This window comes from Ceratotherium simum, chromosome 26 (assembly GCF_057802395.1).
Source record: "Ceratotherium simum simum isolate JZ-2026a chromosome 26, ASM5780239v1, whole genome shotgun sequence".
NCBI classification, from domain to species: domain Eukaryota; kingdom Metazoa; phylum Chordata; class Mammalia; order Perissodactyla; family Rhinocerotidae; genus Ceratotherium; species Ceratotherium simum.
The window spans coordinates 3202387-3258181 of record NC_141925.1 but is presented as its reverse complement, the minus strand read 5'-3'; the positions used below and the strand labels follow the sequence as shown (position 1 = coordinate 3258181).

At 41.5% G+C, this 55795-nt stretch overlaps 4 protein-coding genes across 6 annotated transcripts; 2 read left to right on the top strand and 2 right to left on the bottom strand.

The window, feature by feature from the left end:
* Positions 1–2094: 2094 nt before the first annotated feature.
* Positions 2095–11546, bottom strand: LOC101390434 (zinc finger protein 75D-like). 3 transcript variants are annotated; one of them, XM_087449524.1, is made up of 9 exons: positions 11429–11546; positions 9996–10112; positions 7694–7889; positions 6910–7001; positions 6498–6624; positions 5295–5386; positions 4894–5020; positions 3065–3175; positions 2095–2888 (listed from the first exon to the last, which is right to left on the bottom strand). In XM_087449524.1, exons 2-9 carry the CDS (start codon positions 10002–10004, stop codon positions 2290–2292), a joined length of 1353 nt encoding a protein of 450 aa, XP_087305650.1. In that variant the 5' UTR covers positions 10005–10112; positions 11429–11546; the 3' UTR covers positions 2095–2289. The 3 variants fall into 3 exon arrangements, with proteins under 3 accessions (XP_087305650.1, XP_014648989.2, XP_087305651.1); XM_014793503.2 differs by having other exon boundaries at positions 2095–2885; XM_087449525.1 differs by lacking the exons at positions 2095–2888; positions 3065–3175 and adding an exon at positions 3182–3332.
* Positions 10674–15347, top strand: LOC147913549 (uncharacterized). Its single transcript, XM_087417802.1, has 3 exons — positions 10674–10683; positions 11052–12127; positions 12287–15347. The coding sequence occupies exons 1-2, from the start codon at positions 10674–10676 to the stop codon at positions 11915–11917; spliced, it is 876 nt and encodes a 291-aa protein (XP_087273928.1). The 3' UTR covers positions 11918–12127; positions 12287–15347.
* Positions 15348–15500: 153 nt separating this feature from the next.
* Positions 15501–24382, top strand: LOC101390688 (zinc finger and SCAN domain-containing protein 32; the record flags this gene model as incomplete). Its single annotated transcript, XM_087417801.1, is given in 5 exon segments — positions 15501–15511; positions 17540–17634; positions 21561–22040; positions 22801–22994; positions 22996–24382. Coding segments are annotated over 5 exon segments (1446 nt in total), but the record flags the coding sequence as incomplete, so codon positions are not given.
* A 12693-nt stretch (positions 24383–37075) lies between these two features.
* Positions 37076–38014, bottom strand: OR2C1 (olfactory receptor family 2 subfamily C member 1). Its single transcript, XM_004438137.3, has one exon. It carries the CDS (start codon positions 38012–38014, stop codon positions 37076–37078), a length of 939 nt encoding a protein of 312 aa, XP_004438194.1.
* Positions 38015–55795: the final 17781 nt, after the last annotated feature.

Sequence of the window (55795 nt, the reverse complement as noted above, 5' to 3'; positions counted from 1 at the left end):
TGCTCCTCTCTGTCCTTGGCTGAGCAGATCCTTGGCCAGCTTTGGCAATATAGCCATAGGTGATATGGATCAAACCCATGGAGACGAGTAGAAAGATGATTGTGGTCACAAAGATCTTGAACTTTTTGAACATTTATCTCCACAGGTAAGCTGTATCAAGGTGGGCATCTCAGGAAGGTGGTCAACTTCTGTGCTTCCCACAGAGGGGCAGCTGAAGTGTGGCAGGCAGCTGCACTAGGGAGTTGTCAAAAATATTTTGCAAGGCCCTGGGTGCTAACTGCAGGCAGAGGCACCACTACTTGACCACTGCATGGTGGAGGGCCAACAGATGGCAATGTGTTCTTTAGGCTATCACTGCTAAGAGAATGCTCTTAGCAGTGGAGTTGAGGAGTTGAGAGCCAGGACAAAAAAAGAAAAGAAAAATCACCTGTAATTCCATCACATATCCACATATTTTGCCAAGTTTTGTAGCTTTCTGGGAGCACACTTTATTATCCAAATAATGACATGAGATTTCTTCTTGCATGGCTGCAGGATGTTTTTTGTTTTGCATTTTTCTGCAACTTTTTTTTTCACTAGACATTTGTTAACATACATCCAAGTTGATGCATATAGCTGCACTTCATTCATTTTTATTGCTGTATGGTATTCCGTCACATGACTACCACAAATTCATTCATCTATTTTCCTGTTAGTGGACATTTGGGTTGTTTCTGGCTTTTGATTATATAAACAATGCTGCTGTGAACGTTTTGTACATGTAACCTGATGTACTTGCAAAAGACTTTCTCTAGGGTATGCCGTAGAGAACGAGGTCATCAGTATGCACACCTTCAACTTTGCTAAATAATGCTCAAGTGATTGTACTGGTGCCCCCACTCCCCAGCAGTATAATAGAGTTCCTCTTGTTCCCTATCATTTTAAACACTTGATATATTGTCAGACTTTTCAATTTCTGCCAGAGGGAATAAAAGGATACTTCACTGTGGCTTCAATTTGAATTTCCCTGATTCCTAATGAAGCTGGGCATATTTTCCTATATGATCAACCAAATACATCTCATACTGTAAGAAATTTAGACCTCAAGTGTTTCTGAGATTTCCTGAAGAATGCTTTCACTTTCCCGGTTGTCACTTGTCATCTCATTCTCCGTACCACTCTAAGTCTTCGCTTTTCACATTTGGCGCTTTGTTAACTGTTTTTCTATGCTGCTTCCAATCTTTCTTGTCTATTCCTTTGTACATGCAAAGCTTGGGTACAATACCGTTTATTTTTCAAAACAAGGTTCATATGAGGCTTCACTGGTGGTTAATAATAATAGGACTCAAAGAATAAAAACCAAACATCAGAGATTACGTCTCATCTGACCACTGGCCATACCTTTTCAAGGGTTCCTCCACTGATCATGTTTTTAGCTTTCACCTGACATCATTTATGGGGTCTGAACATCTCCTTTACTAAGACCCACCCTTTTAATCTCTTCTGTCTATCCCCCACCTTTCCCAACCAAAGGAAGAAAAGAAGTCAATATTATACTATCTTCGGGATGTATGTTACTTTCCCCCAACACAAAAATTGGTTGGCAATTCCAACCTATTTTCCTAATAGGAAATGTATACATATGTAAACATATATAATGTATGTGTCTTTATACTATTAGGACAATTAATTTTCTCAGTAAAGTCTAATAGTTTTATTTATATTGCTCCTGCATATTTCTTAATTTACGCCTATTTATTTTATTTCTATTCCTTTTGTAAATTAGGTGTTCATTCTAAGTTATTTCTCGTGCATAGGAAAATGTTTTAAAAATGTATATTTATTGATTCCCTAATGGTATATAACTATAGGACAAATATAACTGTAAAAACAACCCCTGATGTGTGTGTATTGTGGAATGGCAGAAATACATTCAGTGATTTATCAGATATATAGATATATATATATAGAAAGAAATAAAGAGGGGAACGTGTCTGTGTTTACACCTATATTTATCAATACATCTACCTATATTTATCTATCTCCTACCTCTGTCTACAGAGACAACCTGGGAGCGACCCACCCCAATAGTAATGAGGACACAGTGCACAGATATTGACTTATATCTGCAAATTTTTTACTGATAAAAAATACTTCATGCTTCAAGCTTTTGTATTTTTTCATAAACTATAGGGTCAAGACCCACTTAGTGAATTTCTTCAGACTGAGGACACTGGACAAGCTTCCCTTCCCTGGTGGAGTTTCTGGTGTCTAAGAAGCCTTGACCACCTGAATTTTTTCCAGCATATGCTACAGGTGGGTTCTCCGGTGTTTAGTAAGATGGTAGTTCTGACTGAATTTTTTTCCACATTCATGACACGTAAAGGGCTTCTCTCCAGTGTGAGTTCTTTGGTGTGTGTGGAGATTTGAACTTTGACTGAAGCTTTTCCCACAGCATGAACATTTATATGGTTTTATTCCTTGGTGTGTTGTTAAGTGCTTATTAAGATCTGAACTCCATCTAAACCTCTTATCACACTGCTGGCATTTATATGGCTTCTCTTCAGTGTGAATTCTTTGGTGCTTAATAAGATCAGAGCTAACTCTGAAGCTTTTCCTGCAGTCCTGGCACTTAAAAGGCTTGTCTTCTGCACGCTCTTTCTTGTGAAGATCGATAAGTCTCAGCAGCTCTTCTTTCCAGGGTGAAATTTTCATTCTTTCCTTCTGTGGAAAATCTTGGTGCCATTTCCCCACCCTGTGCGTATCACCATGATTTTCCTTGCCCGTTGTTTTCTGGGGAACTTTCACTCTGGCCTTTTTTGATACTATGTCTCCTGGTGCTTGTATTTCTAAGTCAGAAAGACATATAGGCTGTTGATTTTCAGTGTCATTTCTTAGCTTTAACCCTGCTGGAATAAACATAAGAATCAGCCAACTGATGGCAGATCAAGAAAACCATACGAATGGAGAGAAAAATTCAATGATACTTATTTTTAAAAAAATAGGTAAGTAGAATCTTAAAATGTTATATCTTTGCAAAGGTTCTTATCAAGGTATATTTCTTTTCTTCCCATGGTGTATTTACCTGTAGGCAGTTCTGTGGGACTGTCCTTGAACTCCGGGGATCCTTGAACCCAAGGCTCTTCCCCTTGCTCTAGACAGGAAATCACTTGGGGTTTGGGGAGCACAAATAATGCTGTGAAATGGGAAAACTGAGGTCAAGAACTGTTAACAATGGTCCACACTAATTCCAGACTGTTTGAGGAAGAGCAAAGGACACTTTTATAGTTTGCTACCCCAAATGGTGAAATGCAGACTCTCATATCTGGTATCAGGTTTATACCATACTGCATCTGTGGGTGGATATGCAAAGCAAAGATTGAGAAATAAATCTAAGCTGGATCAATCAAAAGGACATAGGGAATGGGAATCCACTGCATGTGCCCCCTCTTCTGCTACCAAGAATACCCAACATTCAATCAAGGTGGAACAAACTCCAGAGATTGCAGGGAATACAGGCTTGTCGTATTAAATCTTTAGGAGGACTCATCCTGGATAAGAGCAAGTCTAGCAGAACCAATGTGAGAGTCAGTGGGTTGGGTATTATATGCATAAGTGATTCCTGTCATGATTATAGTTAACTTTTTATTTAGCTCTCAAGCACCAGACACTGCACTAGGAAGGAGTTCTAAAACTCCTATAACTCACTGGTTACGTACAGGAGGAGGAAATACACCAGAATCACTTAGTGGCTTTTCTCTAAACATAGACTGCCAAGTATGGAAAGTATTAATCACTCAGTAATTCAAAAAATATATGTTGAGTGGCTAGGGTTCGCCAGGCACGCTCTATGGGCTAGAGACATAGTGGTGAAAAAGCCAAAGCCCCCTGATTCCATGGAGCTTATCTTCTAGGAGGAGAGTGAGACAATCAAACATCAATAAGCAAATAAAATGTCAAGAAGCAATAAATGTTTTGAAGAAAACTAAAGCAGGGGAAGACAGCATTTAAGATTCTGCTTCTGTGAAGCTATTTTAGATAAGGTTGTGTAGAAAACCTCTTAGAGAAAGTGATATTTGAGCAGAAACCTAAAAGTGAGAGTTTAGCCATGTGACAGAGAAGTGTGCCAGGTAGAGGAAAGGGGAAAGTAGAAAGGCACATGGCAAGTTCAAGAAGGACAAGAAGACCAGCATGGCTAAAAGGACTAAACAAGGGCACAGTGGCAGATGAGGGCAGGGAAGGGAGCAGGGGCCAGATCTTGGAGGGTCCTGGGCATCTTGGTAAGAAGTCTGGATTTTTCTGAACGTGATGAGAAGTTGCTGTAAGGTTGTGAAGCAGAAAAATGTCACCATCTGACCAGGTTTTTTAAAAAGAGTCTGGCTGCTGTGTGGAAAACAGACTATGGAAGGACAAGAGTGGTGGTGGGAGGTGACAGTTGGAAAGCTACTGAGGTGGACCTGGATAGAGATGCCACTGGTGTAGACTAGGATGCTAACAAAGCAGGAGGTTGAAACATGGCGGGACTCAGAATATACTGTGTAGGTGGAGGCAAGAGAACTACTGATGCATTAGTTGTGGGGTATGATAGTAAGATTAAGGTAAAGGATGACTCTAGGTTTCTTGCTCTGAGCAACTGAGTGAATGGAGCTGCCCTTTACTGAAATAAAAAAGATACAAGAAGAGCGAGTTTGGGGAGAAAAGAGGAAAGGGAGCCAGAATTCTGTTTAGGATAAGGAATGTGTACTTGGAAAAAGTTCCCAAGGTATCTGGATACACCTTTCCCCTGCCCACACCATCTAGTTGAGAACCAACTAGCTACTGGAACAGAGACTCTTTCATAGGGGTGCATTCCCAGTAAGCTGAGAACAAGACAGATCACTCAACTCCTACCCAAAGGGAGGGGAGAATCTTTACCTAGAGAGATGAGAGTCTCATAGTTTTCTTGCATTACATCATTGTAGAGGGCCTTCTGAGTGGGATCCAGTAACTCCCATTCTTCCTGGGAAAAATACATGGCCACTTCTTCAAATGTCAACAAGCTCTAAAGAAGAGAATGGGCTTCAGCTCAGTAGTTGCCACTACAGAAGCAGCCCTACCATCTGGCCCATGAACTGCATGGCAGGCCAGGCACTGAGGAATTAACAGCACATAATTTTTAAAAAGGCAGAGAGGAAAGAGGCAAGGGCTCAGCCTGGGAGGTGCCCAGTTCCCCAGGGAGAACATATGGGCTAACACCCCTCTGAGCACCTGCTGGGCAGGGTGGGTCATGGGCAGCAGGGAAAGGCAGCCATAAACAGCTGGAAAGTAGAGCTCACCTGGGACTCAGGCAGAACAAGCTCAGGTGCCATTTTCCAGTCTTTGGTCTTTGTCTGCTCAGGAAAGGCTAGGATCTGGTGAGCAGGCACAGCTGTGGGTGGAAAAGAGCCAGAGGAAATTTCTCTTGCTTCTGTCTATGAACATCCTGAGCTCATTTCTAAAATATAGAAGATCCTGATTCTTTCAGTAGAGATGGGATACCTTTATAAGACATGGTACCTGGAAGTGCTTTTCTCATTGCAAACAAGAATCAAGCATCTACCAGCCCCTGCAACCGGTTCCCAGTTGACTGTCTTCAGTATTATGAGTGAAGTCAATAAAAACAAATCTTGTTTTTTTCCTTACATGACATAAATTGTTCTGAGTTGGGCAAAAATTAGAGGTGTTTGAAAACGCAGTACTCAGAGAGGCCAGCGTTCCAGGCAGAGAAAATGGGAAGGTAGACATTAGCTTTGTGAGTTCAAGCAACAGCAAGAAGACCAGTGTGGCTAAGAGGAATGAACAAGGGCACAAGTGGTAAGGGATGAGGACAGGGAGGGGAGCAGGGGCCAGATCTTGGAGGGTCCTGGGTGTCTCGGTAAGGAGTCTGTATTTTTCTGAATGTGTCAGAAGTCATCATAAGGTTTTGAAGCAGAGAAATGTCATGATCTGATGAGGTTTTTAAAAAAGTCTGGCTGCTGTGTGAAAAACAGACTATGGAAGGGCAAGAATGGTGGCAGGGAGTGCCAGTTAGGAAGTTACTGAGGTGGACCTGGATACAGATGCCACTGGTGTAGACCAGGATGCTAACAGAGCAGGAGGCTGGGACATGGCTGGACTCAGACTATACTGGGAAGATGGAGCCAAGAGGACTAGTGATAGATGAGTAGTGGAGTATGATGGTAAGATCATGGTAAAGGATGAACACAAGTTGTCTGGCTTGAATTATTGGGTGACTAGTGGTGCCCATATGGAGATGGGAAAGATAAGAACAGATTTGGAGAAGAGGAGGGAGGGATTAAGAATTTTAGGATAAGGAATGAGCATGTGCACTTGGAAAAAGGGCCCCATGTGATCTGGATCTAACTTTCCTTGCCCACACCATCTAGTTGAGAACCAACCAGCTATTCGAACAGTGAGACTCTCTCCCAGGGCACATTCCCAGTAAGCTGAAATAAGACAGATCACTCAACTCCTACCCAAAGGGAGGGGAGAATCTTTACCTAGAGAGATGAGAGTCTCATAGTTTTCTTGCATTACATCATTGTAGAGGGCCTTCTGAGTGAGATCCAGTAACTCCCATTCTTCCTGGGAAAAATACATGGCCACTTCTTCAAATGTCAACAAGCTCTAAAGAAGAAAATGGGCTTCAGCTCAGTACTTGCCACTACAGAAGCAGCTCTTCCACGTGGCCCATGAACTGCAGGGTACGCGAGGCACCGAGGAATTAACAGCACAGGACTTTTTAAAAAGTGGGAAGGCAGGAAGGAGGCAAGGGATCAGCAAACAGCCTGGGAGGTGCCCAGTTCCCCAGGGAGAACATGTGGGCTAACACCCCTCTGAGCACCTGCTGGGCACAGTGGGTCATGGGCAGCAGGGAAAGGCAGCCCTAAACAGCTGGAATGCAGAGCTCACCTGGGACTCAGGCAGGACAAGATGAGGTGCCACTGTCCAGTCTTTGGTCTTTGTCTGCTCAGGAAAGGCTAGGATCTGGTGAGCAGGCATAGCTGTGGGTAGAAAAGAGCCAGAGGAAATCTCTTGCTTCTGTCTATGAACATCCTGAGCTCATTTCTAAAATACAGAAGATCCTAATTCTTTTAGGAGAGATAGGACACGTCTACAAGTGTGTGCGGTGTGCAGAAGCGGCTTTCTCATTTTAAGTATCAAGTATCTACCAGCCCCGCCCCTAGAACAGTCTCTCCAGTTTTCATGAGCACAATTAATAAAAGAAAAACCTTTTTTTCCTCCTCTCATGACATAAATTGTTCGGAGTTAGGTAAAAACTAAACATATTTAAAAATGAAGTACTCAGAAACTCCAGTGTACTGTAGATGTAGTTTTTTATTTTTATTTTTCTCCTGGTACACAATTGTTTTCATATTCTGCCAATGACAGCCCATTTCTGGTCCCAATTCCTTCTGTATTTTATAAGAATGAGATGATCCTAATCCTCCCCACTTTAGTAAAGAAGAGTTCATAATGTTATTACCAGGGTTCTGTGGTTTGGATATTTCTGTACTTTAGGCCAACCTCTACCTTCACCCACAGCTCTGCCACCTAGAGGGGGCACTGTAATTGCTAACATGGCTGCATTTGCAGATCCACAGAGCTGGGCACCCAGAAAATGCTCTCAATGTTCTGGCTGAACAAATGACTATCACAGCTCTCAGGAGAAGGAAATTATCATGAAGCTCCTTACCCCTCTCACACAAAGGCTCAGTTTCTTTATGAGTACTCCTGCTCAGCTGTTCTTGTAGACCCTGGTATGTACTCCAAAATTCTTCATCCTGGGACATGCTCACTGGCTGGGATTCTGCTAACTTCAGATTGAAGCCTGGGGCCTCTGCTGTTTCTCCCAAGAGCACTGCCTCCTTTCCAAGGTCACGAGCTGCAAGCTGGAAATAATTCCCATCCTTGTTACAACAGAACTTACTTTTGGTTTGGGAGCTGGTGGAAGAGGGAGTAAAAAGCATAGAGTCCAGATTGTGAGAAGTGTGAGACACTAAAGGAAATGACAAAAAGACTAAAAGAGTTATTGGGCCACCATTTTCCACAAAGAATTATCTACAAAATCTGGGAAAATTATGGTAAAAAGAAAAAGGGTGTGGCTACTGCCAGCCCTCCAACACAATATCCCCCACCCCTGTGCACAAAGCCCAGCTCAGACCACTAGCAAGGGTGCATAGCTACCTGTTCTTGTGCTGCCTTGACAGGCTTTCTTCCTTGACTTACGTCCCTGCCTCAGTGGTTTTCTGTCTTCTACTTTTCTCAAAAAATTAAGGAATTGAATAACAAAGTTGTTCTGTCAACCAGATTTTCCCCATGGCCAGGGAAGGTTTTCAGAGAATGGAGATGAAATGGAGAAAAAAGGGGAAAGAAAGAGTCTGGCTCCAACCTACCTCCAAATGATTATGACACTAAACATATGCCTGCCATGTATTCTTCACAGCAGGCCTGAAGACAGTTGTATGTTGGCCCCTGCCCAAGGGCACACCTTGAATCCCCACTAACCAGCAGAGCCAAGGCCAACCACTAAGGGAGAGCAGTGGAGGCTCCTGTCTATGGTACAGAGAACACTATCCCTCTGCATCTTCTCTCAGCTACTCTGTTGGGATTTCTAAATCTTTGTTTCCATTTTTCCTTTGTACTTTTTCTCTTCCTTTGCCATCATCCCCTAGTTGTTTGGTTTCTCCTTCTCTTTTTTTCTTTTTTTGTAAGGAAGATCAGCTCTGAGATAACATCCATGCCAATCCTCCTCTTTTTGCTGAGAAAGACTGGCTCTGAGATAACATCCGTGCTGATCTTCCTCCACGTTACGTGGGATGCCGCGACAGCATGGCCTGACAAGTGGTGCGTTGGTGCGCACCTGGGATCCAAACCCGGGCTGCCAGCAGTGGAGCGTGCGCACTTAACCGCTGTGCCACGGGGCTGGCCCCTCTCCTTCTCTTTTTCATTTTCATTTTGGTCTCTAAGTGTTCTCCCTTTTTTGTTTGTTTGTTTTTTTGAGGAAGATTGGCCCTGTGCTAACATCTGTTGCCAATTTTCCTCCTTTTTTTTTTTTCCCTTCCCAAAGCCCCAGTACATAGTTGTGTATCATAGGTGTAGCTCTTCTATGTGGGACACCACCTCAGCATGGCTTGAGGAGTAGTGAGTAGGTCTGCGCCCAGGATCTGAACCCTGGGCCACCAAAGCAAAATGCGCCAACTTAACCGCTACACCACTTGGCTGGCCCCATTTACCTTTTTTGAATCCCCCCCTTCCTCTCCAACTCTTAGTGCCTTTTATTTGTTTCTAAGAACTTAAGACCCGCGTCCTTGGCCAAGCCAGACTAGGCTTATCACGCTCAATTCACCCTGGCTCCAAAGAGGGCAAAAAGCAACCCTTTCTCTAAGGTCAGGAAGTCTCTGCCAGGATCCCTGAAACCTGTGGAATGACTATTACTATGGGTCTGTGGTTTCAGGTCCTGCCTTAGATGTCCTATGGAAAAATAGAACAGTGACCTAATTCATCTTATTTCTTAAATAACTACTTCCAACCCCCATATATCTACCTTTATCCTAATTCATGCTACATATCTGGAATTTTTCTTCTCATCCCATTCCTTATTTGATCAGATTCCCTCTGCAAGTGTTCTACCAGGGCCACAGCCTCCTCAATACTCTGTAGATGGTGCTTCTTTATCCCGGTCTAGGTGTCCCTGGGCAGAATGGTCAAGAACTACTCTAGCAGCAGCAGTTCCAAGATCAGCTCTTTTGGGTGTATCTCTGGCCGGAGCCACCAACGGCATAATTCGTAAAGTTGGCCCACAGCCTTACTGGCTCTAGCGCCTCAAGACAGTGGGAGCTCTGGAAATGCTAGCGAGAGCTCTTGGAACTAAAACTGCTGACTTTACATTTGTGGGGTATTTTTCTTACTCTGGCTGGAGCTTTCTGTCACACGTCCCTTGGTCTCCCATAGAGCCTTGTTCTGAGGGTTCAAATACTCAGCCACTTCAGACCTACCGTCATCATTCTCCTCTAGGAACTGTTTTGCTCCTGTGTCAGACACCGCACGAGCACCACCTTTGACAACTGAGGTCCAGTTTGCTCTGGAAGAAAATCAATAAAAGGATCTTCTTCCTAAGGCAATGAGGATATGAAAAAAAAAGTGCATGTCAATAAGAAAGTCACATGAACTTTACAATTTGCTACAAGATTATGAGAGAAAAATGAACAGGTCTCGCCTTGCCTACAAATGCCAACTGATGACTTTCTCTTTGAAAAAAAAAAAAAAATTTAGGAAAGGTTGCTGAGAAAATTGGCACCCACTGGCTGCAGAGTTTTGGGATTATCCAAAGCTTTAATTAATATGCTTCCTATCCCATCTTGCCCATGTGAAGGGAAGATCAGGAGAACATTCTGACTTTCTCCTATATTTTAAGCTATCGACGTAGTCTTCTGTCTTTAGTAAGGCAATACAACTTCTATGATTCTTCATCCTCTTGTGAAGATGGAAGCTTTCACTTTGTGGGAGATTTGAGTTGCCTTTCCAGTCTATGAATACTGGCAAGAGAGCTGAGACGGTGAGACCAGAGTAGAAAGAAAGTAATTAGGGAAAAAGCAGCCTTACTCTTCTCAGACAGCACCCCCCAATTAAGTAACTAGATGCTCAACATTCTTTTGCACGTCTTTGCAAGACGTATGAAGAGCAGTACGCAGAAGACTCACAACTGTATTTTTATGTTTCTCTTTACTTGACCTAGAAAAACTCACAGCTGATCTCTGTTTACAAAATCATCTAAACGCTAAGTCGCAGAAAGGCAGAGAATGGGAGTGGGTGATCATACGGTGACCCTTCGGCTGACTTTACATTTCTTCAAGGGTATTTAGACCTCCAAGCGAGGCTGAGGAGAACCATGAGCCTCCCTTTCCCTGAGGTGATCCAGCAGAAACGGCAACGAAATCTGTCCAGGATGCCAGGGCATTCACAAATGGCCAGCTCCTTGTCGCCTACGCCAGCTCAAGCGGCACGGGGACACTTGCTATACTTTTGCATCAACAGAAGCTGACCTCTCTGAGGCCGACCTGCCCGGTTCTCCCGCGGTAACAGCAGCCAGCAAAGGAAACGCCAGCGGAGGCGGGAAAGTGGACGTGACTGCTCGCCCCGCCCCCGCCTCCGGACGGCCGACGGGTGCGCCCGGGAGCACGGTGTGAACGGGCAGTGGTCGAGCGGCTCCAGCCCGGCCCTGGGCGGTGTCTGCGCAAAGGGTAGAAAGAGGGGCCGCCGGAGCCTGCCGGTGGGCCTCGCCCCAGGCCGTCCCGCCGGACTCCGGGCGCCCGGCCCGGACACGCCGCCGCCCACGGAAAATGGCTGCCTCGCCTCGTCCGCCTTGCAGCGGCCGGCGTCTCTCAGGCGCTCGGGAGCCGACGCCGAGGAGGAAGGCGCTTCTTGTTACCTCAGAAAGCTCGGCTTCGTGGACGCCTCTCTGTCTTCCTCGGGCTCAAGTGCAAGTCGCCGCCCTCCCGGCGCCGCCCTGAGGCGCGCAGCTCTCCACCCCGCACCACTCACAGGCCGCTCGGCGAGCGGAGCCCGAGGGTTCGGAGGCGCAGGCCTGGTTCCACCACAGGCCCTGCGGGCTCCTCACGCTCGCCGCTACCCGCCCACCCGCGCGCGCGCCCCAACCGGAAGCGGAAGTGCTGCACCTTGGGGGAGGGGCTCCGTGCAGCTTGGCTGCGGGCTTCTCGGGAGGAGTCGGCGTACTGTCGCGGTTCAGCTCTGGCGGCAGAAAAGAGTTAAAGCCACCGAGTCTGTAGGGCCACCAGGCCTAGAGGGCCCTGCGCGCGGCTCGGCGCGTGGATGTCGCCGTCTCGCGTCCCGGTTCTGGGAGGCGTTGCGCGTCCAGATCGTTCCTCCGTCGCTTCAGGCGGCCCGCGGCGCCTGGTAGCCGGTAGCCCCGCCCAGTGAGGGTCGTCAGCCCTTGCACGCGACGGGCTCTCGGCCTTCCCGCGGCGCAGCCGAGCTGTCGGCCGGGGCTCGTGGCAGCCTCCGGGAGTGAGAGGCCGTTTTGTCCCGGTCAGGCTCAACGGCCCCTGAGGGCTTCGTACCCTTCTCTGGGCCGCGCATCCCTCACCACGATTCTGTTTTTTCTTGTGAGGTAGGTTTAACCTGTGAAATAGGTTCCATTTACAGCTCTCCTTGACAGAGAAATTGAGCCAAGAAGTGACTTGCTCAGGGTCACATAATTTACCAGTGGCGGCTGCTAGACGGGCATTTAGGTCCCCTGTTGTCCTTTCTTCTGCTTTTTCTGCTGCAGCATGCACCCCCCCGCCCCCAGAGGATGGGAACCTTCTTTTCATCTCGTATCTCCTGCAGTGTCTGGCAGTTACCGCGGTAAGACAGGCGTTCCATAAATATTTACTGAGTCTCATTTATAAGAATCTGAGTATTTCGGGTTGTCGGTGTTCTCCTAATTAGGAGTGTTTTCGTAGTGTCAGCCTCTACCAATCCAGTGATTCTTTACTAAGTCTGCTATGTGTAGCTCGCGTTACAGAGCCTGTAAGACAGTGTCTTTGATTGAAGCAATCTAGTAAGAGGACTGAGGCAGTGTCACCAATATCAGTAACACAAGGTAGGAAAAGGTAAGACATGAGCTGAACGGCTGCGGGAATTCCAAGGAAATGAAAGTTGATTTTTGGTTGGGGAAAATTATAAACGACCTTGAGGGATTTGCTCAGAGCAGAGAGTGGGATCACATTCCCGGCAGAGGGAAAGGTAAGAGCGAAGAGCAAAGCCTTGAAAGCTGAAAAGATTAGAGTGAGAGAACATCTGTAGTACGTTTTTAGTAAATGTAATTGGGCTACACATTTAGAAAAAGAGTTAAAGTTAGAAAATGAGTTCCTGTGGACCTATTATGGAGTGCTTTGAATGGGAATGAAGAGAGTGCATTTAATAAAGTAAATCCTGGAGCATTATTGAGGGTTTTTGAGGGAGTTTCTTTCTAGGGCAGTTCATCTGGAGATAAGCTTAAGGCAGGAATGAAAATGGGATACCATTACGAGGCCATTATGCTGTTTTTGCTTTTAGATAGAATGGTGTTTCACTCCTCTGTGCTCTAGGTTTAGATCCCTTTTCAGTGAGAGAAAAGGATTAAACAAAGGCAATAGTAATGAGCATCTGCCTAAGTCTCTTGAATATGTTTCAGATCAGGTTTATTTCCCCAGAATCTCTGTCAGGTTGGGACTTAGTTTCTTCAGATTAATTATTGTTTCCAGTCTCTCAGAACCAGTGGACAGTAATGTTCTGAGCATTGAGATCCTCGTCATCTGGCCCAAGGCTGAGCGTATAATTGGAACTTATTAAATTGAATAAATGAAGTTCTGCCAGCAGTGCCCTTGGATGTCATTGGCAGGCCTGATTCATAACATGGGTAGAAAGTTGTTTAGGGACGATGGGGAGAAGAAAGTGGGAAAACAAACCCTGTGAAAGTAAGAAAAGGAAGCAAGTCACAAATGGTGAATAGTGAATGAGGGCCACTGATGATATTCATTGTTTGAAGTTTGGTGTCATAGTGCTTACCCTTGCCGCAGAGCCCACAAATGTCCCCTGAGTCTTTCCTTTTGATTTCACCTTCCCCTGCCTGTGCACTTTTTGAGAAATGGTGAATATACAGCTGAGAAGCAATGGAAGCAAAACATGAGACACCACACAACTGCTATAGCATGCTGAATATTTTTGGTGCTGCTGTTGAGTAACAAATACCCTTGTTTTTTTCTTTTTCCATTTATAATAGTTATCACTTAGTAATTGCCTTAGTTGTAGCTGAGTCTTTTAGAAAGTTGCATGATCTTAGACTATCATTATCTCTGCATCCTTTTATCTATCATATTCTTTCAGGATCCCCTTAGTGCTCCATAAACGATTTGGAGATCCAGACTAGGGTGAGGGAGCAGTGTCCAGAAAATGCCAAGGAAGCTGTGGCTCTGGTTGAAGATGTACAGAGAGCGCCTGGGCAAATGGTGAGAAAAGGAAGGCAGAACCTTGTGGTTTTGGTTATGAAAAAGTTGGGGTGAGGAGCACAGGAATCCAGTTACGGGAGAGGTGCTCTGTTCAGAAATGCACAGCAGCCGTCTGCCAGCCACCAGAAGGTATTAGCTGTCTTGGGTTGGCCCTGTGTGCTTAATCTATGGGAAGAATTTCTCATTTGCTGAAATAACTTGGACATTCATATAGTCAGTGAATGTTTAGAGTCCATAATTAAAGCAGTAAAAACACTCAGAAAAGTTCTCCAAAACACAGCCAGGGGAAGGACAACTATGCCCAGGTCAGGAAAATTGGAGATGTTGGTGAATTAACATCTAATTTCTCTTGTTAAAAGGTTCCTTGAAGGCAGAGTGCCGTGTGTTGTACACTAAACAAAGTTTTATTAGAGCTGGTCCTTGCTGCCTGGATAAAGTGGTCAGTCTAGGACATGGTGGGTTTCCCAAAATATCCACTCGTGGAGGTAGTGGGGCAAGGCCTCTCCAAGGGAGCATTTGAGCTGAGATGTGAAGGAAAAGAAGCAACCAGTTGTGTCAAGAGCTGGGAGGGCTGAGGGCGCAGCACCCTCCAAGAGCCTCAGGTGGGAGAGGACTTGGCTGATGTTTGAGAAAGAAGTGGGGACTTGTGGCTGGAGCTTCAGGATCAAGGAGAAGAGTGGTATGAGAGAAGATGAGAGAGGAAGGCAGTGGCCACTTTATGCTGGGCCTTTCAGGCTGCAAAGAGGAGTTGGGCTTTTATTCTACATGCAGTGGGAAGCCACTGAATGGTGTTAACACGGATGGATGTGATCTTACATTTTACAAGATCTACTGGATTCCGTGTAGAGAGTATGGGTTAGAGGATCCAGGAACAGAGAAGATGCAGGGTGGCAGTTAAAAGGCAATGACCACAGTCCAGTCCAGACAGAGGATAGTGTCCTGGACCAGGCTGGAGGGTGCGGAGAGGGAGAGAAGAGGATCGATGCAAGGGATCTTTTGAAGATAGAACTGGCTGGACTTGGTGATGCATTGGATTTGAGGGGAGAGGAAATGGCAGTAGTGCTGAGATCACAGGAGCTCTCTAAAGAGAAAGCTGATGTTCTCACTTCTAACACGTGTACACTACTTTTAGCACTTCTGGTATGTTGGGCTCTGTGCTAGGTGCACGCATGTAAATGATCTTACTCACTTGAGACTAAGTTATTGAGACCAAATTCTGTTCATTTTTATTTTATTACATTGGCCCTGAGAATATTTCTCTTCTACTTCCTTATGTCTCATATCACTTTTTAATGCCACTATTAGGGGTTGTAAAGTCCAGGTTAGGCAGGAATTTGTAGTGACTGATGATAGGGTCTGTTCTAGGTCTTGGATTCTGGGAAAGACTTGAGAGTGCTCTTTGAGGAGATGGCCCCTTTAGGAGGAGCCACTGAGATCCCACCTGAAATAGGGAGTTCATCCAGAGGAACAGACTTTGAAGGGGTCACGGAGCTCACGCCATAGACCATGTGAACAGTCAGAAGGTAAGCAGAAGCCTCTGCCCTCAGCCGAGGTCGGGGAGGAACCATCATCTATTGGAAATGCAGGTCTGAGTTTGAGTCTGCCCCTGGGTTCCAGATTAAATGCCTTTGAAATATAGGCAAAAGACAAGATTTCAAATTTTATTTAATGGTAATAACACTTGAAATAGGGGTGGAGATTATTTATGTGTTAGCCTAATTCTCTTTTATTTCAATTTAATTCTTTTCCTTCTGAATCAGGCATATTAAAGAGGAACATGTTTACCCTCACCTTCTGCATAGCAGTTCTTCATATACTTAAAGACATTAAACCCCCTTTCCCATCCAGCTTAAGTTCTTCCAGAACAGATTTCTCCTATTATTTTTGCTTTTCTTCCAAAGTTGTATTTGTTATTTATACTGGTCCTAAGTATTTTAGAAAAATTTTTTTGATTAAAACAATTTTTTTAAATTGAAGTGACATTCACATAACATAAAATTAGCCGTTTTCAAGTGAATGATTCAGTTGCATTTAGTACATTCACAATGTTGTACAATCACCACCTCTATCTAGTTTCAAAACATTTTCATCCTCCTAAAAGGAAACCCTGTACCCATTAAGCCGTTTCTTGTCATTCTCTCTCTGTGGATTTGCCTGTTCTGGACATTTCATAGGAACAGTTCTACGATGTGTGACCTTTCGTGTCTAGCTTCTCACTTAGTGTGTTTCAAGCCTGTATCACTGCTTTGTTCCTTTTTATGGCTGACTAATATTCCATTGCATTGCCACACCAAGGCTCTATCTTTAGAGGTCTCTTTCTGTAGAAGCACTTTGGCTGCATACATTTCTGGACACCTAAAGGCCACTGCTGCCTTTCCTGCTTAATTGAAAGCTGCCATTACAGGTTACTAAGTAATTTTTAAAAGCCAGCTCATCTTTATATAACTAAATCCTAGAGGAAAACATTGCGTCTTCATGCTGTTTAAATTGGCAAGCTACTATTGATGACATGGAAAATAGTCTAAGAGGTTTATTTGCTTTATATTTTTTTGTGTCTGTGTGAAGAATATTGGCCCTGAGCCAGCATCCATGCCCATCCTCTTCTATTTTGTGTGTGATGCCACCACAGCATGGCTTGATGAGTGGTGTGTAGGTTGGCACCTGGGATTTGAACCTCGGAACCCCAGGCTGCTGAAGGAGAATGTGTGAACTTAACCACTATGCCACCGGGCTGGCCCCACTTTTGTATTTTTTGAGCGAAGTAAATACTCTTATCTAATTATCTTTGTAAACTTTGCCACTTAGCATTTATTTCCTTTCCTTGGGAACACATTTGCTCTGTGGTGTGTGGTTTCTGAGGCTTTAGGGTCTGTGAGTAAAGAGGGGCTGGAGTCACTGCGTTCCAGGTGTCGCCCTCCGCCCCCCCCCCAACTCACCATGGCCATGGGCTGCTCAGATCCCAAGTGTTGTAACCTCCCCAGGGGTCACAGAACTCTGAGTGTCCTCTGAAGTTCCTCAAAATGAACCACTTTCTTTGTAGAATTCTTGAAGGTGGGGATTTGGGAAAGAGTATATTATTTTGGTCTGAAGAAAAATAAAAGGTTTGAGTTACTGTGGTATTTTTAAGTGTACTGTGGTTATCTCTGGGTGGTGGGGCTATAGGAGATTCTCTCCCATTATTCCGTTAAAAAATTTTTTTCTATAATGTGCATAATTTCTTTAGCATGAAATAACTTTTTTTTTAAAGCTGTTATGCCAAGAAGAATCTGGTGAAAGGAACTTCTAAACACATGGAGAGTCCATTGCCTATGGCAGTGGTCCTCAAACTTGAGTGTGCTACAGACTTATCTGGGGCGTGTGTCCAAACAGATTCCCAGGCAACACCCCCAGCATTTCTGATTCAGAGGATCTGAGGTGGGACCCAGGAATATGCATCTCTGATGGGTTTCCAGATGCAGCTCAAGCTGCTGGCCCAGGGACCCCATTCAGAACCACTTCTCTGTGGCTATTGTGTAGAAGCTGCCCTCTAACAGTGGCTGTTTCTCCCCCAGCCTGGCTTACTCCGCAGGCTCCCAGGAACCTTCCCCAGACGAGGGGTCGTCAAGACCAGGAGACAGGTGCTGTGGTCTGGATAGAAGGTGCCCAGGTGAGCTGTGGTCGACAACTTTTGTCTCTTCAAATTCCCTTGTCACCTTGCACTCACTCTCACCTTAAAACCCCCTCTTTTCCAGAGATGTTAGCAAGATGTGTTAGGTGGTCCATTGAGCTTCTCTTGGCTTGTTTTCTTATTCTGTCTACTGTGCCATCATCACGTGGCTCCTTACTCACTCTGATCCTTGCCTTAGAGGCCTGACCTCCCTCTGCCTTGCTTTGCCCTTGATCTGATGACTGTGGTCCTGTTTCTGCCCCACCCCGGGCTAGAGTGGTGCTATTTTATTGGTAGCAGCAGACCCTGGTATTGTTATGGGCACCAGTCATGTGTGAGGATGGAGCCATATCCCTGTCAGGAAAGACAGATGTACCATGTTCCTCTACGTGGGTGTTGCACAGAAGAATGACCTAACAGAAACATCTCACTGGGTAAGGATCTGCATTCCCTTTAGGTCCAGAATGGATGTGTTCAGTTGTTCAGAGAGAAAGAGAGAGACTGAAAGAATCCGAGAAGGAAGGAGGCACACACAGGCAGTGGGGAGCCTGTTAGGTAGAGGGAAAGAAGGAAATAAACAGGAAAATACTGAGAGTAGGCAGGAGACACAGAGACGGGAAGACACAGACACTGTGACAGAGACAGAGAGACACAGACAGAGACTGAAAGAAAGGGAAAGCAAGAGAGTCAGAGGGTTCACGACAGGGATGGACAGCATGTGTGACAGTGAGCAAGAACAAGAGACAGGGTGTGAGACTGAAAGCAATGGGGACAGAGAGTGCAGGGAGATAAAGGATAGAGGGGGAGGGGAGACAGAGAGACAGCAAGAGAAACACTGCACAGGAGACAGACAGCAGCCATAGGCTGTGGGAGGAACAGATGAGAGATGAATGAACGTGTGCCCACGCACACAATGTGCTATGTCCTGAGTGGCAGAGGAGATTGAAAAACAAAACAACCTGACTGTGACAGTCTACTTCTGTGTGCAGGCCCTTTGGGAGGCACCAAGAGCCCTTTTTCAGAGTCTCAGGACTGATCTCTTGCCTTCCTCAAATGAGTTCTGTCCCATCTGAGCTGCTGCTCCTCGGTGCAGCCTCCCTGAATGTCAGATTCACAGACAGATGCTCTGCAGCTGGCTTGGGCCTTGATGTCTCCTCCCTGCTTCTTCACTTGTAGGGTTTCCCAGTCATGGTCCACGTGTCATCTCTGGGCTGGATCAGAAAGAACACTAGGGACCTGTACCCCCCATATTCACAGCTACAGAGCAAGGAAGAGTTTTGAGTTGCACAAGTGAGACTGGAGTGGAAGCCGATGAGACGCCAGCAGAGGGGGAAGAAAAAATCAGGGTGACGCAAAATAGCTGGCCTCGGCAGACAAGAAAGTGGCAGTCTGGGCCTCTGAGAAAGCCGGGACTTTCCTGTGTGTTCTCAGTGAGCCTCGGTTTTATGAGAAACTCCAGGTGCACCAATAAAGCAGCCAGCTATGCGGGGAAGTCACTGAGCTATTGTGTTAACAAGGTTTCCACCAGACTCTGGAGCAGTGTTGAACCAAGTTCAGAAGCCTCTGGGTCAGTTCCTGTCGAGCGAGGCAAAGCCACAGCCCAGAGCACTGTGCCTTTCAGGACGAGATGGAAGCTCTGCTGGCCTCACATGGCTCCTCCAGTTCTCCCAGGACCTTGGCAGATCGGGCTGTTGAGGCCAAAGGGCCAAGTCAAGGCCCATGGAAATGGAAAGAGCTGGGGTACAGGGACATGGTGGAGGGCTCAGATAGCTACCCGTCCGACAGCAGGCAGCCAGTCCAGGAAAGTGGGAGCCCCAGCACATGTGAGGACCTCTCTGCACATGTGTTCTGGTGCTGATCACCTATAAGCAAACTTCCCCTCACGGGGCCATGTCTTCCAGCTCTGAATCGAGATGGTTCCTGTTCCCTCACTGTATGGGTACGTTGGGATAAAGGCTATAGTGGATACCAGTGTGAAGCCATTCATTTGGCCATGTGCAGGTTACACAGAGGGAAAAGTAGGACCTAAACTTTTATGTTGTCTGGATAACCCAGGGAGTTTTCGTTTGAGTTTTGAAATTGGAAAGCCAAAGCCAGGTGTGTTTCTGTCATGAAAGTAGTGAATTGTCTGGCTAGGTGCTATATCTAGATTTTGTCACTAGAACATAAAAGAATGAAGGTGACGTTAGCCTGGGGAATGAGTGCTGTATTCTCTATGGAAAGTGGGTGATGTCCTAGCAGGTGCCATTGTGTGAATTCAAGAGGCTGTCATTTTAGTCTAGTTAACAGGTTCCATTGCAGCTGCAGGACAATGGAGCAGAATAAGAGTGATCAAGAGTGCAGGGGCAGAGGGTGGGTTGCAGTTTTTGTTTGAGTTGTCAGAGTAGTCCTCATTGAGAAAATGACATTGGAACAAAGACTTGAAGGAGGAGAAGGAACAAGCCATGTGGCTCTCTGGGGGAAGAGTGTAACACACAGAGGGAATGGCCAGTGCAAAGGCTCTGAGGCTGGAGTGAGTCTAGGCAAGGAGGCTAGTGTGACTAGTGCAGATTGAGAGAGGATGAGAGCAATAAACAAGATCAGAGTCATGTCACATGGGGCAGTGCTATTGAAAGTGACATGAACTGAAATGGAGAGGAAGCGTTTAGAAATTTCATCACTGTACATCACTGTACTATCCAACTGCATGTTTATTATATTTCTAAAAATAATTTAAAAAAACCCTGGTTCTTCGCAGATAATTTGAGAAGCACTGTTTCAGGCCTTGTGGCCCTACATATAGAACTTTGTAAGGACTTGGACTTTTCTGAGTGAAATGGGGTGGCTTTGCAAGGTTTCTGAGCAGAGGAGTAACACTTTCAAAAGGATCACTTTGAGTATTTCAATGTATTTGGCCCTTTACCTAAACATTTGTTTGTGTCTCCTTTTTGTTACACAGATTTTCATAGGACTGTGGCCTCCTTGAAGGCAGAATCCATGTCATGTTGATACTTGCATTTCTCAGTGGCATAGTAGGTGCTCATACATGTTAGTTGAATTGAGTGAAGGAGGTGGCCCACTTTGACAGCTGGGTTGAAAATAGACTGTAGGAGGTCAAGAGTAGAATCAAGAAGACTGGGTAGGTGGCTACAGCAGTTATCCAGGTTTGAGATGATGGCTCAGAGCAGAGTGGAGGAGAGAGGGTGATGAGAAGGGGCTGCTGCGTGCCCTTCGGAGCATCATGACCAGATGTTATCAGAACCCACTTGCCGGGACAGCTCTAGACAAATGAGCCCTCACTGACCGGCCCAGACAAGCACCCCTTTGAGGAGTGTGTGCAGTGGTCTGGAGCAACTAGCCATCTTGTCTGCTCCATTCAGACGTTTACTTCTTATTCTCAGCTTGGGATAGTAAGTGCTGTAAGTTAGTTTCTTGCATCTACACTGATGACAGGAGATATAAACAGTCGGGGATGGGTCAGATCAGGAGGTACTCGGGCATCAGAGGTGGCAGTAGGCAGAAGTATCCTATAACCAGCTCTTCTCTCCTCTGACTCTTTGCTTCCCTCCGAGTCTCGCCTGTTCACCATGTCCTCTTATGCGGCCGTAGGCCCTCAGGGATTCCCACAACTGGAGGCAGGCAAGCACTACCCTTATCGTGAGTCATATCGCAGGGGAAATGAGTGGGATTCAGGGTAAAGAGAAATAAAAAAGGCAGCTTTATTTCTGCAACTCCTTCTCAGCTGAAGAGGATGTCTTTTCCACTACACTGAAAGTTTTTGTTTTAGGAAAAAAGCCCACAGTGAGATATGTTCCCAGGAATGACAGCAGCCAGTTGTGGCATAGTTTGAGAAACTAGGATGTAAGTTCTTGGGCTGCTAAAAGCCTGCACTGTGGTATCTGGTCCTCTCTGATCTGATCGCTGTGTTTCTTGTGCCCTGGCAGCAGGTGTGCACTGGGGCTATGAAGAGACCAAGACACTCCTGGCCGTTCTCAGTAATTCTGAGTTTCATGAAAAACCCCTGACCCGTGAGCAGATCATCCAGATCTACAGGGCCGCAGCAGAACAAGTGCAGGAGCAGGGCTTTCTGCGGACCGCAGAGCAGTGTCGCACTAAGGTCAAAATCCTACAGTCGCGTTACCACAAAGTGAGGAGAGGCCATGTGCCTGAGCCTTGTATCTTTCATGAGGAAATGGATGCCCTTTCAAGCTCCTGGTCCTCTGCAGCAACTGTGGCAAGTGATGCTGTTCCTGGCCAAGAGGGAAGTGATATGGAGGCTGGAGAGCTGAGTCTGCAGAACAGGGAGCCCACAGAGGTTGGAGAAGGTACCACTGTGGGTGCTGCAGCAGGGGATGAAAAGGACTTCAGGGATCCTGGCCAGGAAGTTAGCAGATTTGACCTGTCAGTCCTGTTCCCAAACAGACTTGGTAAGACTCTTGGCTCTGACAGTCAAAGGATGGAAAGTCCACTTAGAGACCATTAGCCTGGCAATGAAGAGGGAGCCATTTCTGCTCCTGGCCTTGCCATCATCTTGGTGTTGACTTGATACAGGCCAGGGAGTCATGGTTTTCGTGGTGTTTGAAGATTCTTTCCCTTGCTCTTTAGACTCCAATTTTGCATTTGCCAGCCTCTTTCACAGAGTCCATGCCATTTTTTCCCATGGAGTTCCACATACTTTGCTTCCTTAGATTGCCAGTTAGGCCCCCAGCCCAGACTCTCTCTCCTTCCCTCCTCCTCCAGCACTGATCCTTCTTTCATGATCTAAGGCTGCACTTGCTAGCTACTCAGCAACTTGCTTTCTTCATGTTTGAGCTGGCCATTGAGGGTGGCCTTTTGTTTTTCTCTTCACAGAAACTTGGCCATTCAGAAATTGAGGATACATGTACAGACAGATTGACAGATGACACAGAACTTGACTCTTTGCTTCAGTTTTGTCATTGTGTCAGATCATCCAAGAAGAAATAGGAGAAAAGTTGGTGGAGTTTAGGGTATATTTGCCTGTGACCACAAATTTGGACCTTAAAAATATTGCAATTGGAAAGAGAAACTTAGGCTTTTAATTAGCAGAAGACTGAATCACATGAAGAAATCCAATTAGGTATTTCTTCTTAATCAAGTTCAATTGTAACTTTTTTCTCATTCCATTTGTTTCCTTCTCTCCAGTCCATTATATTTCTGTTCTTTCAGATTTTGAGATCAAGAATGAGATTAAAAAGAAGAATCTGAAATGGAATGACTCAGAGGAAGCAGACATGAACAAGGCTTTACAGAGAAATTCTAGTGAAGTTTTTTGGCACTCTGAGCTAAAAAGAGGCTGGAAGGGTGGGCCAATGTCAAGAAGGCAACATAGATGTTCTCCAGGGGAGAGTGACGAAGTAACCCCCATCCCAGGAAAGGATGAGTCACTAGAGACTTCCTACTTGGAAGAAGGCCTGTGCACATCTCCTGTGTGGGAGAAAGTGCTCTCAGAGTTCTCCCTCTCACCACCAGCCAGCTCCTGAACTGGAAAAAACTTCTCAATGTCACGAATGTGGGAAAAGCTTTAGCCGAGGTTCTTATCGTGTTCGGCATCAAAGAATCCACACAGGAGAGAAGCCTCACAAGTGCAGTGAATGTGGGAAGGGCTTTAGTGAGCGCTCCAACCTCACGGCACACCTAAGAACTCACACAGGGGAGAGACCCTATCGGTGTGGGGAATGTGGGAAAAGCTTCAACTAGAGCTCTAGCCTCGTCGTCCACCAGAGGACGCACACTGGGGAGAAGCCATATCAGTGCACTGTCTGTGGAAAGAGATCCAACAACAGTTCCCAGTTTAGCGCCCACCGGCGTGTCCACACTGGGGAGAGCCCATACAAGTGTGTGCAGTGTGGGAAAAACTTCAACAACAGCTCCCACTTCAGGGCCCACCAGAAAACCCACACTGGGGGAAAGCCTTACAAGTGTTCTCACTGTGCAAAAAGCTTCACTAAGAACTCTGCCCTCGTCCGCCATTGGAGGGTACACATGAAAGAGATACTGACATCACAGGAAGGAGCAGAGATGCCATGAGTGTGCAGGAAACCTGACAGATCAATTCCTTAGGTGAACATATTTTCCTTTGAGCTTCCTTCTGCTTATGGAGAGTTCTACTAGCCAATCCCTGGCTTAGCAGTAGAGTGATTGACAACCAGTTAAGCACTTAAGAACCCTGCCCAGCAGTAAGAATCAGGATAAGAATGATGAACTCTTTCTAGCTCTGTGTATGACTCCAGAATCCTGTCTCACTGTGGACCTCAGTTTTGCTTTGAATGAAAGAAGGCTGTAGAATCCACAAGTCTTGTGGGGAAACCATGGTATCTTTCTTCTGAACAGACGGTGGGTGGCCAGTGTCCTGAAAAGTGTTTCTGGTCCATGCCAGAGAAGAAATTCTTCCTCCTGGTTAGCACATCTAGAAGTTAACAGCCTGGATCTATTCTAAACCCATAATTGACCTCTAGGCACCTACTGTTATGTACTACTGCTACCTTCAGAGCAGATCACTGCTCTGTAACCCAGCCACCACCAAAATGGGAACAAAGGAGAGGAAGGATAGGTTAAGCAAATGTGTAATACTAAATCTAAGTGACTTAATCTTAGAGCAAGGGTAACTTCTAGGGTAATATTTGTAAGATTTCTCATCTTACTATCACCTCCACCCCAGTTACTGGTTTCTTTTCTCTTATGGTAAGTGGTTTCTACAAGTTTATATGCATTACTATTTCTGCTGTAAATAAAGGTGTTTCTCCCTCCACTTTCCTGGCCTTTGGTTGTAATTTTCTCCGTTAGAAACATTATGCAGAAGCCTGCAGGGTCCTGAAGAGGATCTAAGTGTAGAACCTTCATCAGGGCAGTAGGACATGGCAGAGAAAGATTAAGGGGCAGGAAATGGGGAGAGGAGGAATAGAATTGGGTTGGGAAGACGTTGAGGTATCACTGAGAAGGGCAATCACAGGAGTAAGGAAAATACAAGGGCTACTGGAGGTTCTGACTACAGGTGAATGGAAGAGTGAGTGTGAGGAACACTAAGAACCAAATTTAAAACTTATCCAGAACAAGGCATAAATATTTAAGCCTTTGTGAAATCACCATGGAGAGAAAGTGTTAAGAGATGGATGTGTCGTTGATGGTTCTTGGCCTGTGCATGCAGTGTGTTAGTTCCTTAATTAAGCTATGGTGAAAAGCAAGTGTCATGGTGTCTGCATGAGGCTTTTTGTTGTCATCGTTTTGTTTTTTTGAGGAAGATTCGCTCTGAGCTAATATCCATTGCCTATCTTCCTCTTTTTGCTTGAGGAACATCTGCCCTGAGCCAACATCCATGCCTATCTTCCTCCACTTTGTATATGTGTTGCCACCACAGCATGGTTTGACGAGCAATGCAGGTCTGTGCCCAGGATCTGAACCCATGAACCTGGGCTGCCGAAGTGGAGCACACCAAACTTAACCACTGTACCACGAGGCTGGCCCCTGCTTGAGCCTTTTGAGGAATTAAATATGAGCAAAGGAGAATGTACATTCTACCTCAGCCAAAAATTTTTAATTTGGGGGAAAAAGGAAAAGCAAAGGCGGGACGTAAGGATATACGTCATTGTTTCCTCAGGTTAAGCCTTGCCTGGGCCACTCCACATTTGCCTGTATACGCTGTCCTGGAGCATGGCCCTAGGACGAGCTGTGCAGGCCAGTTCCTAGACTCACGTACTTACCTCTGCTCTACACAGAGGGAAAAATAACATCTTTGAAAAGCCTGAGCAAAGGCAGAGAGGTGGGCTTGAATGTGATCTGTTTGGGTCAGCCTGGCATCACTGGAGATTTATGGTGGGGTAATGGGAGACAGCCTGGGGGGTGGATCGATTACTGAAGGGCTTTGGATACCAACTCTTTTGGATATGCCAATCTTTGATGAGTCTAACACACCATCATCACCACTACCACCTCTCAGCCTTCCTGTGTGCTCACCCTCTTCCCAATTCTGGTAAGTGAAACTGCACTCTACATATGTTATTTTACTTTATATAGGCTTTGTATTTATCATATCATTCCTGCTTTCGCTATATGTTAGTGTTATTTTAGTTTTTATGTGTTGTTAGGTTATTTTGGGGGTCTGGGAATGCTCAAAAACTTTTCCCATGTGAATTACTGGTAATTGCTTCTTTGCTTTACGCTGTCTTGGCTTACGAAAGGTTTCATAACAACAATATACTTTTTGTTTGTTTTATTCAGCAACACTCTACTTTCAGATGGGGGTGGGGGGAAACCTGTACCAGCACCCATCAGGCAGCACCCCCCAATATCTGAGTCCCAGGTCTGCAGGACCTCTCTTGCAAGCTTCCCCATTATGGCAAACCCAACTTTTTCCCTATGTGCCCCAAACCCTACGTGTGGTAGCTGCTTCCTACAGTTGATATGTTACATTAGTGTCTGCCTCCCGTTGCCTAATGCACCCTGATCACCACACCAACCAGTTGAGAATGAGTTTGAAGTATGTATATAAAAGGCAACACCCTAAAGTCTATAGATTTCCTTTGATGTGTAACATTACCCTCTTGGCTTGGTTCAGCCCTTCATATGTCCATTAAAAAGCCAGTTAGTCTTCTCCCTATAAATTAAATACTGGGGCTCTGCATATAGTTTCCATACCTCCTTTTCTCACTGAAACATTTTAACTAACTGATACAGTTCTTCAATTGACACTATTCCTTTTTCACAAGGATTCCTAACCACTTCCCATAGACTGGGTCAGATCTTCTCACAACCCAGAGAAGCAGGGCAAAGCCCTCAGATTGTCATCCTTGTCACACATGTACTGTGTATTCTCAGCCCAAGGTGGTGGATGGATGGTCACAATCAAAACAAGAGCTGGGCCCCTGAAGCCTCCTTAGCCCACTTTCCTTTCCTCTTGCCACCTCTTCTATGCATCTCCTGTGAGGGGACTGGCTTACCAGTCAATTTGGGAACAGCCCAGGACTTCTGGGATCCTGGGCTAGAGTGTAGCCATTTCATTGCTCACTTCATCGCATGTGAATGCTCACTTTCACCATTATCAGTTCCAGCCTCCTTGCAGTCCTGCTGCTCATCTTTGGCTTGACTTTGCGGTAGAGACAAAGAGAAGGACTGAGCGTTCTTTACTTGTGGAGAACACAGAACTCTAGCAACTACCCTCATGACTCCCTATAGTAGGATATTTAGCCTGAACAATTTTGAACTTGGTGCTGTCCTGAGCCCCTATGTGATCACTCTCTCATCCAGTGGTAAAGTCCATGGTCCCACCGTGGTCCCACAGAGTGGCCCTGGTTCGGACCCAGTGAGGAGGTCCCGCCCACCAAACACAACAGCTGGTAGGACCTGGAAGCAGACGGTGGCTAAGCTGAGTCTGGGCAAACTGAATGAGCTCCTGGCTGCCGTGAATTCCCATAATATCCCTGCAGTCTTGAAGCGGGGAGCGCATCTCAGTAAGACTATGGGAGCAGGTGGCAGCAGCCCTAAGCCCCTGCGTGACTGCCTTCCTATTCAGTGGGAGACCCCACAGCACTGCTGTGATCTCAAGGAGTGGCCCAGTCTGGGACAGGCATAGCTGACGGGGATTGTGGCAGGCTCAGGTTACACAGCTCCTGCCCCCCACCCCCACCCCAGTGGCAACAGATGGAACCTGCAACCAGATGCTATCACTATGCGTCAGCACATATCCATTCCATCAAATGGTATAAAGAAATATATTAATACTCCAGATCAGAAGGAAAAAGACAAACACACAGAAATCAATCATGAAGGCACAGAAGTCTACAATATAAATGACAGAATTCAGAACAGCCATCATAAGAAAACTCAACGAGCTACAAGAGAGTTCAGAAAGATGGTTCAATGAAATCAAGAACCAAATTAATGAACAGAGGAGATTCATCACAGAAGAGATCGAAACTATAAAGGAAAACCAATCAGAAATGTTGGAGATGAAAAATACAATGAAAGAGAAAGAAAAATCTGAAGTCCTTAAATAACAAAGCTGACATTATGGAGGATAGAATTAGCAATCTAGAGGATAGGAATACAGAAATGCTTCAGATGGAGGAGGAGAGAGAACTAAGACTGAAAATAAATGCAGAAATTCTCTGAGAAATATCCAACTCAATTAGGAAATGCAACGTAAGGATTACAGATATTCCAGAGGGAGAAGAGAGGGAGAAAGGAACAGAGAGCTTATTCAAAGAAATAATGCTGAGAACTTCCCAAACCTGGAGAAGGAGCTGGAATTACATGTAAATGAAACCAGCAGAACTCCTGATTAGATCAAGGTAAAAAGACCTTCTCCAAGGCATATATTAGTAAAGTTGGCAAAAGTCAATGACAAAGAAAAACTATTAAAGGCAGCAAGGCAGAAGAAAATAACCTACAAAGGAAGCTCCATCAGTCTTTCAGCTGATTTCTCAGAAGATACCTAAGAGGCTAGAAGAGATTGGAGCGATATATTCAAAATTTGGAAAGACAAAAACTTTCAGCCAAGAATACTGTATCCAGTGAAAATATCCTTCAGATATGATGAGAAATAAAAACTTTCCCAGACAAACAAAAGCTAAGGGAGTTCATTGCCACCAAGACCCACCCCCCCACACACAAGATTTGATCAAGAAGGCTGTCATACCTGACAAAAAAAAAAAGGGGGGGTTTACAAAGCCTTGAGCAAGGAGATAAATAGGCAGACAAAATCAGAAAATTGCAACTCTCTATCAGAACAGATCAGCAAACAATTGTAACTCTAAAGATAAAGGGAAGGGAAACATGAAAAAGAAATAGAATCACTTCGTTTTAACCACAAATTCACAACAGATAGTGGAATAAGTTGTGACAATAACAACTTAGAAGGGGAAGAGGAAAGGGATGAAACCTGCTTAGAATTAGGGAATAAGAGGCTATCAGAAAATGGACTATCTCATCTATGAGATCTTTTATACTAAACCTCATGGTAACCACTCAAAAAAAAAAAAAAAGCAGAAGAAAGACACAAATGATAAATAAAAAGAAAACTGAGAAAACCATCATAGAGAGCCACCAAACTGAATTGGCATTCTGAAATACATGGGATGAGAAACAAGGGAAATACAAACAACTGAAAAACAAGTGATAAAATGGCAGGATTAAGTCCTCATATATCAATAATCACTCTAAATGTAAATGGATTGAATTTACAAATCAAAAGACACAGAGTGGCTGGATGGATTAAAAAACAAGACCCAACAATGTGCTTCCTACAGGAAACACATCTCAGCTCTAAAAGCAAACACAGGCTTAGAATGAAGGGATGGAAGTTGATACATCAAGTTAATGGCAAACAAAAGAAAGCAGGGGGTGCCATACTTATTTCGGACAAAGTAGACTTCAAAATAAAAAAGACAATGAGAGACAAAGAGGGGAAGTATATAACGATAAAAGGGACACTCCACTAAGAGGACGTAACACTTATAAATATATATGCATCTAACACAGGAGCACCAAAGTACATAAAGCAACTATTAATTGACCTAAAATGAGATATTAATAGCAACACAATAATACTAGGGGACCTTAACACCCCACTTACATCAATGGATAGATCATCAAGACAGAAAGTCAACAAGCAAATAGTGGAACCAAACAAAAAACTAGACCAGATGGACTTAACAGATATATATAGAACACTCCACCCCAAAATAGCAGAATACACATTCTTCTCAAGTGCTCATGGAACATTCTCAAGGATAGACCATATGTTGGGAAACAAGGCAAGCCTCAATAAATTTAAGAAGATGGAAATCATATCAAGCATCTTTTCCAACCATAATGCTATGAAGTTAGAAATCAACTACAAGAAAAAAGCTGGGAAAGTGACAAATATGTGGAGACTAAACAACATGCTACTGAACAACCAATGGATCATTGAAGAAATTAAAGGAGAAATCAAAAAATATCTAGAGACAAATGAAAATGAAAAGACACCATACCAACTCATATATGAGGCAGGGAAAGTGGTTGTGAGAAGGAAATTCATAGCAATACAGGCCCACCTTAACAAACAAGAAAAATCTCAAATAAGCAATCTTAAACTACACCTAAAAGAACTAGAAAAAGAAGAACAAACAAAGCCCAAAGTCAGCAGGAGGGAAATAATAAAAATTAGAGCAGAAAGAAATGAAATTAAAACCAAAATAATAGTAGAAAGGATCAATGAAACTAAGAGCTGTTTCTTTGAGAAGATAAAATTGACAAACCCTTAGCCAGCTTTACTAAGAAAAAAAGAGAGAAGGCTCAAACACATAAAATTAGATGAAAGAGGAGAAATTACAATGGATACCACAGAAATACAAAGGATTATAAGAGAATACTATGAAAAACTATATGCCAACAAACTGGACGATCTAGAAGAAATGGATAAATTCTTAGATTCGTACAACCTCCAAAAACTGAATCAAGAAGTAATAGAGAATCTGAATAGAGCAATCACAAGTAAAGAGATTGAAACAATAATCAAAAACCTCCCAAAAAATAAAAGTCCAGGACCAGAAGGCTTTTCTGGAGAATTCTACCAAACATTCAAAGGAGATTTAGTACCCATCCTCCTCAAACTATTCCAAAAAATTGAAGAAGACAGAACACTTCCTATCACATTTTATGAGGCCAACATCACCCTGATCCCAAAGCCAGAAAAGGACAACACAAAGAAGAAAAATTAAAGGCCAATATTGCTGATGAACGTAGATGCAAAAATCCTCAACAAAATATTGGCAAACCAGATACAGCAATACATTAAAAGGATCATACACCATGATCAAGTGGGATTTATACCAGGGACGCAGGGACGGTTCAACATCTGCAAATCAATGTGATATACCACATTAATAAATTGAGGAATAAAAACCACATGATCATCTCAATAGATGCAGACAAAGCATTTGACAAGATCCAACATCCTTTTATGATCAAAAGTCTCAATAAAATGTGTATAGAAGGAAAGTACTTCAACATAAGGCCATATATGACAAACCCACAACCAACATCATAATCAACAGGGAAAAACTGAAAGCCATCCCTCTGAGAACAGGAACAAGATAAGGGTGCCTACTCACGCCACTCTTTTTCAACCTCGTACTGGAGGTTTTGGCCAGAGTAATTAGGCAAGAAAAAGAAATAAAAGATATCCAAATTGGCGAGGAAGTGAAATTCTTGCTGTTTCCGTATGATATCATTTTATATATAGAAAACCCTAAAGAATCCATCAGAAAACTGTTAGAAATAATCGACAACTACAACAAAGTTGTAGGGTACAAAATCAACTTACAAAAATCAGTTACGTTTCTATACTCTGCTAACGAACTAACAGAAAGCGTACTCAAGAAACAATCCCATGTACAATCACAACAAAAAGAATAAAATATCTAGGAATAAATTTAACCAAGGAAGTGAAAGACCTATACAATGAAAACTATAAGATATTATTGAAAGAAATCGAGGATGACATAAAGAAATGGCAAGATGTTCCACACACATGGATTGGAAGAATAAACATAGTTAAAATGTCCATACTACCTAAAGCAATCTACATATTCAGTGCAATCCCAATCACTATCCCAGTGACATTCTTCATGGAAATAGAACAAAGAATCATAAAATTCATATGGGGCAACAAAAGACTGCGAATAGCTAAAGCAATCCTGAGAAAAAAGAACAAAGCTGGAAGCATCACAATGCCTGACTTCAAAATATACTACAAAGCAATAGTAATCAAAACAGCATGGTACTGGTAGAAAAACAGACACACAGATCGATGCAACAGAACTGAAAGCCCAGAAATAAAACTACACATCGATGGACAGCTATCTTTGACACAGGTGCTAAGAATATACAACGGAGAAAGGAAAGTTTCTTCAATAAATGTCGTTAGGAAAACTGGACAGCCACATGCAAAAGCATGAAAGTAGACCATTATCTTTTGCCATATGCAAAAATTAACTCCAAATGGATTTAAGACCAGAAGGTAAGACGTGAAACCATAAAACCCCTAGAAGAGAATATAGGCGGTACACTCTTTGACATCGCTCTTAGAAGGATCTTTTCAAATACCATGTCTACTCAGGCAAGGGAAACAAAAGAAAAACAAATGGGACTTCATCAGATTAAATAGCTTCTGCAAGGTAAAGGAAACCAGGAACAAAACAAAGAGATAATCCACCCACTGGGAGAAAATGTTTGCAAATCATATATCCAACCAGAGGTTAATCTCCAAAATATATAAAGAACTCATACAACTCAACGACAAAAAACCAAACAACCTGATCAATAAATGGGCAGAGGATATGAACAGACATTTTCCCAAAGAAGATATACAGATGGCCAATAGGCACAAGAAAAGATGTTCAACGTCACTGATCATCAGGGAAATGCAAATCAAGACTACTTGATCAAAGATCAAGATATCACCTTACACCCGTTAGAATGGCTATAATCACGAAGACAACAAGTGTTGGAGAGGATGTGGAGAAAAGGGAACCCTCATACACTGCTGGTGGGAATGCAAACTGGTGCAGCCACTAGGGAAACCAGTATGGAGATTTTCTCAAACAATTAAAAATCAAAATACCATATGCCCCAGATATCCCACTACTGAGTATTTATCCAAAGAACTTGAAATCAAGAATTCAAAGAGACTTATGCACCCCTATGTTCATTGCAGCATTCTTCACAATAGCCAAGATGTGGAAGCAACCCAAGTGCCCATCGACTGATGAATGGATAAAGAAGATGTTGTATATATATACAATGGAATACTACTCAGCCATAAAAAAGGCAAAATCATCACATTCACAACAACATGGATGGACCTTGAGGGTATTATGTTAAGTGAGATAACCAGACAAAGACAAACCCCGTATGATTTCACTCATATGTGGAAGATAAACACATGGACAAAGAGAACTGATCAATGGTTACCAGAGGGGAAGGGGGTTGGGGGGTGGGCATAAGAGGTAAAGGGGCACATTTATGTGGTGATTGACAAATAACAATGCACAACTGAAATTTCACTATGTTAGAAACTATTTTGACCTCAATAAAGTTAAAAAAAAAAAACGCTGTTGTGTGTGTATTGTGGAATGTCAGAAATACATATCAGTTATATAATTTTCAACACTTGGTATTGTCAGACTTAAATTTCTATATAAATAGATATATAGATAGATAGAAATACAGAGGGATATGTGTTGTGTCTATACTGTATCTATATTTATCTCTCTCTCTATTCATCTATCAATCTATCTATGTGTATCCTACCTCTGTCTACAGAGATGACCTGGGAGCAGCTCACCCCAAGAGTAATGAGAACATTTAGTGCCCAGAAATTGACTTCTAAACACCATTTTTCATTGAAAGTAACCAGGGCTCCTTGAGGAAATAGCTGGGCTGGGGTAGGGTTAATAAAAGATAAGCATGGAACATCTTGTGGTTCCAGAAAGCAACGAAGTGCCCAAAGAATATGGGGACAAGTCAAAAAAACACAAAAGCCAGCTTGAATGGGCTCCCACTGATCAAAGAGGGGACAACAATATAATGATAATAAGTTATAAACCATTGAATAAAATAGGAAACTCTGATTCCATACGATGTTAATAAATAATGAATAAATTGAGTTGAATTAGCAACAGGATATTTATGTAGTTGCAAAGTACTTCACCATAAAATACTTATTAATTACAAAGTGGGGCATAATGGAAAGACTGGCAGACACTACCTTCATTTAGTGATCCAAGTAACATCACTAGTAACGGGACAAAATGAAATATACACCACTGCCTTAGTCTGCTCAGGCTGCCATAAGAAAATACCGTAGACTAGGTGACTTAAACAACAGGAATTTATTTTGTCACAGTTCTGAAGGTAGAACGTCCAAGAACAGGGTTCCAGCAGGATTCAGTTTCTGATGAGGGCTCCTTCCTGGCTTGCAGATGGTCTCTTTGTCCACATGTGGCCTTTCCTCTGAGTGTGTGTGGAAAGAGAAAGGTCTCTCTCTTCCTTTTCTTATAAGGTCACCAATCCTATTGGAGTAGGGGGGCCTACCCTTATGATACCACTTAACCCTAATTACCTCCTAAAGGCCCTGTCTCCAAATACAATCACATTGGGGGTTAGGGCTTCAACGTATGAATTTGGATGTGGGAGACAACTCAGTCCATAGCACCACCTGATAGGCTACAATGAGAAGAATGCAACATCACTTCTGTGGTATTCCTGCCAAAGATGCATAACCTGAATCTAATTATGAAGAAACGTGAAACCCAAATTGAGTGATGTTCTACAAAATAACTGGCTAATAATCTTTGTGTCAGGATCATGAAAGTCAAGAAAAGACTGAGGAACCATTTCAGACTGACAGAGACTAGAGACATGACATCTAAATGCAGTGTGTGATTCTGAACAGAATACTTTTGCTGTGAAAGACATTATTGGGACAATTGGCAAAAGCTGAACAGGGTCTGAAAATTAGATAATACAATGTATTAATCTTCATTTACTAATTTTGATGGCTACATTGTGGTCCCATAGGAGAATGTCCTTGTTTGTTAGAGATACACCCTAAGATATTTGGGGAAGACAGAGTATCAAGTTGTCAACTTACTCTCAAGTGACTCAAGGGGGAAAAAGTCCTTTGTGTTATGCTTCCAACTTTTCTGTAAGTTTGTGATTATTTCAAAAAAGAAAAAAATTTTTTTTTTGAAAAAGCACAAGCTTTAGAGTCAAGAGTACTTGGGTTTGATTCCCAGCCCTACCATGGTGTGTTCTTGAGCAAGTTTCTTGTGCTCCAATGTCCTCATCTTAAAATGGAGACAGTATAGGTTATTGTGAGGTTTAAATGAGTTGATTCATGTAAAGAGTTTAGATCATTATCTAGCACATGGTAAGTACTCAGTGAAGTTGATATAATCAAATTGTCAATATAGTCAAAAAACTGGACCTTTTCACCAAATCATTAATGGAGCTTCCAAATTAGTCTGTAATTTAGAGCTCATATACTAGAGCATAAACTCACCAAGCCAAAGTCACTTTTCAATTCCTGTTTCTCACCAGCTCCTTTATTCCAACATCTCCTAACCACAGCCATGGAATTGAGCCTGAAGGCTGTGAAGACAGAAAAAGGATTGACTCCGTTCATTGGCAGGTTCAAAATTCGGTCATTTGATTCAGGTATTCAGGTAGCAGACTTTGTTCCCTTACGGGGCAGGGTACGGATCTAGATAGACTCTACGAAAGGCTCTGAGAGATGGGCTCTTAAAAGCTCGAATGCTGTTTTACTAAAGTTGGTGAACCTTCTGTAGGTCTTGAAGTTTTGTTTTTCATTTTTTGAATTTCTAACTGAATAAGACACCAAACATATTTTTTCTTCTTGAACCCTAGAAATTGAACTTCAGAGCCCTTAATAACAAGAAACTTGCCTCACATTTAATTGCTTTTTGCCATTTTTTGACTTTGTTTCATGCACACCATTGAAAATGGAACATGAACATGTGTGCATTTTGATGATGTCATATGTGATCCCCATGATGTATTCATGTCCCATGTTTTCTCTCCTCCCTCTAATTCTCTGTGTCTTACTACTCCCCTAACTACAAGTTAGATTCAAAATGTCCCGTACTTTTCATTGGCAGATCCGCAGAACTCCAAAGTGTTTGAAGAATGCATGTCTATTTTCCCCCCAAGTTATTTTGCAACTTGAATGATTTAGCTAGACGACATGACTGTTTAATCTCCTTGGTAGTTACCATTCTCATAAATCAATCAACTGGCATTCTGGTTTATATATCAGCTTTAGGAGCATAGTCATTTTGAGTCTACCTCCTGAGAACGTCATCTAATCTGAGTGTGCTGATCAATAAAGAATTTGAGTCTGCAAGAGTCTAGACTGATCAGTTCACCAAGATAATGCCACTAGTTGGCTAGTCCTGGAGACATACTTCAGTATTACTCTGTAAGGAACTGAGAAAATAGGTCATGGCTCTGATCTGCAACTGGAAAAACAAATTAAGGATGGGACAATTTAACTAGATGTCTTTGGGGGGCATTATTGAAATGTGGAAAGGTGGAAATTTGTCATTGTTTGTTCAGCATTGTCCAAGGGACAATATAACCCCAAAGTGGCAAACAGAAAAATGGTTCATATAACAAATTTAGTTCCTAGCATGAAAAACAGAGACTCATGAGGCTTGTTAATTAATTCAATTCACTAAGTGTTTGTTGAGCATCTACTAGGTATAAGGTGGGTATTTAGGTTCTGTGGGGGACACAGAGCTGAAGATTCTTTAGAAACTAGCCCTAAAACCTACTGACTTCCTTTTCTCTGGTAATGTAGTTGCCAAGAAACTTTCTCATATTAACCTATCTCCTCTGCCTGGAGGAAAGAGTATATGAACTGTGGTGGCAGGTGCAGATTCCCTTGGCAATTCTAGTAATGCACAGAATCGCATATCAGCATTTAAATTCCAATACCTGATTTCCTCGATGAGTCATGGTGTGCTGGACTGATTGCGGGATTCCAGGAACTTTAGGGCTGAAAGACTAGATCTTGAGGCAGAGGACATGCTTTATGGATGGATGATCCTTCTTGGCCTCTTAAACTTGCTTAAGGAATCTCAGGGCATTCTATAATCCACCAACCATATGAGCATATCCAAATGCTGGTAGCAAATCTGATGGCTGGGACTTTTTAGGGGGGATGATTTAAATAAAACTATATCAAGGAAACCTATTTGGCTAGAATTGAAAGGAACATGGTCTTAGCTACCTTTTCTCATTAAATATTAGATGAGACAGAAGGGAAAATGGGATGTAGACATAAAGAAGAGGGTAAACAAGATGACAGAGGGACATATGGGTGGGAAGTATTGGTAGATAGACTGAAATATTGAGAAGAGGCAAAGAGAGATGGACAACAATGATGGATGGATAGGGTACAAAGATCAATTGTTTGGGTTTTCGTTTGGGGTTAATAATCCCTAGCTTGATTTTATGGAATTATAGTAACATTATACAAGATCCTGCAAGTGGATGTGCTTTCTTCAGAGAAGTACAGAATTCTCTAGAAATACAGTAAATAAACAATTAAATATGTAATATTTATTACATGAGATAAATATATATAAATAACCTGTGGACCACAGAGACAGTGAGCTAGGTCTGTAGTAAGTCAACAACCTCTGAGCCATTGATGACACATGTCTGCCCTGTTATCTGTAGTCCACAGTAGGATTTTTGGTAAATAAGTGTAGAATATTAGAAATAACAGTAACCATGTCCCAACAGCTTAGGGTTGTTGGGAACATGCCTAGTTTGTACCAGGGTTAGTACTCCTCATGTTCACCTGGCCAGAGAGAAAATGAGGAAAAGTGTGTAGAGATGAAGAGGCTATAAATGATGAAGGAGTTTTTTCTTTCTCTCAGTAGACTTCTCTTCCCTTCCCCAGCAGCCTCCTCAGTGCCCCCTTTACTTCCTTGTTCCTCAGAGTGTAGATGAGAGGGTTCACCATGGGCGTGACTACAGAGTAGAAGAGGGAAATGAATTTGCCCTGGTCCTGGTTGCTGGTCTTAGCTGGAAGCAGATACCCATAGGTAGCTGAGTCATAGAAGAGGAGCACCACCACCAGATGGGAGAGGCGTGTGTTAAATGCCTTTCTCCGCCCCTCAACCAAGCGGATCTTCAGCACTGCCTGAGCTATGTAGCAGTAGGAGATCAGGATGATGCTGAGTGGGATGGCAGTGAAGAAGGTGCAGACACCATTGAGCATAGCCTCATTGAGACTTGTGTCTCCACAGGCCAGTTTGATCATGGCAGGCACCTCACACAGGAAGTTGTCCACCCTCCAGTGCCCACACAATGGGAGCTGCAGAGTGAATGTTGACTGGATCACAGAGTTGCCCAAGCCACCCAACCAGGCAATGGCAGCCAGCAGCCAACAGAGCCAACAGTTCATGATGGTGGTGTAGTGCAGGGGCCGGCAAACTGCCACATAGTGGTCAAATGCCATCGCCACCAGCAGGATGCACTCAGTAGCCCCTAGCCAGAGGAAAACATAGAGCTGGGTCACACAGCCACCATAACTGATAATCTTGTCTGGTCCCCATAAGTTGATCAGCATTTGAGGGACTGAGCTAGTAGTAAAGGCAAGGTCCAGAGTGGAGAGGTTGCTGAGGAAGAAGTACATGGGTGTGTGGAGCCGGGCATCTAGGCAGGAAAGAAGGATGATGGTTGAGTTACCAAATAGGGTCAGCAAGTAAGAGAAGAGAATGACTACGAAAAAGACAATCTCCAGCTGAGGATGGTCAGATACACCCACCAGAATGAAGCCCTCCAAGGTGACGTTGTTGGTCCCTTTCATCTCTGGTTGCCGTTAGTCACTTGAGGAATCTGTCCAGGGAAAACCACTGGGAGAAAAGCAAGTGAAGAAGAAGCTATTGAGAAGCTTGATCTGCGTAAGGGAGGGTCTTCTGGGCTTCATAGTTAAGTAACAATTTAATTTTTATGATTGCAAACTTTCACTGCAATCCCCAACAACTGTCAGTCCCACAATGAATGGAAACTTTATTCCATTTGAATGTCAAACATGAGCTATTACAGAAATGAAGGAAGTGCCTTATGAACAACAAAAAGATTAGGGTTCTTCAGTTCAGCATGGCATTTACAACAGGGTAGAGGAAGCTGACGATTTAAATTAAATCTGGAAATTCTCAAAATAAAAATTTCCCCAGCCAAGGTTTTGATATGCTCAAGGAAGGGTGAAGAAGACCCATTGTATTTGGAACAGCTTCCCAGAAGTTTCTGGTAAATTTCCTCCCCTTTCTTCTATATTCCTCCCTTCCCATGTGAAAGCTCCTGATCTAGAAAGATGAAGTTTGAAGGAGAACGTGAATCTACTAAATCATGAAAAAAATGGAAAGGGTGAATTTAGACTTATCCACCAAATACAGAAGATATGAATATGTGAGTTAAGAGGAGGTAAGTGTAGAATAAACAAAACCTCACATAAGCCCAAGTAAGTTTAGGTGGAACAGGCTAAAGATATAAACAGGTTTTATCCAAAAACGGGTTAAATCAGTTAATGGGTACCCATAAGTAGCAAAGGAAACTAGAAGATTTCAGAGGAGATCGCTGATCTTTTGAGGTATATGACCACTATGCCCACTTCTAAACCACTGAGTAATTCTTAACATCTCACAAACAAAAATTAGCTCTTGTTAATAATGGGTGAATTATCATCTCCTTTCATTGGGGAAGACCTAGGCTTTTCTGAAGATCATAAACCAAAGCCTTTCCATCTTCTTTGATTAATGAATAAAATGATCTGAAAAGAAAGCAGAAATAGTCCTTGGCTTAGTTGTCCTCATCTGGGCACAGAAGATTGGGAGTGAATGCTCTGCCTCTTTCTCTGGACAGTGACATGTCCTACAGGAACCCTGGCTGCCACACCTGAAGAGCAGGCTTGATGGGAGGCACTACTCAAGGGAAGTGAGCAGGAGTTCTTAGCTGGTTCTGGTGTACCAGGCAGGGACCACTTGGGTACAACTCGGCTAAAGAACTGTCCTTTTCATCAATAAATAATAAAAATACTAGAGATCCTGATGCTAGATTCCACCCAAAAGTCAGGAGGGAAATCTCTTCTAATTGCCTATTTATTTAGGTCAGCAATGGAGTCCTTCTATTGAGTCAAGGATGATAGGGATTTCAGAGCACTTTTCAATCTTCCTTCATACCTCTACCTAATACCTTAAGAAGACGTGACTACATATTCTTTTCATTTAGAACTTAAGAAAGCTGAGGAATTGAGTTACCAATCTGATAGTCACCTCATCTTTCCACTCAGAAGTTCTTCCTGATATCCATCTCACTACCTCCTGCTAGTAGAGGTGCTTGTCCCCTTGTATCCCTCTAGGGGAAAGAAATAGACAGACACTGCCTATCTTCTTCCATGATTTGTCTGGTCTCTGGGTGGCTGGTGCTTTGTGGCCGCTCAGTGATGTCAGGATTTCTTGCAGTCCTCACTCTGCATACTGAACAGTTTTTAGCCCAGGAATAAACCAGCCAACATGGAAAAGGAAAATTCATAACTAGAGTGGGAAGCTGTTGACCCCAGCCACTCAGAAAGTTCAGGAGGAAATGCCATACCAACTAGATTCTTGGCCTGAGCTTGACAAACTCCCCAAACCAACATGACTGTAACTTCAAGTCTGAATTCAGCAATTCAACTGCTTTTCAGGGTGTTTTCCTCCCTTAAAGGGTCTCTTCCTTTGGTTCCTAGTTCTCTCATAATCTTGGAATGTTAAATTGATCCAGCACTGTTTGCATTTTAAGAGGACCCTAAAGAGGAAAATATTGATCTCAGAGGATACACCATTTATGGTGCAATTTAGGCATGGAAGCACCCAGATGGAGGTTGTTTGGGTACAGAAAGATTTTTAGGAATCACTCATATGATTGATTGGTTCCCATCTCAGCCTACCTGTAAATTTGGTTTGAACATTCAGGATATTGAGAAAAACAGCCAAGACTTGCTTCTTAAAGAGAATCCTGGATGTTGTAATTGCCCTCCTTCACCCAGTTTTCTGCCCATTCCTCCCTAAATTTCACAATTCTCAGTTGGCCACTTGTGGATTAGCCACAGCAAATCTGGAATTTAGAATTGGCTTCCTCCAAGCACAGAAATTGCTCCTGAGCTGTCGGTATTCCTCATATCTGGTGGCACATTCTCAGAATTCAAGCCTTGCTTTAATATTAGCCTGAGCAGTAAAAGGAAAGGGAATCATAAAAAGTGAAAACAAAGAAACAAACCTAGTCTTGAATTCCTGATCCTGGCAGAGAAGTTCATATATGTGTTTTATTTAAAAATATTTCATTTATGTGGGAGATGGTTGACAGATATTCCTGAGAGCTCAGTTTGTGCCTGACTAGCTTGCATGTAAGTTCTAAGTTAATCTTTTCTTGGTGATCTGGTCAGAATTGAAGCTAGGGTTTTCAATATAGGATAACACTGTGGCAGTCTGGCAGGCAAGAACCACACAACAGAACAAACTTTGTTTAGATGGATGAAGTCTGAAGTGGAACACAATAAAAACCTCTGCAATCAGGAAAATTTAAGGTATTTGATCAAGTGAACAGGAATTTTACCCCCAAATCTTAGAATTTGAAATGGAGGAGTTTGAACCTTAAAAGAGGTAAATATAGGACCAATAAAAGAAAAAATGACATAGTTCATAGTAAACATCGAAATTAGTACTCCTAAGAGGCATCACAGTTCAAAAATATTGAAATTTAAGAAACATAGTTATGAAGGGAAGTTAAGAGAATCTACACTGTCTGGAGGGGACTCTGACGTTTGCTGTTTGCATCAGGGAAGACAACCAAGCTCCCTTAAAATTGATTTCCGATACAACTGTTGGAAAAAGAATCCTGGCTGCATGGACCATGAGCCTGGCTCAGGGGGCAGTTCTAGTGAGCACAGGATCTTATAAAATAGAAAAAAGGCTAAGTGGCAGGACATCAAATACATATAAAAATTCAACACCACAAACTCAGAATGGAGAGGCTGGATAAACATGGGTGTTCCAGGAATAGCTCTCCAGGTTACATCTCTCCGCAAGCCGAAGGCAGTTTGCACTGGGTGTCTCCAAGGGAAAAAACGGAGAGGGGCATGTTTGACGTGAGGGCCAGGAAGTTAGCTTTCTGCCCTGTACTGCTGAGGTCATTCCTTATTGGAGAGTCTTACTTGATTTGTCTGGCCTTTTTAAAAGGACATGCAGCATGTGCAGATTTTTAGAGAAGAGGGAGAAGGGAAAAAAATAGGTCCTGTTGAGAATGGCCAAGACATTAACTCGTTTAAGAGTGGTTAGGGGCCAGCCCGGTGGCGCAAGCGGTTAAGTGTGCACGCTCCGCTGTGCCCGGGATTCGCAGGCCCGGATCCTGGGCCCGCACCGACAGACCACTTGGCAAGCCATGCTGTGGCGGCGTCCCATATAAAGTGGAGGAAGATGGGCATGGATGTTAGCCCAGGGCCAGTCTTCCTCGGCAAAATAGACGAGGATTGGCAGATGTTAGCTCAGGGCCAATCTTCCTCACAAAAGAAAAAAAAAAGTGGTTGAAGGGGGATTTTTTTTTCCTTCCAGTTAATGTCTTCACTATTATGATGGAATTTTAACGATGTGTGTTTGCAGAGCCGGGGCTCTCCTTATTTATGGAAAGCAAAAATAGGCTTAAATTAAGAGCAAGAGAAATTGAGATTGGCCATTTTGAGATTTTGGCATGATGAAATATTGGTAAACTCTTTGGCAAGAGAAAAAGAAGATGTGCTTAGAGATTTGCCTGCCCAAGGGCACTAGGCTATACCTGAGTCTTCGATGACCTCTTTCTGCTGGAGGATTCTGTTCCTAGGACACAGTTCTGCACACAAAGGGTATTTTTTGGTCAGGTTATGAATTTTTCAGCCTCTTTCCTGGACCATTCTGGAGGTGACTTTTGTTAAAGATTTCTTAATTTGTAGTTTTAAAACTCCCCTTTGCAGTTTAAATATTTTTCCTTCCTAAGGAAGAGCTAAGAAGACATCTCTTAGCTGATGGAGAAGGTCACACCTGGGCTTGGGGCTCTAACACCATGTCACCTCCAACCTTTCTCCTGCAGGAAAAATCCAAAATCAGCACCTTTAAAGGGCCATTTCACACTCTTCTTTTTCTCTCTCTTTTTCCCCATAAATGCTCTTTCCTTTTCCCAGCTTTTTTCCCTCTTTGCCTCTCTTTCTTATACCCTGGATTATCCATTAATAAAAGTCTGTGGAGGGGCCGGCCCCGTGGCTTAGTGGTTAAGTGCATGCGCTCCGCTGCTGGTGGCCCAGGTTCGGACCTCGGGCGTGCACAGACGCACCGCTTGTCAGGTGTGGCGGCGTCCCATATAAAGTAGAGGAAGATGGGCACGGATGTTAGCTCAGGGCCAGTCTTCCTCAGCAGAAAGAGGAGGATTGGCATGGATGTTAGCTCAGGGCTGATCTTCCTCATGAAAAAAATAAAAAAATAAAAAATAAAAGTCTGTGGATTGTTTATGGAAATATACCTTTGGCTTCAGGATTCCACCTGAATCCATCATGCTGCTGCTGGTGTTTGGTGGATCAAGTAGGAGAGCAAGTGTGGAAGTAGGCAGGAGGCTGTGCTGTGCGGCTGCTCCCCTGCCCATGAGCTGGGAGCACAGGCTTTTAACCTTGGGCTGGCCCTGGCCCTCCGAGGAGCAGTGGCTGTGCCACCTGGAAGCCTGGCTTGCTCTGGCTCTGTCTGCAGAGACCAATGAGGGGATCTCTGTCCCCCACAGGCAATTAGCACAAACCACCAGCATGGCCGGAACACAGGAAAAAGGCTGTCTCTGAAGAACTCACTCAATCTTTCACTTGAACTCCCTCCCCAAACACAGATTACTAATTGAAATAGTTATAAGAATAACTGCATTCCTTAAATAATTACTAAATATGTAATTTCATTCTTTTCAAGGTGCTTTCACATGATCTAACAATTCGTAAAATATTTTCTATGGCAGATGGAGCAGGTGGTCTTATCCCAACTTGGTAGATGAGTAAATCGAACATGAAGTGATTGTATGACTTGCTTAGTGGTCAACAGCTGTGACTCCAGTGTTTGTTTTCTCACTAGGTATAAACAGGCCATTCTGTGCAGAGGAAGTTAGTATTTTTGACTCATCATCTGGGAGATGTTGTCTTTGAGTGTTTTTTCAGGGGAAGGGGGAAAAGGAGATTCCCACTATCTCTGGCCCTAATATAAACCATGAATCAAGGGCATGAACCTTAGACACTCATACCACGTTGTGTGAAGAGGAATCACTTACAAATGACATTAAATAAACATGTAAAATGTGACTGGCAAGCTGATTAGGTCGTTAGATGTCACGAAAGATAAATTACCCCCAAAACCGCTGATTTAGAAACCACCTCATTCAAGGAAAAGTCACTGAGAGTGAACAGTGTGCCAGGTGCTGGTGGTGTACAGGGGCGAGCAAGATGGGCCTGGCTCCTGCCCGGTGGGGCTCCCTTCCCCATGGGCCTGTCTCTGGCAAGTCACATAAGCACCACTTGCTGGCTTGTGCTATGTGCCAGACACTGTCCTCAGTAGTTTACATTATCACGACAACCACACCAGGCAGATATTATTATTTCTGTTTTACAAGAGAGAAACTAAGACTCAGAGGTATTAGATAACTTGTCCAACGCAAATAACTTGTAAATGGCAGAGTTGCTTAAACTAGATCTATTTGACTACAGAGTCCACACTCATGAAAAATTGGAGAATCTCAAGATCCATCAGTGGGGAATTCAGTATATTATGGCACCTCTATGGAATACGTACAAACTGTCATCACTGGTCTCTGCAAGACTTCTCTTTTTTAAATTTAATTTAATTTAATTTTTCCACTGTATTTCCACTCTCCACTATCATTTCCTTCCACTGTCTCATAGGCACCTGCTCTGTCTCATGTATTTGACATGTAAGTGTTTGGATATGTATTGTACCCTCGTAAAACATATAATATTGTTTTGTGTATGTAAATGTTTTAAATTTACATCAGTGGTATTGTGACCTAGCTCTCATTCTGTTTCTTATCTTTTAACTCCTTTTTTTCACAATGTTCTCACTTATGTTTTAAAAGATACGTCCATGTTGTTATGTGTACATTTAGTTTAATGTTTCTAATGCCAAATATACATCTATTATATTTTGTTTGTCCATTCCACTAGGGATGAACATACAGCTTGTCTTAATGTCCCACTGCTACAAACACTGCTGCAATGAACATTCATGTATGTATCCCTTTATGGACCTGGATAAGAGTCTACCACAGATATATATATATTCTGGATTGAGTATGCTGGGTAATAGGGATGCACATATAAGCACTACCAGATTCTTCCAAAGGGTTTTAGCAGTCTGCAACTCCCAACAGCTATAAATGAAGGTTCCTGATTTTCCCTCATCCTAGCTAACACCTAGTATAATCAAATTTTCTAATTTATGCCAATCTGATGGATATAAAATAGTATCTCAGTTTAATTTACATATCTCTGATTACTAGTGAGGTTGAATATTTTTTTATAAATGTGTTGGCTATTTTTATTTCTCCTTCTATAAATTGCCTCAATATTATCTGCCCATTTTTCTTTTAGTTTTTCTTGTTTATCTGTAGTAGTTCTTAGAATAGTCTCAATAAACTTTGCCAGTTATAGACATTGTAAATATTTCCCCCTAATTTAGTCTATGCTGACCTTCTTTGAACAGAAATCCTTAATTTTTATATAATCCAATTAATACATTTTCTACCTTAAAGTTGATTTGTGCTTTTAAGGTTTTAAGAAGTTCTTCCCAATCCCAAATATACAAATATATACCATTGCATTTTCTTCAGGTAGTTTTATCTTTCACTTTTAAGTTTTTAATCCTTCTGGAGTTCGGCATTGTATATAGTATGAGGTAGTGATCCAACATAATTATTTTTTAAGAAAATAGGAAGTTTAATTTTACTTCATAAAAAGCAAGTTCAGAGATAGACAATCAGGATCTAGTGTGGCACCAGCTCAACGACTGGCTCCGTCTACCTTTCTGCTCCACCATCCTTAACAGTAGCTTTTATCCTGAAGGCCACCTGTGGTCTAAGATAGTGGCAAGTACTCTAGACATCATGTCCACATTCCTGCAAAGAAAGTGGAAGAAGATGTTTGTGCTTCTTTTGGGAAGCTATCCTAGAAGTTCCACCAAATATCTTCCCCTGACCTCTCATTGATGAGAATATAGTCATATAACTACACCTAATTGCATAGGAGGCTGGGAAATGTAGTTTTTAGCAGGTCACAATGATTACATCACATCACATTATATTATGTTATATTATATCAGGCAGCCCCAACAATGTAAGTGCTGTATTACTAAGAAAGAAATGGAGAGTGGATATTGAGTAATCAAGCAGTAGTCCCTGCCACAAGATTATTGTTTTTGAAATAGACTTCTATACTGTTTGGCTAACTACAATAAGAATATATACCTTAATTTAAAAAATCCAAATAGGAAAGGTTTTTAATGTCTTTTAAATGTTTATTGAGATAAAATTCACATAACAAAATTCACAATTTTAACCATTTTCAAGTGTTCAATCCAGTGGCTTTTAGTATATTCGTGAGGTTGTACAATCATTACCAGTGTCTAGTTCCAGAATATTTTTATTATCCCCAAAGAAAACTCTCTACCATTAAGTAGTTACCCTCTAATTCTCCCTTGCCCCCATCCTCTGGCAACCACTAGTCTCCTGTCTCTATGGATTTGCCTATTCCAGATATTTTATATGTGGAATCATAATATGTGGCCTTTTGAGACTGCTTTCACTAAGCATGTTTTCAAGATTCATCCATGTTGTAGTAGGTATCAGTACTAAATTCCTTTTTATGGATTAATAATATTTCATTGTATGGATATACTAAATTTTGTTTATCCATTCATCTGCTGATGAACATTTGGGTGGTTTATGCCTTTTGGCTACTGTGAACAGTTGCTGCTATGAATATTCGTGTATAAGTTTTTGTTTGAAAACATGTTTTCAGTTCTTTTAGATATATACTTAGGAGTGGCATTATTGGCTCATATGGTAATTCTTTGTTTAACTTTTTGAGGAACTGCCAAACTGTTTTCCACAGAGGCTGTACCATTTTATATTCCCACTAGCAATGTTCCAATTTCTCCACATCTTCACCAACACTTGTTATTTTCCTTTAAAAAAACATTATAGCAATCTTACTGGGTGAGATGTGGTATTTCAATGCAGTTTTGATTTGCAATTCCCAAATGACTTCATGTGCTTAGTGGCCATATGTGTATCTTCTTTGGAGAAATGTCTCTTCAAGTCCTTTGCCTAATTTTTAATTGGGTTGTCTTTTTGTTGTAAGAGTTCTTTATATGTTCTGATGCTAGACCCTTAACAGATATATGATTTATAAATTATTTTCTATCATTCTGTAGATTGTCTTTTCATTTTTCAAATAGTGGCCTTTGAAACACAGAAGTTTTTTTTTTTATTTTGATGAGGTCCAGGTTATCTACTTTTTCTTCTGTTGCTTTTGTTTTTGGTGTCATATCTAAGAATCCATTGCCAAATCCAAGGTCATGAAGATCTACCCATATGTTTTCTTTTAAGAGTTTTACAGTTTTAGCTCTTACATTTGTATCTCTCATTCATTTTGAGTTAATTTTTCTATATTGTGTGAAGTAAAGTCTGTAATTTGATTCTTTTGCATGTCCATATCCAGTTTTTCCAGTACCATTTGTTGATGATACTATTCTTTCCCCATTGAATGGTCTTGGCACTCTTGTCAAAAATCAATTGACCATAGACGTATGGGTTTATTCCTGGATTCTTAGTCAACTGATCTATATGTCTATGTCTATCTTTGTGCCAGCACCACAATGTTTTGATTACTGTACCTTTGTAGTAATTTTTGAAATTGGGAAATATGTGTCCTCTAACTTTTTTTTTTTGCTGGGGAAGATTAGCCCTGAGCTAACATCTGTTGCCAATCTTCCTCTCTTTGCTTGAGGGAGCTTTGCCCTGAGCTAACATCTGTGCCAATCTTCCTCTATTTTGTAAGTGGGTCACCACCACAGCATGGCTGCTGACGAGTAGTGTAGGTCCACGCTGGGGAACTAAACCCAGGCTGCCAAAGCAGAGCATGCCGAACTTAACCACTAGGCCATGGGGCTGGCCCTGTGTCCTCCAACTTTGTTATTCTTTTTCAAGATTGTTTTGGCTATTCAGAGTCCTTTGCAATTCTGTATTAATTTTAGGATCAGCTTTTCCATTTCTATAAAAGAGGCAGTTGGGATTTCTGCAGGGATTGCATTGAATCCGTAGATCACTTTGGGGAGTATGGCCATCTTAATAATGTTAAGGCTTCCAATCCATGAACATGGGATATCTTTCCATTTATTTTGGTCATCTTTAATTTCTTTCAGCAATGTTTTATAGTTGTTAGTTTACAAGTATTGCATCTTCTTGGTTAAATTTATTCCTAATATTTTATTCTTTTTGACAATATTGTAAATGGAATTGTTTTCTTAATTTTCTTTTCAGATTGTTAATTGCTAATATATAGATACATAGCTGATTTTTGTATCTTGATCTTGCAATTTTGCTGAATTTGTTTATTAACTCTAATAGTGGGGTTTTTGTCTATTCTATATATATAAGATTATGTCATCTGTGAATAGAGATAGTTTTGCATCTTCCTTTCCAGTTTGGATGTCTTTCATTTATTTTTATTGCCTAACTTCTCTATCTAGAACTTCCAGTAAAATATTGAATTGAAGTGATCAAAATGAGCATTCTCTTGTCTTGTTCTTGATCTTAGGAGGAATGCTTTCAGTCTTTCATCAGTAAGTATAATGTTAGCTGTGAGTTTTTTTATAAATGTCCTTTACCATGTTGAGGAACTTCCTTTCTACTCCTGGCTTGTTGAGGGGTTTTATTGGAAAGTGTGTTGAATTTTGTCAAGGGCTTTTTCATCATCAATTGAGATAACTGTGTGGTAGTGGTCCTTCATTCCATTAATGTGCTGTATTACACTGATTTCCATCTGTTGAGCCTCTATTATATTCCTGGGATAAATTCCACTTGGCCGTTATGTATAACCCCTTTAATAAGCTACTGAATTCAGTTTGCTGGTATTTTGTTAAGGATTTTTGCATCTATATTCACCAAGGACATTGATCTGTAGTTTTCTTTTCTTGTGATGTCTTTGGTTTTGTTATCATAGTAATGTTAACCTCATAGATTGAGTTAGAAAGTGTTTCATTCTCTTCAGTTTTTGGAAGAATTTGAGAAGGTTTGGTATTAATTCTTCTATAAATGTTTGGTAGAATTTACCAGTGAAGCCATTGGGTCGTGGGCTTTTGTTTCTTAGGAGGTTGATTACTGCCTCAATCTTTTTACATGTTGTAGGTCTGTTCAGATTTTCTATTCCTTCTTGAGTCAGTTTTTGTAGTTTTATGTTTCTAAGAATTTTTCCATTTCATCTAGGTTACTAATTTATTGGTATACAGTTGTTCATAGTATTCTCTTATAAACCTTTTTATTTCTGTAAAATTGGTAGTAATGTCCTCACTTTCATATCTGATTTTAGTAATCTGTGACTTGTCTCTTTCTTTCTTGGTCAGTTTAGCTAAAATTTTGTTAATGTTTTTGATCTTTGCAAAAACCAGTTTTGATGCCATTGATTCTCTTTATTGTTTTTCTATTCTCTATTTCATTTATCACAGTTCTAATCCTTATTATTTCCTTCCTTCTGCTACCACTGGATTTAGTTTGCTCTTCTTTTTCTAGTTCCTTAAAGTGGAAAGTTATTGATTTGAGGTATCTCTTCTTTTTTAATATGGGCATTTACAGCTATAAACTTCCCAATGAATATTGCTTTTGCTGCATCTCATATGTTTTAGTATACTGTGTTTTTGTCTTCATTCATCTCAAGATATTTTGTAATTTTTCTTATGATGCGTGCTTAGACCCACTGGTCGTTTAAAGAGTGTGTTATTTAATTTCTATTATTTGTGAATTTTCCAATTTTCCTTCTGTTATTTATTTCTTGTTTCGTTCCATGTGGTCAGAGAAGCTACCTTGTATGATTTAAATCTTTTTAAATTCACTGAATCTTGTTTCATTGCTTGCTATGTGGTTTATCCTGGAGAATGTCCATGTGCACTTGGGAAGAATGTATATTTTACTGTTGTTGGGTGGAGTGTTCTATATATATCTGTTAGGTCTAGTTAGTTTATACTGTTGTTGAAGAACTCTGTTTGTTGATCTTCAGTCTAGTTGTTCTATTACTGAAAGTCAGGCATTGAAGTTTCCAACTATTGTTGTAGAACTGTCTGTTTCTTCCTTTATTCTGTAAATTTTTGCTTCACATAATTTGGGGCTGTGTCGTTAGGTTTGTATACGTTTTTGTTATATCTTTTTGATGAATTGACTCCTTTATCAATAATTTCCTCTTTTGTCTCTTGTAACATTTTTTGACTGAAGGTCCATGTTGTCTAATATTAAAATAGCCACCACTCCATTTTGTAACATTTTGCATGGAATATCATTTTCCATCCTTTCATTTTCAACCTATTTGTGTCTTTAGATCTAAATTGAGTCTCCTATAGACAACATATAGTTGGATCTTATTTTTAAAATCTATCTCTGCCTTTTAATTGGAGAGTTTAATTCATTTACATTTAATGTAATTACTGACAATGAAGAACTTACTTCTACCATTTTGCTATTTGTTTTCTATATCTCTTATATATTTTTTTGTTTGTCAATTCTTCCATTACCACCTTTTTAGTGTTGAATTGATTTTTTTCTAGTGTACCGTTTTGATTCCCTTCTCATTTCTTTTACTGTATAATTTTAGTTAGTAGTTACCATGGGAATTACAATAAATATCTTAATTTTTACCAATCTTGTTTGAATTAACACCAACATAGTTTCAATAGTATACAAAACTTTGCTCCTATATAGCTTTCTCCCCTTTATGTTGTTATTGTCAAAAATTATTTCTTTTTAATTGTGTGCCCATAAACATAGATTAATAATTATTATTCTATTCATTTGTCTTTTAAATTGTATAGGACAAAAAGAGTTACAAATCAAAAATACAAGAATACTGGTTTTTATATTTACCTATATAGTTATCTTTACTGGTGTTCTGTATTTCTTCATATGGCTTTGAATTATTGTCTGGTGCTCTTTCCTTTCAGCCTGAAGGAGTCCCTTTAGCATTTCTTGTAGGGCAGGTCCACTAGCAACAATCTCCCTCAGCTTTTGTTTATCTGAAAATGTCTTAATTTCTCCTTCATTATTGAAAGATAGTTTTGCTGGATATAGAATTCTTAGTTGACAGGGATTTTTTTTTCTTTCAGAATTTAAAATATATCACCTCACTGCCTTCTTGCCTCCATGGTTTCTGATGAGAAATAGGCTGTTAATTTTATTGAGGTTCTCCTGTACATGATGAGTCGGTTTTTTCTTGGTACTTTCAAGATTCTCTCTTTACTTCTGGCTTTAGACAATTTGACTATAATATGACTTGGTGTGGATTCATGCTTGTGGTAGTGAGCTCTCTATTCTTTTCTTCTCCTCTGGTTTGATTATCTGTTATACAAATTCTATTTTTATTATCATGGCTTTGTAGTATGCCTTAAAATATGGTAGGGCAAGTGTCCCTGCTCTTTGCTCTTCTTTTTCAAAATTGACTTGGCTATTTGTAGATTTTTATTCCTCTATTAAAATTTTCAGAATGTTTTAGAGTTCCTTGAAAACACTGCTGAAATTTTTCTTAGAATTTATTGAATTTCCAGATAATTTGGAGGGGGTGAGAATTGATATCATTGCATGTGAAGTCATCTATCCAAGGACATGTTACATCACTGTATTTATTTGTCTGCTTTTATACCATTTAGCAAGATTAAAATTTTCCCTTAAATATCTTTTGTCTTATTTCTTAGGTTAATTCCTTGATACTGTTGTAATTCTCGTGGTATTGTTTGTTTGCTATTGTGAATAGTATCTTATTTTCTTATATTTTCTAGTTGATTGTTAATGATGGAGAGGAATACTATTGGTTTTGTAAGCTGATCTTGTATTTAGAACACCTGTTGATTTTTTTTTTGAAAATGTAATTCAAAATTTAATTAACAAAATTTGCCAGAGGAAAAAAGACATGGTACATACAGAAGAATGAAGAAAAGAATTACTAGAGACATCTCAAAAGAAATGAGGCAAGCCAAAAGGAAATGAAAAACCACTTTAGAAAATAATAATAATAATTTAAAAAAATTGACTTCTCATCGCTCTCCCATCTTCCCTCCAAAGCCCTCACACACCTCTTCTCATGGCCTTTCAGCTCTTTCGTCCAGAAACTGGGTGCTTTATGCTGTGGTTAATGTAGCAGGCATCTATTCATTCAACAAAGTTTTTGAACTCCCACTATTTACCATAGAGGGTTATTACAGGAAGGCTATTTCTCTTCTCTATACATACAATTTCCATTGATTTCTCAAGCTCAACTTCAAATGTTTTCTTTTTTTTTTGCAGTAACATTGGTTTATAACATTGTATAAATTTCAGGTGTACATCATTATACTTCTATTTCTGCATAGATTACATCATGTTCACCACCCAAATACTAATTACAACCCATCACCACACACGTGTGCCAAATTATCCCTTTCGCCCTCCTCCCTCCCCCCTTCCCCTCTGGTAACCACCAATCCAATCTCTGTCTCTATGTGTTTGTTTATTGTTGTTATTATCTACTACTTAATGAAGGAAATCATATGGTATTTGACCTTCTCCCTCTGACTTATTTCACTTTGCATAATACCCGCAATGTCCATCCATGTTATCACAAATGGCTGGATTTCATCGTTTCTTATGGCTGAGTAGTATTCCATTGTGTATATATACCACATCTTCTTTATCCATTGGTCCCTTGATGGGCACTTAGGTTGCTTCCAAGTCTTGGCTATTGTGAATAACGCTGCAATGAACACAGGGGTGCATGTATCTTTATGCATTGGTGTTTTCAAGTTCCTTGGATAAATAACCAGCAGTGGAATAGCTGGATCATATGGTAGTTCTATCCTTGATTTTTTGAGGAATCTCCATACTGTTTTCCATAGTGGCGGCACCAGTTTGCACTCCTACCAGCAGTGTATGAGAGTTCCCTTCTCTCCACATGCTCTCCAACACATGTTGTTTCCTGTCTTGTTAATTATAGCCATTCTGAAGGGTGTGAGGTGATATCTCACTGTAGTTTTGATTTGCATTTCCATGATAGTTAATGATTTTGAACATCTTTTCATGTGTCTGTTGCCCATCTGTATATCTTCTTTTTTTTTTTATAATTTTATTTATTTATTTATTTTTCCCCCAAAGCCCCAGTAGATAGTTGTATGCCATAGCTGCACATCCTTCTAGTTGCTGTACGTAGGACGCGGCCTCAGCATGGCCGGAGAAGCCGTGTGTTGGTGCGCGCCCAGGATCCCAACCCAGGCCGCCAGCAGCGGAGCACGAGCACCCAACCGCCAAGCCACGGGGCCGGCCCCCATCTGTATATCTTCTTTGCAGAAATGTCTGTTCAGGTCTTTTGCCCATTTTTTAATTGGGTTGGTAGTTTTTTTTTTGTTGAGATGCATGAGTTCTTTATATATTTTGGAGATTAAGCCCTTATCAGATGTATGGTTTGCAAATATCTTCTCCCAATTGTTAGGTTGTCTTTTCGTTTTGTTGATGGTTTCCTTTGCTGTGCAGAAGCTTTTTAGTTTGATGTAGTCCCATTTGTTTATTTTTTCTATTGTTTCTCTTGCCCGGTCAGACATGGTGCTTGAAAATATGTTGCTAAGACCGATGTCGAAGAGTGTACTGCCTATGTTTTCTTCTAGAGGTTTCATAGTTTCAGGTCTTACATTCAAGTCTTTAATCCATTTGGAGTTAATTTTTGTGTATGGTGTAAGGTAAGGGTCTACTTTCATTATTTTGCATGTGGCTGTCCAGTTTTCCCAACACCATTTGTTGAAGAGACTTTCTTTTCTCCATTGTATGTTCTTGGCTCCTTTGTCAAAGATTAGCTGTCCATAGATGTGTGGGTTTATTTCTGGGCTTTCAATTCTATTCCATTGATCTGTGTGTCTGTTTTTGTGCCAGTACCATGCTGTTTTGGTTACTATAGCTTTGTAGTATATTTTGAAATCAGGGAGTGTGATACCTCCAGCTTTGTTCTTTTTTCTCAGGATTCGTTTAGCAATTCGCAGTCTTTTGTTGTTCCATATAAATTTTAGGATTCTTTATTCTATTTCTGTGAAAAATGTTGTTGGAACTTTGATAGGGATTGCATTGAATCTATAGATTGCTTTAGGAAGTATGGACATCTTAACTATGTTAATTCTTCCAATCCAAGAGCATGGAATATCTTTCCATTTCTTTGTGTCTTCTTCAATTTCTTTCAGCAATGTTTTATAGTTTTCCGTGTACAGCTCTTTCACCTCTTTGGTTAAGTTTATTCCTAGGTATTTTATTCTTTTTGTTGCAATTGTAAATGGGATGGTATTCTTAATTTCTCTTTCTGCCACTTCGTTGTTAGTGTATAAAAATGCAACTGATTTTTGCATGTTGATTTTGTATCCTGCAACTTTACCATATTCGTTTATTACTTCTAAAAGTTTTCTGGTGGATTCTTTAGGGTTTTCTATATATAAAATCATGTCATCTGCAAATAGTGACAGTTTCACTTCTTCCTTTCCAATTTGGATCCCTTTTATTTCTTTCTCTTGCCTGATTGCTCTGGCTAGGACTTTCAGTACTATGTTAAATAGGAGTGGTGACAGTGGGCATCCTTGTCTGGTTCCTGTTCTTAGAGGGATAGCTTTCAGTTTTTCACCATTGAGGATGATATTAGCTGTGGGTTTCTCATATATGGTCTTTATTATGTTGAGGTACTTTCCTTCTATACCCATTTTATTCAGAGTTTTTATCATAAATGGATGCTGTATCTTGTCAAATGCTTTCTCTGCATCTATTGAGATGATCATGAAGATTTTTATTCTTCATTTTATTAATGTGGTGTATCATGTTGCTAGATTTGCGAATGTTAAACCATCCCTGCATACCTGGAATAAATCCCACTTGATCATGGTGTATAATCTTTTTAACGTATTGTTGTATGTGATTTGCGTATTTTGTTGAGGATTTTTGCATCGATGTTCATCAGTGATATTGGCCTGTAATTTTCTTTTTTTGTGTTGTCCTTGTCTGGTTTTGGTATCAGGGTAATGTCGGCTTCGTAGAATGAGTTAGGGAGCTTCCCCCCCTCCTCAATTTTTTGGAAGAGTTTGAGAAGGATAGGTATTAAGTCTTCTTTGAGTGTTTGGTAGAATTCACCAGGGAAGCCGTCTGGTCCTGGACTTTTATTTTTGGGGAGGTTTTTGATTACTGTTTCGATCTCCTTACTGGTGATTGGTCTATTCAAATTCTCTACTTCTTCTTGATCCAGTTTTGGAAGGTTGTATGATTCTAAGAACTTATCCATTTCTTCCAGATTGTCGAATTGGTTGGCATATAGCTTTTCATAGTATTCTCTTATAATCTTTTGTATTTCTGAGGTGTCTGTTGTAATTTCTCCTCTTTCATTTCTGATTTTACTTATTTGTGCCTTCTCTCTTTTTTTCTTGGTGAGTCTAGCTAAAGGTTTGTAAATTTTGTTTATCTTTTCAAAGAACCAGCTCTTGGTTTTATTAATTTTTTCTATTGTTTTTTTAGTCTCTATTTCAGTTATTTCTGCTCTGATTTTTATTATTTCCCTTCTTCTACTGATTTTGGGCTTTGTTTGTTCTTCTTTTTCCAGTTCCTTTAGGTGCATTGTTAGATTGTTTATTTGAGATTTTTCTTGTTTGTTGAGATAGGCCTGTATTGCTATAAACTTCCCTCTTAGAACCGCTTTTGCTGTATCCCATAAATTCTGGCATGTCGTATTTTCATTTTCATTTGTCTCCAGGTATTTTTTGATTTCTTCTTTGATTTCTTCGTTGACCCAGTCGTTGTTCCGTAGCATTTTGTTTAATCTCCACGTATTTGTGGCTTTTCTGGTTTTCTTCCTATAGTTGATTTCTAGTTTCATACTGTTGTGGTCAGAAAAGATGCTTGGTATTATTTCAATCTTCTTAAATTTATGGAGACTTGTTTTGTGGCCTAATATGTGATCAATCCTGGAGAATGTTCCATGTGCATTTGAAAAGAAGGTGTATTCTTCAGTTTTTGGATGGAATGCTCTGTATATATCTACTAGGTCCATCTGTTCTAGTGTGTCATTTAAGGCCAGTGTTTCCTTATTGATCTTCTGTTTGGATGATCTATCCATTGGTGTAAGTGGAGTGTTAAAGTCCCCTACTATTATTGTGTTACTGTCTATTTCTGTTTTTATGTCTGTTAATAATTGCTTTATATATTTAGATGCACCTACATTGGGTGCATAGATATTTACAAGTGTTATATCCTCTTGTTGGATTGTTCCCTTGATCATTATGTAATGCCCTTCTTTGTC

Bases quoted from the DNA above. Each gene is read 5' to 3' on its own strand.
- LOC101390434 (XM_087449524.1), bottom strand. The intron at 5,387-6,497 runs GTAAAGATTCTC...TTCCACCCACAG, and splicing joins TGAGACTCTCATCTCTCTAG to CTGTGCCTGCTCACCAGATC. The intron at 5,021-5,294 runs GTGAGCTCTACT...TCTCTTCTTTAG, and splicing joins TTGTTCTGCCTGAGTCCCAG to AGCTTGTTGACATTTGAAGA.
- OR2C1 (XM_004438137.3), bottom strand. From the start codon at position 38,014: ATGAAAGGGACCAACAACGTCACCTTGGAGGGCTTCATTCTGGTGGGT.